Here is a 64,519-nt window from a genome sequence, read left to right on the forward strand (position 1 = left end):
TAATACTTGACGTGTAAATAAAATAAATTTTAACAGCGAAATTATGAGAAAAATATTGGACTCCGTGATGATTTGAAAAACATTAAAATAGTAATAGTCTTCTGGCGGCTACTTTCATCTTTAGGTACAAATGTTTGAAATTGACCGGCCCATAACATATGAAAAATGCGATTTCTACCACCTGAAAAGTCGCCCCAACAACATTGATATAGCAAAATGTTTGATATGGACACCTCGCGTCCAATAAAAAAAAAAAGCAAAATTTATATGCCCGATTTGCACGCCTTGTATGTATTTCATTTATATAATATTTACCCAATCATAGACTTCTCATCTTTATGCGCAAAAGAAGGTATAGTGTTGAGTACTCCCGTAGTGTGTGTATCATGTTAGGGTTAGGCCATAATTTTATTCCAATTTTTCTTCCATTACGAGTTCGGGGACTGTCTGTGTTAGAAAAGTGAATATACCCCTGCCCATAGGTTTCAGTCCCTTTACATAACTTCATGCTAAGTAGGCGAACAAAATTAGTTAACTCCATATTGGTACATACACTTCTGGGGCGCCTAATGTTGATAAATAATCTTCTATGGATTCCAGAATTATCACACCTGTTCGAAGGCGATATTGATGTGCTTCCTTCTAGTAAGGTTAAAGGCCGCTTCTCTCGACGAAAAAAGAGATCAAGTGATGATTTAAAGCGTTGGTTCTGTTTATGGTTTGAAAAAAACATGGATTTTGACAATTCTTTATCATCGTCGAACAATGACATTTTTCCGAAGACAAATATCCTGGATAAAGACGATCATTTAATCCAAACCGTAAACCATCTTATACCGATTAGTATTACTTTTAAAACATATGATGGAGGCGGATTTTAAGCAGAAAGTTTTCTAGTTTTAAAGATAAAGATATTAAGGGTAATTTAAAATTATAAGCATTGTTCCTGCTCGTTTGCAGCTTTTCGCATGAAATGGGTATATATATTATTAGAGTAAGGTTGAGGTATATAAATTATATTTATGCTCTGGATATATTTGTGTTGCAATTGTTATTACTTTGAAAAAGCTAAAGAAAATGCATTTTGAAACCATGTCATGTTGTCATCAGAATAACAATATTTTTGAAATGTCGGAAGATTAGTTGTTACTCGCATGCTCGTGTTTTCGGCTTTTTTTTCACTCCAAAACATTTTATATCTCGTCTCGTTGTATTTTTCTAAACATCGGATATCAGAAACCTCTTTGGCTTTTTCTGTTTAAATTTGATTATGGCGAACACCGGAACGTCGTATGTGTACCAGGTTAGGGTTAGGCCATAAGTTTAGGCACAAATACTACGGGAGTCACTTGGCTAGTCACGGAACTCGTAATAGAACTAAAATAGAAAAATTGAAATAAAATTATGGTCTAACCCTCACCTGGTACACATACGACGTTCCGGTGTCCGCCATCTAGGTGCACATACTTCTGGAGCGCCCATTTTTCAGGTTAACAAAATTCCCTACAAAAACTGGTGTTTTTACAAATAAATATGTACATGAACTAATTAATAGACTAATTTGTCTATCCAGTAAAATGCCTCGTGAAATGTTCTCGATTATATTAAATTTGCATGAGTAAATTTGTTATAAAACACAGCGTGTATAACGAGCGATGTTTTCTTGTAAGACTATACAAACTTAGACGAAATATAGTGATAGATTTATGCTTGAGATAAATTAACGCGAAATTGAACTAGGTTGAATTGAAAAGAAATTCGTCATTTTGATTAGAAATTGTTCGGTATATAATAGCAGAACGTAAAAGTTTTGGCGCTCCTGAAGTATGTGTACCAATATGAAGGTAACTAAAGTTGTTCGCCTATTTTCATTAAGTTGTGTAACGGGACGGAAGCCTATGCTAGGGACAGGGTATATTCACTTGGCTAACACAGACAGTCCCGGAACTTGTAATAGAACTAAAATACGGAACATCGGAATACAATTATGGCTTACCCTAGTACATATATTACGGGTTAACGGGATTACCGAATATTTCATATTCGCATCACAAACAAGGGTTTCTAATTGCAATCAACATTCGACGCATCCCTATCGCACAAACAAATTGGCTAGATCGTGTCAAATGGGCGGTAAATCGTTTTCTTCGATCGTGGCGTGAGTTTAAGTGGGTAAAAGTTTAGACCCCTATTCGAGACGTAATAACGGTTGGGGTGACAATACCGGGAGAATTGGCACAATCGCCTGACCAAGTCATTCTAACCTAACTTGAGAAAAACAGAGTCAAAGAAAACATATCAAAAAATTAGTAATGGACAACAGTGTCCAAAGTATTCTTGGACATCAATCGATATTTCAGGAAATATATCCGGAACTAAGTCGGTATTCAGGAAGAAAGCGGACCCAATTCTGAGCAGGAAATGTTATTAATTTGGATGTTCTTCATAAATTATATATATTCAGGATTCATATTGCAATTTACTTTATTATAAATTTTATGAAAAAAATAAAAAGTAAAACAGTTCACACAAACGACCGCCAGAAATGAATATTATCTTGTAATAATAAATCTTTTGGGACGTAAAACGATAGATTATAAACGTTAAAGTTCCGAAATTCCTTCGTTGGCATGTTTCTCTCCTTTCGTCCCAATAACTCATTCGTTCTGGGAGTGAAGAGTAACAATATACTCTGTTATTTATAATGTCAACACCTTACAATCTGTCAAAAGAAAATGACAACTATCGAATAACATGCGCCGTTTTGTTTCACAATGTACCGACTTTCATCAAACCACATGTTGGCTGAGGCTGAGGCAAAATATATATAACTTGTTTAACCTACATAATTGTTGCAATCACAAACAATCAGAGATTCCACACGCTTTTACTAGTAAATTAAAACCATATATTGAATTTAGCACTGACTGATTTTGCTCGCGTAAAAAGTTGATTATTCCAGTCAAGGACGAAATTATTTACATGTTACCAGTCATATAATGCATTTTTGTAAAGTGCTTCCTATTTGAAATGAATGACGATTGTTCATTCTTAGTCTGTAACCATTTCGCTCAGTTCGATTCTAAAATTAATCCTTTGCAATGCGTTAAATAGATTATCGATGTGTTTCTTTTTAAAATATAGAAATTGTTCAGAACTCGCAGACAAAGCGAATATGAGGTACCCGCGATATGACAAATCAAAATTCAGCTTTTCAGTAACTTGCCAATTTTTCCTAACTCAATTACGTGTAGTAGTACTTCGTTAATTGCAATCGTTGTGCTTTGGTCAAACTTTAACAAAATTTCCTAAAGCTCTACGGCTTGTCAAGAAGAAGCCGAAGTTTTAATACAATACAGTTCATTATGTTCCCTTTTGAAGCCAGGAGTTAAAATATTTATTGAATTATGATCGTGCTCAAATTGTATCGACATTGTACTAGAAATATAGCGTTCCATCCAGTAATAAATGTGAATATTTCGATAATGTCAACAGGTTGACATAGAGTTAGATTTATTGAAATACATGTAGTTTTAATTGCAATCTTTGCGTATTAAAACATTTCCTAGTATCCCACGGCCTCCCAAGAATAAGCGTGGGATTTAATATAGATTAGGAATTTCCAAGTTGAAACAAGGATTTAAGACATTTATCTTGAATGATAATCATGCTCGTTTTTTGTTGGTCATCGTTGTACATGAAACATATATCGAATATTTCAATACTGTTATCAGGTTGACGCAATCTTTTATTTGACACACACAGACAAACATATGTATGGCCTTACGAAATTTTCTTATCTGATAAAGTTGTGTATATAAACACCTATTCATTATGGCTGCAGTTGTGGCACCGAAGTCTGAACAATACGGTAGGAACCGACCGAAGCCGTTTTTAAGAGGAGGCAAGAAAGGACAAAATCGCGATACAGATCAGTATGGTACGTTCTTGGTGAAGCTTGTAGACTTTCATAAATCTCCTCGAAGGCCGAAGTTGGAATTACCGAAACACCGAAGAAAAACTCCAAATCTTGAAGAAGCTTCTGCGAAAGCTACCGCGGGAACGACAGAAACAAGGTGTGTACGGAAATGTTTATTTATGAATTAAGCTGTTGTACAAAAAGAAGAGTATTTATCGATTAGGCCAATGTTAAAAATTTTACCAATTTAATTTTTGGGTTTAAACTGAGCATTGACACAGGAAAAACGATGCTCCTGAAGTATGCGTACCAAGATGGCAGACACCGGAACGTAATATGTGTACCAGGTTAAGGTTGGGCTATAATTTTATTCAATTTTTTTTATTCAAGTTTTGTTCCTAGTTCGGGGACTATCCAAGTGACTCCCGTAGTATTTGTACCTAAAAGTGTGGCCTAACCTTAACCTGGTACACATACTATACGTTCCGGTGTCCACCATCTTGGTACGCATACTTCAGGAGCATCGTTTTTCCTGTGTCAATGCTCAGTTTAAACCCAAAAATTAAATTGGTAAAATTTTTAACATTGGCCTAATCGAATAATAATTTATGAAGAACATCCAAATTAATAACATTTCCTGCTCAGAATTGGGTCCGCTTTCTTCCTGAATACCGACTTGATTCCGGATATATTTCCTAAAATATCAGGAGTACAGGAAAAATCGGTTGCGGTTTTGTTATAGTTTGCACTGCATTCTTGTCTCCGAAAGTAGAGTGGTTTTTTCATCAAATAATCATCACTCATATGAATTAAATAGTTAAAACTTAATCAATCAAAAAACTACAATTAGTACAGAAAGGCTAAAAACAATTGTGCACATGGTGCTTTAATATAGAAGCTAATACCCTATTCTTTACAGCATGCCAACAAAATCTTCGCCACGACGATCGAGGTCTCCTCGGAGCCCACGTAGGACAGCAAGAAGTCCATACGAACCAGATTCATATCCAAGCTATGATTCTAGATTAGACAGACATCAACAAACATATGTGTTGTCTCCCTTAACCCTGGAAGCTCTCAGAGTAAGTGCTTGCTTTGTATCATATATATGTAATGATATATTCTGGGACGTACACAGTATTTTCTTTTATCACGGGGGTGCGATTAAAAGTGGAAAACTGTGATGCTATAATATGATGTCATAATTTGTAATTTACACAACAGGGAAATCAACTGTTTTATAGCTATATAAGTCATGCTACCAGGAAACGTGACGTCATGGTTCATGTTTCTAGCAGCAAGGATTATGCTCCCATAAATTTACTTTAAAATAATCTGTGTATACTACAAAATTGCATAAGTAGGCATATTTAGTATAATAGCTTGAATTTAAGAACAAGTTAAAAGATATAAAGCCACGGTGCCGGGGCCTCGCTATGTTTTTGCCTTTTTTGAGTGGAAGTCCATATTACCATCGTAACTAATAATTCTATCTGTACAATTACATGTACCAAATTTTGTAAGGTTCGAATAATTTGTTTTCGGCGGTTCAAAACACTTTTTTCGTGTTTTAGAAAACGATGAAAGGTACTCATCAAACAATGATGTCAGACCCGAACAAAAATATTGCTTTTCATGGTCCAAGAAGACCTCTTCTTCTGTCATATCCAACTAAGCCTACAAAAGCAGGAAGGTAAATAATATCATCAGTTGAAATGAAGTTTTGCTCAGCAAGTGAGGCTAAAATGAATAATTTGAAGGCGAATGGACATAAACTGAGAAATAGCTTTTTTTGACATCGAATTTGGCTAATGAATGTGAAATTTGCAATCGAATTTGAAGTAAAATATTAAAAAGTATACACGTATGCTGAAAACATCATTTTAATTATAAAATCTTCGACTGCACTTTTATCACAATGTGTTATAATCTGAAAAATACGAAAATTTTAAAACAGGAAAAAAGTATTCCCAGTGTTAAACTATTTTTCGGTCTTGGAATAATACATCGTGTCACTTCTGTGACTTCCAATGACCCATACAATTTAGTACTTGAACATCGAATTTATAATTTCAACATCTTAAACTATATTTGCAATGCAGCCATAAGTAGAATGAATCACAGCAAAATGTTAGTGAATTTATAGATCGTTTGATAGTATATACTTGCCCAGGTTGCCTCACTTTAAGTCGTAGAGAAGTTCTGGTTATATTGATAACCCCAGAACTCAAAAGTCGGCGCTCCAGAAGTGCGTGTACCAATATGGAGGTAACTAATTTTGTTCGCCTATTTTACATCAAGTTGTGTAAAGTAAAGGACTGAAACCTATGGGTAGGGGATATAATCACGGAATAAAATTATGGTCTAACCCTAACCTGGTACACACACTACCTGAGTACCTAAAAGTCTAGGTAAAATACTGACTGGTCGACACATTACGTCTTCACTATGTGAATATTCTAGAATTACCCATGTAACCATAGCAAGCACAATTTGAAACAAATTTTAAATCTTCAGAGCAATCTTCATACATCGACCAGCCAGTTCTCCACGATCTCCCCAGTCGGCTTCTGCAGATCAAGAGCAGATTCCAGTTCTAATGACAGAAGAAAATATACCAGATACAGACGAAGCTCGCGATTTTGTGCGATTAGCATATCATTTACGCACGGTAAGCTAGATCAGACCTAATTTAAATTTAAATTTAATCCACCAAATGTAGAATTTAGCAATTTCAATTTATCGGGTCCGAAGCTGTCTGCAGAACTTATATAAAGTCAGGAGCGTCTATTTTCCAATTTTGCTTGTTTTGAAATATTCATATCATAGTGTATAATTTATCGCTAGGGTGTTGACGAATATATATCATATACGATCTCTTTGTGCACTAAAAAACGAAAAATCAAGGTGTCGTCGATTCCATGCATTGGAATCGATTCTCGACGTTAAAACTTGGATTGCAAACAATGCGTAACGTTTTGTGGAAATTCCTCCACATATATGCGTACAAACTGCTTTACTGCTATGTCGAGTTGCTACGACGTCGCAAATTTCACTATTATATACGGTATATATATTTCGCGATTTAGTCTCCGGTGACAGATTGAATACCCATACTACCATAGTTTTGGCCTTCTTGTCCGTCCATATATTTGAACATCGCTCTCTTGTTTGATTTCATATGATATTGCTCAGATGTGTATGTTTTCTCGGAAATTGTATGTCGAGGAATCAAGATTCGGAATCGAGAATCGGAATCGAAAATTTAGGAATCGGATAAAAATCGAATACTTGAAAGTGATCATAGTTAGTATCCTTACTTAATAGTATCTAATTCAATTAGGGCGACGCGGGGGCCTAGCGGTTAGAGTACTCGTGTACAGATCGTACAATTGTTAAATATCAGTTGCCGCTTGTTCTGGGCAAAATCGTACAAATCGTTAGATATCAGAGTGAAAGGCCTGAACAACCGTCGTATAAAAGATTCGTTAGTGCGCTTTTAGTGTCCTAGACCTGAACGTATTAAAATTTTATTCTCTAATTTATCCTCTTTTATGCGCACAGTTTATTAGTACGATGACATAGAAGCCGGATAGGTCGTTTTACATAGGAACTAAAATTATCAGCACAGAATACATCGGTGCTACTTCAATATTCCACAATTTTGAAAAGTAAAGAAAAGCCCTTTTGTACGCTTGAAATAACTTTGTTTCTTCTACCGACACAAACGGTGAAATGATGACTGATAGCGCGAATAAACAAGGAATTAGCTTAGTGAGAATTGTAAATACTTTCTACTCCATTATAAATTATAGATAAGGGATGTTTTCATTGTCATTGAATAGTGCACTATATCAGGGAATTTATAACTGTTTTCATGTTTCGAAATAGTGAATTCAAAATCTTGTTTAGATAAGTAAAGCAGGCTTATAGCATAGCTATATATAAGCGGTATAGTTACAATAATTATAATAATAAATACAATAATTTCTGCCGGAAACGAAAAATTTATTGTTATTATGAGCGACCTTGTTGTTATGAGCGACCAATATACATTTCCTATTCTTAACACTCTTTCAAAATTGACAAACTTTCAAAACGCATCCCATAATTAAAGCATTGAGTGCCGTAAAAGTTCTAGAATCTGCATAAAAAATGAATGTGAACTATTGGTAGCTTTGTCATTCCAATCCAATATATATAGGTAGTAGACAATGCTTCTATAATGCAATGCCCAATCTTTCCCATACAAGTTTTGTCAAGTTTGCTGTTTGTTTCTGTTGTTTTATATTTTAATTTTAAAATTTACCTTCGATTATTCATCATTTGCTGGGCAATAAGTTTTCAGGTAGTCCCGAAGTATGTTGTGTACCAGGTTAGGGTTAGGCCATAATTTTATTCCAATTTTTTTCATTTTAGTTCTATTACGAGTTCGGGGACTGTCTGTGTTAGCCAAGTGAAGATACCCCCTGCCCCATATTGGTACACACACTTCTGGACCGCCATTTTTCATGTGTATTTCTCAAAATCATCAACTGTTATTTCCTCACTGAGTGTTTTGTTGGAATTACCCCTTCTATATTATGTAAACGCAAATCAGGCTACTTTATAACTTCACTTCGATTACTGTTGACATCCGTACTTCACCTGCTCACCTGCCCCAAGTATTTGAGTAACTAATCCTACTTAATGTGTAGACAAAAGACTCAGTATTGCGTGGTTAAATTATTGTAACAGTTTAATTAACTTAAAGTGTTGGTCGTGGCGTCTAGCAGAAGTATATTAGCATTAGCATTCTTTGTACACAATGTTGAAGAACTTATTTGGCAGTATAAACGATCACTGAAACGTTTCGTGGCTTAGATGTGTTTTCCGAACGTATGAAGATGTAAAGCAAGAAGACAACTATGTCATTGACTGTCAGGAACTCTTTATTTTGATTCCAACTTTTTCGAAAGAAAATTAATGCGAGCAAAAACAGCCTTTATTTATTTATAATTGCTCACAAATAAGATAACATTCAGAATAAATAATTGTGACTGAAATCTATCGATGCATTATAAAGCTTTATTCGGAACAGTATGGAAGTATACCTAATTTTTTATTCCATATGGTATCACGTTCATCTCTTCTTCTTGAGATGTTAAATGGATTTCAACAGTCGTAAATACCTAATATATATTCATTGTGTGGCAAGATAATAAGCAATGGCCGTCCGTACTCCGCAGTGGGATTCATTTGTACGAACCCGTTCTTGAAATGTCGCGATGGTCATCGAACACGTTCTTGTTTTTAGAGCTATATATGCGTCATGGTTTTCTGAAATGAAATACATTCGATACAAAATAGAATTTGAAATTCTTAAAAAAATCTTAATTGCTACACTGGCCGTATTACATAATTTTTCAGAAATAAAATTGAAACAACTCAGAAGTGTGTGTACCAATATGGAGAAAACTAATTTTATTCGCCTACTTTACATCAGGTTGTGTAAAGAGACTGAAACCTATGGGCAGGGTATATTCTCGTGGCTAACACAGACAGTCCCCAAACTTGTAGTAGAACTAAAATAAGGAAAATCAGAATAATATTTAGGCCCAAACCCTAACCTTGTACACATACTACGGGAGTACCGTATTTAGAATTGAAATAACAACACTTTACATTAAATTAAGCATTAATATTATAGTGTACATCTTACTTCTTGTGTTATGAAGGGGGCAACGAGAACAGATTCTCCAATACCGAAAAAGCTTCGAAGACCTAAGACAGTTGCACCGTTGCAAACTAAAGCACAAAGGCTGGCAAAAGAAAAAGGATTTATTTTAGATGGAATTGCGTTGAGCAACATACAGGTATGATATAAATGCTAGAGCAGTGTTTTTCAACCTATGGGTCGCGACCCAAAACTGGGTCGTCTAAAATATTTTCTGGGTCGCTTGTTTTTTAACAAAATTCTGAAAGTTGTCGATTACATTTTCTAGGAGATTTTACTGTTTATTTTTACTGTTGCACAATATAATTAATACGTGGAAGTGGGAAATATCACTGCGTAAAATTTTGGCAGCGTTTATTTTACTTAAGTGAAGTCTCATGGCTAATGGCAAACTAACTTTGAATAAAGTTCTGGTTAAATAAATGTTTTGGGAAAAACAATAGTTTCGTATTAATAATTTAATTTTGCGGGCATGAAAGTACTACATGCCGTTTAGCATTTGAGCATAAGTCGAGTCGCGAGATTTTAAAAAAATTATTTAAAAAAAATTGGATCGCTTGCAAAAAAGGCTGGGAACCATTATGCTACAGTATTGCTATGATTCAGGAGGTTTAAAATAGGTGCATCGATTTTTAAGTGTTGGTGTAAAAAGGCAATGCTGTATTTCAAGTCGGCGGTCAGGTAATCCGAAACAGGCCATCGAATTGAATAAATAAAACAATAAATTGTGTCTCGTCTTAAATAAACTCCAGGAGAGCTGGCCAATACGTGAATCCTGAGGGGTTTGTTTTTATTTGTTTTATCAAATGGATGATCCATTACCCCTTCTATATTGTGTATAGGATATGCTAATTAGAGTTCTGGACGTAGTGAAAGAAAGTGAGTTGCCCCTTTTCCAGTAGGCTATGAATTAAAAACTGGGTTTCATTTATAAAAACACCTGATGTTTAAAGATTCATGGTTAAAGATTATATTCATTTTTTGACCTTATTAAATCATAGTAATTTTTGACTATTGCATTTACAGGACGATTATGCGCGAGTTCAGCCGAAACTTGGACCAGCGATTCCGCCGTATAACTCGCATTTTGATCGACATGTTGGGAATTATTTTAGATTTAAAGGTGTAAACAAAACATTGAAAAATACCGGACAGGTGAGTAGGTTACTTGTTAAATTGTATTTGACTTAGACCAGTGATTCACAGCAAATTATGTGTTGTGTATCGGTACGAAGTGAAACGCTCGAATAATTGTAGTAAGATAGTATGACTTTGATTTCATCGAATGTGGTTTCATTAAGGCAGGAAGCACTGCAGTCTAGACTAGACGAAGAGTTTATTCTATTTTAGTGTGATGATGTGTTCATTACTTGTTAAAACTTTAACATTTCATCAATTTGTAGAATAACGAAAGAGCAGTGCAAATATATAGACACAAATGTCGCCGGTACGATAAGTCATTAGCTGTCTGAGTTGAGAATCGAGTTTGTCGAAAAGATCGTCGAACAAGCATGGCGGAATAAAACTCTTCCATAAAAAATGTCCTCCTATCATTTCACGCATTTTGCTCAAAACACGGTCGAAAAACGAAACGAAAAATATAAACACATTTCATGGATTACAGAGTCGTTGAAAGGTGGTTGGGATGTTTTCAATCTCCATTCACTTTTAGGTTCGAGAACGAAGTCAGTCGTTACAAGGTAAAGCAGTTGATAGATTTCATTACATCGGAGATGGACATATTTATATTCAAAAAAGAAACAGATCTGGTGCAGGTGTGTCTAATTTTAAAAGTATTTTTTGATAAAATTTGTGGCGCTCCAGATGTGTGTGTACCAATATTGAGGTAACTAATTTTGTTCGCCTACTTTACTTAGAAATCTGTGAAGGAACTGGAACCTTTGGGCAGGGGGTATATTCACTTGGCTGAAACAGACAATCCCCAGACTCGTAATAAAACCTAAATAAGGAAAACCGGAATGAAATTATGGTCTAACACTAACATGGTACACACACTACGGGAGTACCACACTTTTTATGTTCTCTGATGTTTTAAGATTCGTCTGATATTATCAGCCCAAAAAACTACTGTCCGAAGCCTATTAGCATTACAAGTAGCATTACAAATTAGTAGCATTATAAATTCCAGTTGTTCCAGCAAAATACTGTCCTTCTGGTGATCCGTTGACTTTTGGCTACCGCGATCATCGCGGACGCAAAACCTAGAAGGAACCACGAGTTTAGCAATCCTGATTTCAGTGAAAACATATCTTTGTCTATAGATTTGCATCGTAAAGTGAAACTATTCTCAATTTCAGGATATTCACGGGAATTCGTAGATGGGCACGATCAATTTCTTTCCGAAATTAAACCAATGAACAGTTACAACGGTAGATTCGGATTCAGACGAAACACACCGACACTGCGAAACTGCCCGTCGCCATTTGGAACTGCCAGTAGATCTCCGACACATTAAAAACACATTTCAAACTTGAGTTCTTCATTGTATTCTATAGCCTACTATGTCTCAATGGTGCATATTATCATTATGCTCACTTGAAAGCTTCTTTCACTAGATCAGTTTAGCTACAAGAAAGCAAGCTATTCAAATTCAACACGTTTCCCTGTTTGTAACAAGTTGTTGACCTATAACAAAAATCACAATTCGGTACTCCCGTAGTATGTGTACCAGGTTGGGGTTAGGCAATAATTTATTTCGATTTTTCGTATTTTAGTTCGTTACGAGTTCGGGGACTGTCTGTGTTAGCCAAGTGAATATACCCCGTGCCCATCAGTTTCAGTCCGTTTACACAACTTGATATTAAATAGGCGAACAAAATTGTTTACCTCCATATTGGTACACATACTTCCGGAGCGCCCACAATTCAGCGTCAACATCCGCCATATATATCAAACTTTAGTGAAATCAACAACTTGGCATTTGTAGAATGGTCATTGAAATCTTTTTTTGATTTTAATATTTGCTTGCGATGTCTCTCAGTTTTTAGGAGTCCACATTTGAACATTGGGAATAAATGAGTTTGAAAGGAAAAAGACACTTTTTCAATATTCAACTTTAAAAAAAAATTCCAATTTACTTGGATATATGAATATTAATTACGCATCGAAATGTTTTAAAGAAAATTAATTGTCTAAACCTTATTACTGAAGATATATATGAGTGAAATGTTTGGCAATATTTTTCTTAGTATATTATTCTATGGTTTTCTATATTTCATTGTGATTAAAAATGATACTAACCCTTTTGCGATATATAAAATATTTTTCTAGAATACAGATTTAAAAAATTCATTTTATTTCAAACGCTTCTAAGTAAGAAACAATGCTTAAATACAGTCATTATTATAATGTAGGTAACTTGAAGCAAAGTCATTAATTGTGTAAATTAAAAGTATTGGAGGTGATTAGGCTTTTAGAATATCATGAAATATGAAGATAAAAAAGGTACTAATCTGCATTTATCCCGGAGAGAGAAAAGTTAAAAAATGCCAACAAATATTGAGAGGAAATCCGTTGTATTGTGAATGTGAAAATGAAACGTGATAATTAAAATCGGAAGTATAGAAGCACCTATGACATACGCCAATTTACAATAAGATGGATTATTTCTTAGAAAGTTACCTAGCTCGGCGATGTGGCGCATCGGGCTAGGTGTTAGAAACACGCTCGCCATCCCTTTTTCTCTCACATGGACGAACATTAAACCACCAGAAAAAGCAAGAGAGCAATGGTCAAATATATGAACACGAATAGCAAAACAAGAATAGTACAATTATCTAATCCAGGGTGGTCCAAGGTTGCCGGCTCCGCGGGCCACAAAATCATTTTTGCATTGTTTACGGGCCACAATAGTGCCAAAAATAGGTAAACAGTGCAATGCAAAACAAACCCTTTTATTATGCAAACACATAGTTATCAGACATAGCCATCCCAGGCTAATAGAATCCGCATTCGATTTTTAGTTTTCTCTGATGCATATATTGTTAGCATATATTCCCGACCAAAAAGATAGAAAAGCCAGATAACACTTTAGACTGCCGAGCACATTATTCAACTTCGCTAGTGGCCTCAGCTAGCCATAACACTAGTCAATTCAGTGACATTAGTGATGTAACAATATGTCGAAAGATTTTTCTGATTAATTTTATTACGAAACAACACGGAGTGCTATTTTTTCATTACTCTCCGAATGCGACGCGGGTCACAGATAATGAATCCGCGGGCCACATGTGTTTGGACCACCCTGATCTAATCTCTCATAGTACCGGAACCGTACACTTTCTGACTTCGAATGACCAGTGACCACCAGATACTAAAGTAACGATTGAGAATGCGGAACCGCCACATGATGCACAATTTTTTAATTCCGATTACGTCATTGCACAAAAATTCTTAATGAAAAACGAATTCCATAGAGTCGACAGAAAATTTTGAAATAAATAAAAGTAAAAAAGCAGTGACAAATCTTTGACCACTAAAAATTCAAAGCAATCCGCTAGGTAAAAAGAAACGCGATTTTTTCACAACAATAACAACAACGTGAAAAAGAATACATCCAACAACAACAACATAATACCAAAACGATCCATATGTTCATTTCGTGTCCAATAATAATACGCCGAGTAGGTTTACAAAATCTTCACAAAATTTCATTACAAAAAGTAATTATTTTAGGCATATTAAACAGTACACGAGAATATCGGTCAGAGACTGAAGACTTATTTTTCGAAAGTTAGGGGATCCCCCAAAACAGCGCTCTTACTTCATAGTGACACCTTGTGTCCCATTACTAATTAATTAATAACTCGCTAATTGTATTACATAATTCATCCAAAATCAATAGGCTTCTGGTACGACATATGATGAATGCGAATGCAAAATCTGGAGCAGATTCAAGCTTGCTTTCGTGAGATATCGCCTGCATCTAACAGACAAACAGACAAATACCTATCAACATACTTACCGATTAAAATCGATAAGTAAATAAAAATGAGACTTTTCATGAAACATGGATCTATTTAATTCATAACGCATGAACTAAACTTCGACAAGAAACAATAATTATTCATTGACGATTGAATCATTTTACGAAAATACGGTGTCTCATGTTACTTTCTACTGATAAAAACCATCGGATATTGATCTCTTTCTGTATATTCATAGTTTTGCGAGTTTACAAAAAAAATACCAAAAAACATTGCATGAGACTGAAACCTAATACATCATTGCAGCTAGCTGCTTCAACATGATAACATTCTTACGTCACAAAAAGTTTCCCACTTCCGAGGTTTTTGAAACTAAAAATTTTAATTTAATTTTACTCGGACAATTAAGTTACAATACCGTGTCTGGGAGCAAGAATGTATGCATCGAAATGAATAGCGTATTCAGGCAAAATATTTTTCTCAGAGACTATGACAAAAGAAAAAGTTCATTCATGACACTTTAAAGCTATGACACGCGTGGACTGCATGGTAATTGCGTGACCAAGTTTACCTCGTCCGCAATTTTTCAAAAAAGGGTTCCGTTCCCCCATTTATAAACGATGAACCCATGTCCTCAAAATCCAGCGAAGCCTTACAAAAATGTTAAATGGAAACTCTCCAATCAGCGTTGCAATTGTTTGTAAAATGGCAAATTTTATAAACTCAAAATATTTCACGATAATCGAATACTACTTGTATTTTGTCTACTTATCTGACACCACGAAGATTATCAGTTTGAGGGAACTACTAGAATTAAAATCAAAACAAGCAAAAATACTTCAATTCTAATTTATTTAGAAAATAATAAAGTTTATTTTTTAATATTAAAGTTTAGTAGGATTTCATTTATTTAGACGAAACAAGTGTTCTCTGATCATCAAACGATCGAGTGCCATTTATTATGGTACGAATTTCAACCAGGTTTTTTTACTCGTTTATATTCCTTAAACGTTTTAATTTAGCAAAAACAGTTATGTGTGCGACCAATGGAATGGGTGTTCACGTTATCCGTTCAAATAAAATTTATCCCCATCTTTAACGTGTTTCAACCTCTATAATCTAATATGTCCTGTAACATTCTTTGTTCTGTCATTTTGCCATGTCATAGAAAGTTGCATTATCCGAGTTCTTCAATCCATTTGATTTTTAGCTTCTTCCTAAGCGATAATTTGATTTAATGAAACTTTAATATTAATACTGGAGTAAGGAAAAAGTACGCATTTATTTTGTTTAAAATTTTGATACTCATGAAGTATGCGTACCAAGATGACGAACACCGGAACGTAGTAAGTGTACCAGGTTAGGTCCAGGCCATAATTTGATTCCAATTTTCCTTATTTTAGTTCTATTACGAGTTCGGGGACTAGTAATTGTACCTAACATTATGGGTAAAACCTGTACACATACTACGTTCCGGTGTACGCCATCTTGGTACGCATACTTCAGGAGAACCGATTTTTTTTCTAATCGATGTAAGACATAACATGTACATAATTGTATTTCGTTTTTTTTTTTTTCAATTCATATCGTGCACCTGGTTTAATTTATTTGCCATATTTGACAGATTTGCCTAGCAGATTTTTTTAAATTGAACTTTCATCAATGCATAATAAAACCAAACAAGTCCGGAATAATTTTGATTATTATTTGCTGTATTGTATTAGGAAGTTTGATACTTAAATTACCTCAATGAATGTCTTTACGAGAATATATTGCGCTTACAAAGCGAATGAAATATATTTTAGGGCAAAATATCCAGTACATAAGATTGAGACAAAACAAAAATCTTTTTAATTCTTGACACTTGATTTGAACTTTTACAAAAAGCAATAATTATTCCCCCCTAAAAATGTGGAATTCCCCATTGCTCTTCATTGGCAAACCATCCGGTATTCATCTCCTTATGCATTTTCAATTTTTTGCGAATTTACAAATACAGATCACGCGACATTGCACAAGACTGGAACATTATACATCATTGCAGCTACCTGCTTCAACATTCTCACGTTACAAGAAGTTCCCGCTCTTTAGGATGTGTTTCTGAAATTTTATCCGACTCGGGGAGTGTTTTTTCTATCCAATTTTAGTGAAGCGAATAGGCTTCAACACCGTGTATTAGAGCGAGCTGCTATATATCAAAATAAATGTAATTCAAGAAAATAAGTTTTTTTTTTGGAACCACGCGTTCAAAAATGTCTTTTCAGGCCAATGTTTTATGCTCGAACGTCTGTATATATTTCCGTTGCACCCAGTTTTCAATTTCGTTTGGTATTAGCTGTAGCTTACTGTTGTTATAAAGTTTAAATATGAAGTTTATTTTAACTCTCGCTATTGTCTCCGCTATTGCCTTTGAAATATCTTGCGACATTCCCAATGTTTTTGAGTTTTGCTCTGCGTTAATGTCCGACAGGCAAACATCGTGTGACAGAAGCACGTGTCAAGGAATCCCTGGCAAACGAGGGCCAGAGGGGCCAAGAGGTTTAATAGGATTAAAGGGCGATACTGGTGCGGCTGGTTCGCCAAGAGAGCTAGAAGAAAAAGTAAAACGGATTGAAGGTATTTTCGTTAAAGATTGTGAACAGAACGTTGGTGTTAAAAGCAAGAGATTTATAATAAGAAATCACAATATTACACAGCTCGTTTAGATTTATTCATTTTTAGAATTATTAATTATGAGTCACCTAGTATTCAATTCACATACATTACATTACAGTCATTTTTTCTGATATTTGTTGATATATCTGTGTTTTTCATTTTTTTGCTTCCAAATTTTTGTTTACATAAGTCATGATATATTTACTTAGTTTTATTTTTCAGTTGCTCTGAAAATCCTGTCTTCAAGTATACCAAGCAATCGTAGTAAGTGGAGAAATATAAAGGTTCATTTCAAAGAAAATTTTCTTAAATCAACGTCACGAGCACTCACATAAACAAAAGCGATGTTGATCTCTGACCGAAGTTACGAGTCACTAAAGTGCCAAGAGAATGTAGAGAGTGTAGAATAGCGCGTTAAAAAACACCGATTGGAACGAGACTTGAAGAAGTCCATGTTAAAACGACCAGGACAGGAGCTAGCGGGTAGTAAGGCTGGGCAATTCTCGAATACCTGATGAATTCACAATCGAGTCGAATATTTTTTTCGAATAAAATTGTATGTAACTTTCTTATTGTATTAGGTCCTCAAGACATATAAATCACTGAAAGCATACAATACATCACTCAGGCAGATTGCTGAGCGGTCACACACAATAAAAAACACATTTTCATTAATAACTCACTACAGAAAAGAGTCATATGTCAGAATTACATTGAAAAAATATGGCTTCAATAAAAAAAAAATTGAGAACTTCACTCGACCATTGGTGAAAAAAAAAGATGGCGGCGATTCGAAATTTTGCTCTGAACCGATTCGAATAATTTACTGTAAGATTCAAAATGCCCAGCCCTAGAGTGTAGTGAATTCCAAATAGCCAAAGTTCATGAAAAAAAAAAAAATTGGGCGTCAAATTTTTCGTCTTGTAGCGAAATGGCTGTAAACGATTGAGAGCTTATATGCTTCTTGGTATGAAACTCGTGAAGCGCGAAATAATAGTTTTCATTTGTTAACAGTCAATGTTTGTGCGATGGGCATGAAATCACGTGCTATACCCGACTCCGCCATCAGCGTGTCGTCTGAACATACTAGAGAATACAATGGGAGACATGGAAGGTTGGACGAAACGGCGGATCATTCATATGGCGTTTGGCATGCTGTAGCAGGTGAGTAACAAATACTAGAGTTTCAATGTACATTTTCACATAGATAAGAGTAAATTTATTGATTGCTCATCGTGTATACTCCCGACGACAAACAAGAAACAAGCCGGTTTCCAAAATAAGATTGAGTAGTGTCCGTTTAAACGATAGATATGCCCGCGATGCGCGAATGAAGTGTATTTTCATTCATTTTTCATTTGTTAAAAAAAAAATAGGAGACGAGTTAATTGCAAGACGGGAATCATAGAATATTCATTTGCAAAAGAATGAAAGATAACAATAACATTTTCCGAATGTATTTTCATCTGTTTGGTCTAGAAATAAATAAATCATGCGTTCAAATTGTTATCTATATTTAAAAAATATTCCGCTGCAACAAAAAAATTCCGAAAACATTTTAATATTATTTTTAGGTCTAATTGACGAATGGTTCCAAGTTGATTTTGGTGTCAAAAAATCTGTAGCCGGAGTTGTTTCTCAAGGACGCCCAGCATGTTGCAGCCAATGGGTAACATCGTACAAAGTAGAAATCGCAAATTCAACAGATATGTTTGAGCCGGTTACTGAAAATGGCGCTGTCAAGGTGAGCTATTGGGGCTTGTTTGGTATGAAGCACTACGCCATAGTAATGCACTATTAGCGTGCAATGCGCCACGATATTGTTTACTCTTTGAACTTCTAAATATTTTGTTGAGTTCGAAATATTTCTAACCAAGCTTTGCTCAGGGGGGCAGGATAATTGTTTTAATTGTGGTATAAATGATAGTAAGATAAAACAAAAATATCTGTATTATTAAAGTTTTTGCTTCATTATATGAAGACTTTGATAACTAGATTAACAAAATCAAATTGACACATTTTTTCGTTCAGATATTCAATGCGAATGAAGATGGCGACACAAAGGTTACGAACATATTTCCGACTCAAATAACATGTCGATACATCAGAATCTATCCACAGGCATGGAATGGCAGGATTGCAATGAGATTGGAATTTATTCGTGGAGAATGTTTCGATTTGTACTGATGAAAATTTGGGGGTAACTCCAAAATTTAATACGACAGTGCCATTCTTACCCCAAAAATACATTAACGCTTCATGTGCTACTACAATTACGTGTAGTCAAAATTGCGAAAAAACGAGGGAACTTTCATAGCGAATAACATCATTTGTGAAATAACAATACTTCTGTCAAATTGGAGAGCAGATATCCTGGCATACGTATAGTATTTTTTCTTACAAAAGCGATTTGGTGATTTTTTTTTTCCAAAATGGTATAATGGCATTGGCGACCCGTTTTCTTATGTCTTGGAAATCATATATAATAATTAATAATTAGAAGCATCTGCAATAATTAAATTTAGTCATTAATCTGGATCAGCGTTGTAGGTGTCGCTGCTTGAAGACCTTTCGACGTTCCTCGCGACTCCTGTCACACAATTGAAGTCAGTCTTTTTTTGTTTGCTTTATATTTGCCATATTTCTCGTAATGTATTTATATTGTGTTGTCAAATAAATGATGCTTTATTGATTGATTGATTACCACCGTTTTATTATAAATATATGGCGCTCTCGTAGTATGTACACCAAGATGGCATACACCGGAACGTAGTAGGTTTACCAGGTTAGGACATCATTTTATTCTAATTTCCCTTATTTTAGTTCTATTACGAGTTCGGGGACTAGCCAAATGACTCCTGTAGTATTTGTACCTGAAATCATGGCCTAACCCTAACCTGTTAAACAAACTACGTCCTGGTGTCTTCCGTCTTGGTTCACTACATGAGTATCAAATATATTTGCAAAATCTAAGTTCTTCCAAATAACAGAACCATCAATGAAATGCTTATATAAGCGATGATTTTTACAGTAAATACTTCCGTTTCCCGTAATGCCTAGTCAGTTCCTTGGTCATTTTGAAATATTTGTTCAAATATAAAAAACAAAGTTGCCGAATCGATGCAGCCTGACGGAATTGAAATCCAAGATATTTTCGTTTTTTGCTTGGAACATGAATAGTACAATATTAAACACGATAGTGGGTTTATGTGAAAGCATTTATTGAATCATTCATTATTTTATTATTTCCAATCTGGTATTCATTTTAATTAAGTTACTTCGCAATTGCTGAATTTTATTTTTGTCTTTGTCGTTGTATTTTATTTCATGAATCATAATACAAAATCATCGTGTACAAATGAAGTGAGAGAGTTTTTTTTTCAAAAAACAGTCGTCGCGATAATAACAAAATAACGAGTTAGTTTGTTATTGAGTAATAGATGAATTGGATTGCGTCACAGCTCTAGTACAGTGTTCTGTGTTTTAGGACTTAGCTGTTTCAATAAACGAATTCGTTCACAATTATACATGCATACGCCTTCTAATAAATTGCATACAAATGGAAACAGGCAAAGTAATTCAGTGATTAAACAAATAGATCAGATTAGAGAATTAAGCGCCCACACTTACAGTCGTAATCGTGGGCACGGACTGTGAGATCCATGACCACGATGGTAATACATATCTGCATAAATACCTATTTTTAATACCTTCCATGCAAATACAATTTGGATTCGTAATCAACTATTGAATTCAATTGCTATTTTATCAGCGCTTAATATTATAGAAAAGGGTTACTCATGTAGTATGGGAACCAAGATGGAGGACACCGGAACGTAGTATGTGCACCAGATTAGGCCAAAATTTCAGGTACAAATACTATGGGAGTCACGTGGCTAGTCCCCGAACTCGTAATAGAACTAAAATAAGGAAAATTGGAATAAAATTATGGTCCAACCCTAACCTGGTACACATACTACGTTCCGGTGTCCGCCATCTTGGTTCACATACTATGGGAGCTACAAAAAAAGCTATGATCACAATATGCGTCAATTCAATTTTTGAATGTCTTCAAATTTTAGGCTATTTGGATTTTGTTTTGAATGATCTTTTAAAAAATAAAGTATTAATAGTATAGTTTATTTAGTATAGAAATTTTGAAAAAATTATCTGCCAAAAGTCTCGACCAATATGTATTGGTGCTCAGTTGCTGGAAACGGCAATTAAAAAGACAAAACAAATGACGTTCTAGATAACACATTTGAACACAGTAAACTTGGGAATAAAATATACATTCATTTTTATTATTGCGTCAGAGACAGCGACAATGCTTTTCGAGATTCGTACTGGAGTCTACTCCCTTTGCACAGTGAACGCTTCACGAAGTATCATAATCGTGACTCCTGTCATTTATAAAGTTACGGATGAGGCTGATTGACATAATCAACATAACTGAACGTGAATAAACGCTAGTGACTGAATGCAGTGGTGTATCTACGGAAAATTACGGCCATGGCAAAATTTGAAAATGCGCCCATCTTGATATTTGGTTGACAATTCATAGTGACTGTTATAATGAAATGAGATACTTGTACGTTATTATTTAAGTAGAATACGAGTTTAAATTATTACCAATTTGAAAATATTTTATCAAAACATTTTAGAATAAAACTTTACACCGTTTTTTACCCCTGGCACGAGCCATGGCTGCCACACCTCAGATACGCCACTGTCTGAAAGATAGATATGTTGAAAAATAATCATGACTTAGACAGAGGATATGAATAAAAAAACGTGACACATTTGAGACTGTTAATTTAAACTTAAACATACGTGAACACACAGATTGATTACTGCCAATTGAGAGCTTAGTTTCAGCTCGCACAAATTGTTCAGAAATTACCATGAACGATGGATACGTAGGTTAGATACATAGATACATGGGTGGTTTGAAGATGTAGATTGTAGATTTTAGTAAAAAAAACACTTCATCTGTCCTAATTGGTCATTTATGAAACAATATGTATAAATGAAGAATAATTGCTTTTCCCGATTAAATTAAAATTCGTTTTTTTTAAATTTAATCAATATTGAGTTCTCACGAAATGGAAGTTTCGAATACTATCAATCGCTATGAATACAGAATTATGGACATGGTGTGGTATGGATATCACCCTCGCATACATGGATAGCGTCACAACTAAAGTTTGTTTTTATTTTGAATCATCCATACTATCTTCAAAAGAAGATTGACTAATTTTCAGCAATTTTCTTAGTGCAAGTTCGGTTTTCGAGAGATTCGAATCAGCCTCTTCTGTATCTTTATTTTGTGAGACTGAATACTATTTAAACTTCGTTTGCAATAATTATTGATGTATTCAGTTTTGGTTAGTTAGACCAGGGGTTCTCAAACTTTTGGTGTTGCGGAGCCCTTGAAAAGGTTGGCTATTATTCACGGAGCCCCAAAAGAAATGTTAAAATTGTTACTTTCCGATTAATCTTCCTGAGTAAGTTAAAAGCACTTTACATAATTTAAATGGTTAATACAAGTAATAAATAAATCTAAGTTTCAATGTTAAATTATATATATTAAAGCTGTAAATTTGACACTTGACAAATATATTAATAAATTAGGGGTCGAATCTTTTCTTTTTTGACACTTTCGGAAGACTTAGCCGGGTATAGCCGCTAATAACGTGCGCGATTGCATTTTGTTACAATTGTCAATTGCTTTCGTCAGCATGGCGTGTTCTTTTACATCTTTACGCCGGTGTTTATTCTTCCTAAAACAAAAATTTCCTTGGGCATATACATGTATTGTTCCACACTGACGACGATAATTGCTTTTTTGTTCTCGTGGAGAATTATGAGTTCAATGTGAAAAACATGTTACCATATTATAATCATCGACGACGAGATGCTAAAAATAATAATTAATAAAAAGGTAATTCCGCAGCTCAAATTTCCTGATTGAAAAACGACATTCTAAAATATTAAAACCTAAAATTGAATATCACACTATAATTTTGGTTTCAGCAGACTCACGTCAGATTAAAAACGCTTTTATAGGCATTGTAAATCGCAAAATTTGGTGTTATGTTAGGTTTTCTTTGGTTATTCATCGTAGTACCTGTAACTGCGAAATCGAAACACAGTCAATTGTGCGTGCGCTGTGCCTTTCTTCACTCTGAAACTACTGGTGGAGCCGCATGCAATAAAATAAATTTTTATCAATCGTAATTTGCCCAGACCCTATGATTTTTTTAAACGGCGATATCTTGCTTAAAAATAATCTCGAGTGCAAAAGAACAAATCAAGTTTGATAAATCCCAAGATCGCAAAAATACGACCTTATTTATAGCTGGCATTTTATCACGGATTTTGTGTTATTTCAGAATAGTATTCTTTCATTTTAGTAATCGGTAATTTCCGATTATACCCCCCCCCCTCCTCCTCTTAAAAATCCTGGCTGCGTTGCAGCTTATAAATAATGTCATTTTTTAATTCCTCCTCTTTGCCATATTTCGAGGCTATTTTGTTGACAAATTCTATCAAAGCTGTTGTTGCTTCTTTTTAGAGCAGTTACAAAATTAGCCAAATCAGTATTTTGAAAAGTAATAGAATAGCTCGCGGAGCCCCTGGGTTTCTCTCGCGGAGCCCTGGGGCTCCGTACGGAGCACTTTGAGAACCTATGAGTTAGAGGGCAATTTTAGAATTTGATAGCATTTACAATTAACGCAAGGAAAAGTTAGAATACATTTTTGTAATATATTCTAGAACAAACCCCATTTGTATAAAATATACATTTTTATAAATGTCAGTTCATACAAAAGATACCTAAACTCAACTTAAAATTAACATAATTTAAATATTCATATAATATTAGCATTGAAATTTTATGGTTCATCGATTGTTATTGTGGGTGTGTGATGGGAGGTTTCTCACGGCGGATTCTCCCCTGCATTCAGGCGAACTCAGCTAGTTTATTGTTTGGACATTTTGGCCCGAAGTTAAAATTGCCATCACGAGTGATATCTGGTACTTTTTTCGGTAAGAACATTTTTATTTTATATACTACGTGATTCCCAAACTCATTGATGTATCAACTTTCTAGATTAGTCATAAAGCAGTTCACGGTCTTTGTTTCCAAACATTTAAGATTTACATATCGATCGCAGAACACTTTTTTCAGTTTTTCTAGATTTGTATGTTTGCATATATTGGGTATTCGTCTATCTATACGTTAGAAGCAACCCTCACGATCGTCTGAAGGCCAACTCTTAAAAATATGTGTCATTCTTTTCGTCCATGTTGTGGCAGTGTGGTGCAACGTGTTTTCAGAATTTTCTATTTACCGTACTCTTTCCCCTAAAATATTTCGGTATTTTGATTCTGTGATTCCGGGTTCAAAGTCTACTGTTGTGTTGTCACGAGTGGATTAGGCGACAGCTACGGCCATACTGTGGGCACAGTTTTTCCTTTTTTTAAACTTACCCTCTCACTGTAGTCAGGTAGCGGACATTGTTATTTTTAAACATTGCTTGAGACTACCTCACATTATGTATTGTTATAGTGATAAAGCAAAATGAATACAGGAATGCTCCTATATCTGTATATAGTGTTAAACACTCATACAGTACTGCAGTAATACTAATACAGTAATAGTTCTGTTACGGGCTGTTGGCAGGTTGAGCTGTACATACTTATGTACTTTTTTAATAACACACTATCAGGGTAATATTTGCCCCTTCCAGCCTTTGCTTGAGCTCATTAGTCCAATGTTCCACGTCATCTTGAGCAGTTTGACAAGTGAACTCAGGCTACTGAAGCATTTCATTAATCATTAATTAAAATTATCTTTTATTACTTTGCAAACTCAGATAAGAATTGCCGAATCGCATATTATAAAATCGCCAGCATGGCAGAAATGTTGTTAAAACGTAAACCACCGAAGAATGAAGTAGTCATGGATGAGGAGAAGTGAGTCTTAAGTTAATTTATTGATGGAATGTGCCATTGAGTAATTATTCACATTTTGGCATTTTATGATTCGCATTCCAACACCACTGGAATGATACATGATATAAATACAAAAATAAGAGACTATTTCGAGCAACAATGAAGTGCCACTGCTGTTACCTCTTTGATTTTATGAAAAATCGGTTTTCTTCAGTTCTGGGTATCTAATAATCTTAACTTATCCTACCCTATGACAAACAGAATCAAAACAGATCAGAAAATTGTTGTTTGGTGTTTGGCATTAACAAATTAGCGGCTGGCCAATAATGGAATTGTACCTTGTATTCTATTATCGTATTTTGCAATCTATGTATTTCACTGAAAGTGTTATTGTCAGATTAATCCAAATATTGTGTTTTTTCTTATAATTTTGATCATATATAACATGTTTTACAAACATATTAAAGATTGTCATCTGTCCTACATCTGGAATATGGGATCAAATAACTCAATGACTCTTTTTATAGAATGGAAGTTCATGATCGTGCATATAAATTATGCAAGGAATATCTCGGCGGAAAATGGTCAGAGTTAAAAAAGAATGAATTTCAATTAAGTGTTCTTGGGTGAGTATGGCTGGATTATTACTGTATTATATGACCACCAATATCATTCTGAATATTATGCCATCACAAAAGCAGTGACAGTGCTTCTTCATAATTTTTTTTTATAAGAATTTGCTCTAGGCATGGTCGTGTACATTCACTCAGAAGGGAATGAGACCAATTTCTTAGGAAATTTAAGAGTGAAATTTCTAGAGGTACTGAAACCATATAAGAGATCAGTTTTTGTTTTGAGGGAAGTAGCTACGAAGTTGTGAATTTCACACAACTTAAGCTCCATGAAAAACTCTTGGCATAAAAAAAAATTTGTCTTTGATAATCAGAGTTTATCTACTTTTGGATTTCAGTTTGATAAAACAACATTCCTTCTCTTGTTAAAATATTTTAACTGTTGATCAGACTTGCGTGTTTTTGTAAAAATTTCGAGAAATGAAAATACATTTCTATTCATTTATAGAGGAGGTCTCACAAACAAGTTATTCATTTGTCAAATTCCAAAAGAGATTCGAGATTCAAACTCAAAAGTACCACACACTATTCTTCTACGACTGTATGGATTAATTATTCAGGTCAGTTTTCTGATTTTTTTTGCGTAAGTAATTAAACATACAAACAAGCATCATAGTTAGTTGGTTTCAGCTTATGTTTTGGCTATTTTACTTTCAGTCATCAATAATTTACTGAGGTAATTTTAGAGTGATTTCTATATTATTCAATTCAATATTAGAATTGAAATGTGATGTTTTTTTTGCAGCATAGTAATGAATCTTTAGTGAAACTGAAATAAAATTATGGATGCTTTTATCGATAAAATATCTGACAAACTTACCGTAGTCCTATGCATCTAAATATTGGAACTGGGGAGATTGTATTGAAATAAAACTTCGTTCTCCTTCGAAATAGAAAATCTCCAAAAAAATTTATCACCAACTTTGAATTTCTGTTTAACCAATATTTTTTATCTCGATTTTTTAAATTTGTATTTTATATTTAGGATTTTGTTGCTCAGATTCAAGAAAGTGTTGTATTTTCAATATTGTCAGAGCGTGGTGTTGGACCTCACTTATATGCCGTGTTCCCCGGTGGCAGATTAGAAGAATATTTACCGGTAGGAGTTTTATCCATTTCTGACGAATTGGTGAAATTGAATATGCTGAGTTGAGTTAAGCTCACAGATTCTCATGTCATGCTATAGTTTCTTCGAAAATATGTAATGACGAATGAGATTATTGTAGTCTTGTCGATAGTTGCTTGTGACTCAACTTTTATTCTTACTTAGATTCTTACTTACCTATGAGGTCTTGTGATTTTACCTTGAATGACTATTTATAAAAATTCTAATGTTTTTTTTATTGCAAAATTTATTACAGATTTTACTTTTTTGGGGGGGAAAATACTTTTCAGGAAACTATAAAATGTAACCATGTTGTTTTGTTAAAACGAGAATTAATGTTTAACAATTCCCAAAGTAAATCTGAATAGTTTGATGGAGAATATGAAACTATCAAATCTAACTTTATATTTTACATTAATTTTTAGTGTCAAACGCTAATGACCAAAGATCTTCATGATCAAGCATTATCTCGACATATCGCCAAACAAATGGCAATTTATCATAAACTAGTGATGCCGGTGAAGAAAGAACCAACATGTATCATGAGCAGACTCCAATTGTAAGTTTATCCCTTTTTTGAGCTGGTTTTTATAATACTAATTTAATGAAACTTTATTCGGTACTTTGTTGTAGTAATAGTAATATTTTAGTATGTTTTTTTAATTATATCTTAAAATTTACCCATTGAATTGCTAAGGAAAATATTTTAATTTCAGGTACTATGAAACTGCTGTACATATGAAATTTGATGATCATAATAATACAAAACTACTAAATTTATTGAGAGAATATGATCTTGAGAACGAACTGAAATACATAAAGTAAGTTGAAGAACATGCTTGCCATTGCACCTCTGATTACCCTGCGTAGGCCGCTGGTCCGAATACTGTGAGAGATAATTAGGCGTTCCAGAAGTGTGTGTACCAATATGGATGTAACTAATTTTGTTCGCCTACTCTACATCAAGTTGTGTGAAGGGACTGATTACTATGGGCTAGAGAGCAGGATTACATTCACTTGGGTAGGCCTAACACAGAACTCAGTTCTCGAACTCCTAATAAAACAAAATAAGGAAAATTAGAGTAAAATTATGGCTTAACTCTAACCTGGTACATACACTACGGGAGTACCGATAATTATGTGTGACTCTCGCTGGACTTCTCACTGCCGTAGGGTAGTTTTCCTCTCCCCTGCGATAAATATCTAAACCCTATCCTAATACCATATTCGACATTGCCTGATAAACGGACGTGAGGTCTTGGCACACTATTGATTGGGCCGTCTAATCAGCTTTCCCCTTCCCTGGGATAAACCTAAAAATCCTATACTAACTATTTGTGAATGATTACATTGTATATATTTACTATACTTACTTCTAATTGTCTCTGAAGGGAGTCTTAGTGTAAATAAGTGGAGGATGAACCTCTGTTTATCTATATTGTAATTAATGTAATGCTGATGCTATATGTAGCTCTTATCAGTCTAACTTTCCATTTTTCTTCCAGTAATTTTTTAATCATAAGTTGTTGTTAAAATCGCAATCACCTATTGGAGAAATCCTAAAATGAAAAGCCTAGGCCCTAGGGCAATGAACAGCAGTCGGGATTTTTGGCGTAAATTCTGAATGGTGTTATCAATGAACTATTTCTGTTTTTTTTGTCATTTGGCATAGGATGTCTAAATTTGTGAACTTGAAAGGAATTGCTATAATCTTACTTATTAATATTAAATTAAACAATTTTTTTTTTGTCATACGGTAATAAATATCAACATCCATATTTCAGGAAACTTGTGGCGGATACTGATTCACCAGTTGTATTTTGTCATAATGACGTACAAGAAGGTATTTGTAAACCGTTTTTATTCAAATGTTATTGGCAATCATTCCTACATTCATCCAATTGTGTTTTGGATTATTTTAATACAGGAAGTCGATGATAAAAATGTTTTGAAACAAATTTGGGATTGAATGATTTCAAATCACTCCTTATTTAATAAATTTGATTATTTTTTTATGATTATAAAAGTTGTCCAATTTAAAAAAATTATTTTTCAAAATGTGATTTCATTTGTTACAACTTTTTTTTTTGCATAGTTTGCTGCTTTTGATTGAAAATTATATTATTTGTTTATTTTACCAAGTGCATAATATATAAAAAAGATTTCGATTTTGTTAAAATTGAGTTTAAAAAATCAAGTAAAATTTTACTTTCCAAAACTACATTAAAAACCTGATTTGAATTTAATTTGGTGCCATGATAGAAATTGATGTTTTTGAACAATATATTCTAAACTAGTGGTTCTCATACTTTTTAAGTCGCGCCCCTTTTTAGAATTTGTTAAATGATTAGAGATTCTTTATTGTTTAGAGATTGCAATATCCAGAATAAGGCAGGCACGATCAAATCTAACATTTATTTTTAATTAGCCTCACGTCCCCTCAAGAAATTTTCTGCTCCGCTCCACCGTTGAGAACCACTGTTTTAAACACTACATGTGTAGCATGAAAAAAATCGAATATTCGTGTAAAAGTTTAATTGATCTCATTCAAAATTTGTTTCTTTAATTGAAAATGTATAAATGACAAGACATGTATCACGACAACATGTATCAGTCAGGAGTCACGACAACATGCCATTTAAATCACTTTTGAAATAATCGTTACAGGAAATCTCCTTCACATGGACAACACAATGAATCCAGTACAGATGATTGATTTTGAGTATAGCGGATATAATTACAGGTAATTGAGATTTATAGAAACTCAACTCTTTGCCTTTTTATTCACCATTTTATATTTGGTTCATTCTTAACTGCTAATTATGGAGCGGCTACTATACTTTGAAAAGGCTGAAATATTTGCAATTACCCATTGCATAGCTAACTTATTACACCCTGTGTAAGGTTTTTGATTAAATTTGGTTTTTCCAAATTTTTTTATCTGTGATGCCAACATGTTAAGTTCAACTCTTCAACCATTAGGTCATCATGATCACACATTGCACATAGGCTTAGTTATAAGGTTTAGTTTATTTGACATCAAATTTGAAATGCAGCATCTAATCTAATGTCTTCGCCGATTTTGAGAATTTGAAATGTCAGAACTATTGCTTAGTCTATTGTATTTGCTGTTTCTTCTTCTCAGACATTTATTGTAGAGCAAAAAATTTAAGAATATCAACTATATTTTATTGACCATTGAACATAATTAAAATAACTTACTTATGATGCAATTATGAATGGGAACTTTTATTTTATCACCACAAGTCTTACTTGATTTGTGTTATCTCAGCTAATTTATGGTCAAAAGACAACTGCTCGCTTCCCAATAGAGATTGTTCTCAATTTCTTATGACTCTTCAAGTGGTTTAATGTTTGTGCTGAGGAATTTTTTTTTTTACAAGAAAGGAATCAGAAACCTTACAAAATTGATCTGTAGAATGGTATAAAACATAACTACAAGAAAATCTTTATTTGATTTTCAAATAATTGTACATAATGCATGAATGCGACCAATATTTTTATTTAATACTCATGTATATGTTTTAAGGGGATTTGATATTGGAAATCATTTCTGTGAGTGGGCTTATGATTATTCGTATTCAGAATGGCCCTTCTACTTATATAAAGATGAGGACTATCCCACAAAAGAGCAACAGGTAGAGAATTGTTCTGTACAATTTGCAGCAATGTGCATGAATTAATATCCCTGCATATAGCATAAGTACCCTTGTGAGCATTTTTATTATTCTTTAAAAATCTAAGGAGGTAACTTTATACAGCTGTTTATTTTGTGGAACAAAGTCCATTTGCTTGTTTTGCCAGACAGCAGTTTTCTTGGACTTTGTACCTCTTTGGCTCAGTTGTTTGTTTAGTTCTCTCACTTTGATAGGTGCTTGTAATCATAGCAGTATGATGGCTGTATTGTGAAATAACTTGTTTTCCCAATTTTGATTTATTTCTACTTGATACTTTGTAAAGAAACCAAGCCCCTTAATATTTATTGCCATAAATTTGATTTTTTGAAACAATTTGGTAATTAATGGCCGATCAAGTTCAGATGCAGTTATGTTATACCTTCAGAAGTTATTGCAACTGCTAAACATCATGATTTAGCTTCTACATTCACCCTACTAGGTTCAATCAAGTTGTATAATTTGCAAAAAGTACATTGTTTCCATTTTTTATATAGATAGTCTGATTTTGATTGTTGGCCAATTCCTCTTCATCCATCATCTAGGCTTAATCAGGAGTGAAAGTTCATTAAATTTATGAAAAATTGGAAACATTTTATATATATGGACCCATTTTGTTTATCTGTCAATTGTTGAATCTTGAATCCGCAAAAACGATGGCGTAAAACACTTTCTCAAGAACCTTTTTCTCTTTTAAATAGTTTGTAGTCTCGAGTAAGCCTACTATTCATTTATGTTGTTCATGTTCATTTATTCAGATAAACTTTATTCAATCATATATCCGAGAATATTTTTCAACCAACTCATCACATTCACAATCTGATGAAAAGTGGCAAGTCGATTTCATGATCAAAGAAGCAAACAGGTAAACTAGTTTTGATGTTTTATTTTCTGTAGATTCATCTTATAAATATTATTGATATTATAGATATCTATAGATATTATTGCTAGCCTAGGGGTGAGTGTACTGAGCCTAACTAGGTGTAACATATTTTTGGTCAGAATTTCATGCCCAAAATTGGATATTCCCTTAGTATGTGTACCAGGTTAGGGTTAGGCCATAATTGTATTCCAATTTTCCTTATTTTAGTTCTGTTACAAGTTCGGGGACTGTTTGTGTTAGGCAAATGAATATACCCCTTTACACAACTTGATGTAAAGTAGGTGAACGAAATGAGTTACCTTTTGGTACACATACTTCTTGAGCGTGGTAGCGTCTTATCCATCAGAATGCTGCTGTCCATAACTTTGTTTGAAAGCAACACAGAACTGTTTTAGGTAAACTGTGGGTAATCATTGTAAGCAAGTAAACACGAATAACAGTCAAGTTTAGGCACATACAATTTTCAACATTCCTTCCTCCAAAGCTTTTTTATCCATGAGTTATTATAGGCATTTGTAGAATTGATACTAATATTTGACTTCATTTCAGGTTTGCTCTTTTATCTCATTTCTTCTGGGCAATGTGGTCAGTTGTTCAAGCAAAAATGTCAGACATCAGCTTTGGTTATATGGTAAGCTGTTATATTCTTTATTTGGTGCAAAGTTTTAGGAATATAGAGCTAGTTTTAATTTTTAGATGTCGATTAGGCTTACCGTCAGACTCTTGAATTTTTCTAAATTGTATTGAACTCTCTATTTATGTAACACCTTCCTTTGAATTTTATCCTTATTGATGTGAAATGAAATCTAGGCATGTTTATTCATAAACTTGACTCAAATCAGTCCTGAACTTCCGTAATAAGTATTCTATTTTTTCACTATCATGTAAATACACTTTGAACAAGTAAAAACAAACATAAAAATAGAATTTCAGGGTGAAGGGGGCGTGTGAAAAAACAAGCAGCAACACCCGTGATTAAGTCCAACATTGTAAAATTAAAAAAGTTCACAGCAACAACAAGAAAAATCACTCATTACATACAAAAATATGAATCCGATATCTGACTTTCCACGGGGATAGGTAAAGTGACTTTTGAGAAGGTTTTTCTGTGCCAAAAACATGTTTGGTAAAGTTGAATTAAACTTGGATTCCTTGTCACTATCGTATATTCACGTATCTGGAATGATCAACATACCGTGTTTCCCTGAAAATAAACCCTAGTCAATAACGCGAACCTAGTTCCTAAAATAAAACCTAGTCGATAGCAAGAAATCTCTACTACATGTTCTAAATGGTTGACAATCTATTTTTTGCAGATATTTTGAATAAAAACGTGTTATTTATAAGTAAATGGATATCGGTTTTCATATTTTGTTTATTAAAAAATCTTGTTTTTCTCTACTTTCCAATTTTGTTTTTAATAAATGAAAATATAAGATATCTCCCAAAAATTGGGCCCTAGTGTTATTTTTGGGAAGAAAATTGAAATAAGACCCAGTCTTATTTTGGGGGAAACACGGTACATACCCAATTTCAGCTAAAGGCTGTAATTTTACAATATGATTGAGATTGAGCTATTTTCTCATCTTCCCTTGTCAAAGCATCTTCACCTTCATTATTTGAATAGAAAAACTATTTTCTTTCTCGACAGGAGTATGCTCACTCTAGAATGGATCATTATTTTAAACAGAAGGCTGAAATAGAATGAACATCACAAATTTTGACGTCAAACATTTTTCCCAATTTAAATGAATGTTATATGAAAATAGAATGTTACATTTAAAAAGTTTTGAGTAGTTTTTTTGTCAATTATTTGTGGTGGGTTGTATTTTTATGATTTTTAATATGAACTAATATATTTGTGGGTGTTCCAATTTTATTTAATTAATACTGCTTTTCTTCCCTGTTTTTGCCCTCTTTAATACATTGACATAAATAGACTTGTTGTAATGCAAAATTTCATGTATCATTGCAATCATAACTCCTTCTTGCGATTTTACGACTGAGCAGCTCCTGTGCATTCCATCAGAATTAATAGATTTAATCGAATTTTGTGTTGTATTATCGTGATGTTTATGAAGTCAATATTATATCCGTAACGTCCCTTTATAATTTCAATTTTGTTATGAAGTCAGTTTTCAATATATCTTAACCAGATTTGTTGTTTTTTAATCAGTAATTGGTATCGATAAATTCCCTTTGCAATTTTAAAACTTGGGACATCCTATATATAGTATTATGTACAATAAACAATGGAATATTTGAATTTTCAGAATATCTTTATTTTATCATTTCCTATGAACCAGATCATCCACTGCTTGTAACAAATTTTGATGTAACATTTTCATACATTCATATCTTTCTTCATGCTTTGCAATACAGTAGTGGAATTTTTCATAATTCAATTCCACTATTCAACACTTGCCTCTATTCTCACTCATCTCTAAGTATTTTTTAGAATTTCAATTTTGCAGTTTTATGATGTTATGTGACAAAAAATATGTGACTTGAACAACTGCTCAGTGGCCTTTCTTCCTGTTCAAGATTATTTTGACATTTGCGTTTTTTTTAAAGAAATGTATTTGGTTGATTTTTGTTCTATTTTGCATGTTTGTCAACAGATATTGTAGTGGTATCTATTTCATCACAATAACAAGTTCATATATTTTTCTGCTTTCATGTCAGAGTCTGGGAAATCGGGAAAGTGGTCAAAATCTAAAAAAAGATTTAAGACGTGCTGATGCACGTGCCCACTTACCCCGTTCACATCTCATTAGACTGCTCTACGGTAATTGTTGTAATAACCTTGGTAACATAACTTTGTCTAAATGGAACATTCTAGGGCTCACCATGGCAATTGAAAAACTTTCAGGCAATATTTTGAGTTTCTGGTATATTTTTACAATTCTTTGGAAACCTGGATTCTTTCTGCTGCTATTGGTGCAATGAATGCTCGATAGAAGAAGCATTTGCCTCCATCTCCAAAGTGCTCTTCAAAGACAATAATGTATATCATACTTGCTGTAAATGTACAGCCCACTCACATAAATGAATGCCGTTACTCTCAGTGTGAAAAAGTCTAAAAGAACCTGTAACATTTGTATCAATATCCATGACAAAATTATATCTCATTAGAATATCTATCAAATTAAATAGAAGGTATTATTCCAGTTGTGCTACCTTTCATTTTTGCCATAATTTCGTAGCTCCATTCATATTGTTGCTGCCTTTTTTTATTTAGTACTTGACCAGACCAACAATAAAATTCCTTCTTTTGTGCCATCAGTTTAGGATTAACTCCTCTACTGCTTGTAATATAAACTGGTTGGTCCATGGTTTTTAGATATTTGTGCAAATTCTATTCAGAATTCACATTTCTGCATGCAGAATCTGCATTTACTGATTTTGAAAAACTGTATCCCAACCTTTCAAATGCACTGGCGTTTCCATCTCGCTTATGCTTATTATGGCCCGTATTTTAGTAGGTGTTGTAGTGATTCAAATCAGTTTATCATCAACTCTGTCTGAAAATGATTATTCGATTGAGTGTTTTCCCAAGTTGATGAACTAGAAACTGTTCACAATATGAGATCAGATGATTTTTGTGTTCTTAGATGTGCAATTGGTGTAAGTTGTTATTTTCTTGTGCAATTGATGTCCTTTAATAAACACAAACCGCTGTCTAATATTAGTGTTATGAAGTAACATTGTAGTCTAGTCCAGTGAGATATTGAGAAACCAGGTGATGAAAAGTATTTTTACACCTGCCTTCTACCATGACCATTCAGCTCTACGTATTTGCAGTGATAGTTCACCAATAAACGCTATGATGTGGTATGATAGGGTAACCTGTCATAGCGTTTATTGGTGAACTATCATACCATGCTGTATATCTTATGTCCATACCGACAGGATTTTCACATCAGTAAAAAGAGAAATAACTACAGGTAGCAGTTTTAAAATTTGTCGATAATTCGTTCAACTTTGCATGCTACGGTGATATGTCAAGGTTCCTTTGTTTGCATGGCGGTTTGTATTGAAAATGAGGCACTCCCGAAGAATGTAAACTAAGATGGCAAACACTGGAACTTAGTAGGTGTACCAGGTCAGGGTTGGGCGAAAATTTCAGGTACAAATACTACGGGAGCCAACTTGGTTCACACACTCCAACCGAAAATGAACGTTATTGCGGTATGGTACAGAAAGATGTTAGGTGTTTGGTCATGTCACAAAGTGATATAACAACCTCCGACAATGTATCATATCAAGGCAGTGAATCTGATATTTTTTTTCTATGCCTGACTGCAAAGAAAACGTCAGACCAATTATGATTAAGAAGGCCAGACAAACAGAATTTTGCCTCGCAGCAAAACGGTCTCTATCGTGAGATTTAGAACATTCATTCCAAAATGCTTTTTTAATTTGACTAGAATACTTGATTCCAATCTATTCTGTAGTTAATGCATACTTTTATTCTATATTTCTTAACTACAATGTGTGTGTGAAAATATATTTATTTGCTCAGCAATCTAAATTGAACATATTTGCATAGAAAAGTGCATAACATATGAATTAAATAAACAGTGGAAATATACATGAACATCCAAACCGCAATATAAAAATGAAACAAAAAATTTTTTGATACAGAATTCAACCTTTAACTTCTCTCAGAGCTTCAGCAACTGCTTTCAGTACTTCATCAGGATTAGCTGATTTATCATTTACAGTTGGTTTCAATTTTCGCTGATGAGCCGCTTTTGAATCAGATGCCTGGAAATTGAAAGCTGAGTGTGTAAACCAAGTATAGATAAGATTAGGATTTTTATATTTGGTAAAGGTAGTCATAACTAACCATTGGTTACGTGAACAACACTGCTTTAGCAAAGAGTTCAGCAATTTCCTTGTACATAACTTGAACCCACACAGAATAATTAGAGGTACAATGGCGAACGTTTTCCCAAGTGGTTGCCTATGAGGTGTCGCCAATCATAGGCAGGTGTAAAACTTTTAAGACAATACAATGTTCATTTTAACAAGTATACACTCATAATAAAATCTGTCAACAGATCAGTGTGAACAACAAAATTGTTAGTAATTTCAAGAATTTGTATGATACTGCTTGGAAGCTAGACCATCCTCTTACAATGGATACGGATGCAATGCTGACTAACACAAAAACTGCCCTATTGGCCCAAACAAATTAAAGAAATTAAATAAATAAAAACTCTACGAGAGCCCTATATGAGATTTTATTAGACATAAATTTATGAAATCTACAGCCGAAACAGATTTCTCAAACATCCCATCTATCTCCAAATTCTAATTGCACTCTATATACCTGAGATTTTGGAATTAATCCATCAGATTCCACAATAGCTGCAGCTCTTATCTGACTTACTGTTAATGATCTTGCTTCATCTGCTGTCAAAGTGTCAATATATCTAAAAAGTAAAAATTCTTATTAGTTTAAAAGTGCAAATATCCCAGAAAATTTCACACTCGTCCCGAATTTTTGAATACTTGGAAAATGATTAGACTATATTTTTACAATATCATTCAAACATTTTTAATTAAAAGTATATTGAAACCCTTTGAGAAAAACTCATGGTGACTGTTTTCTAGGCTCATATTAACTTAAATATTACTATTTGCTAGTGACCCAGGGATGGCCATTTCCGAATACTAAACTATTCCGAATACATTCTAAAATAATGTTTTCGAATCTGGAATTCCGAATACATTCTAAAATCGAAAATAACACATTTTTGTTTTAGTTTATGAAAACCCAGTAAAATAGGAAATAAGCTCCAATAGAAATATCAGAGTAAAGCCACAAACCAACAGTATATGTATACAAAGTAATTGATAGTTTGTGGTTATTATGTTTAGCATATTGTTAAGTCTGAAATTAGCAATAAGTTAATTAAGAGGATAGATGACCACCACTGCCAGGCGCGCAGCCAGGATTTTCAAAATCGGAAATTCCCATTGCCGCCTGTAACAGCCACCGCGATTCCGCGCTCGTTGAAAGAGCCGTCTTTTCAGCGAATAATTATCATCCTGTCACGTAAATAATTCAATCCATGACAACTACTAGATTCTAAAATATCTTTATATTTTAATTTAATGTGTCCAACGTAACTCGCGGTTGCTTCTTCTTACGTCAAAATAAAAACATTACTATTTGGTCCACGGCGATCTGTGTCCTAAATGTACGAGATAAACTGCCTGATGTATTTAATTTTAATACGTATTTTTGCAATCTTGCCAACTCGTTATCGCCGTTGGAAAAATCTCAATAACTGATATAAAATCCTGCAAAGTACACTTTCAATTCATACAATGAATATACATGTAAAGTTTAGCAGGAAATTAAAAATACATATTCATCGCCGCGATTACTCCACCTGTTAAAAGAGCCGACTTTTACAACGAATAATATAACAACGAATATATCGCCGGATGAGAACAGAAGGGGCCTAAGTCACATTTTTGGAAAATTGACTTTTTTCAATATTTTGGGGTTTTGAGCCATGCTCTACAAAGTGGTAGTCTTGAAATCCTGAATTTCTCAATAATAAAAATTTTAGCTGGACTTAGGCCTAAAATATTTAAGAACAGAATGGGCCTAAGTCCAGCTAAAATATTTATTATTGAGAAATTCAGGATTTCAAGACCACCACCTTGTAGAGCATGGCTCAAAACCCCAAAATATTGAAAAAAGATAGTCCTAAGTTCCAATATGATGAGCATGAACATCAGAAATGAAATGACCGAAACTTACATCCCTAAAATTTGTTCAGTGCAACTTAGGCCTAAGTCACCTTGTTTTACCTTGCATCCCATACAAAAAAATTCAGAAGTTGTTGAGAACAGAATGGGCCAAAGTTTCTTATGGGGGTAAAAAAGCAGGAAGGGATTGAAGTTGAAGTGCCAAAAAATATTGATTACAAAGATGTTCTCATCCACATTAAAATAACCAGAGCTCAGGACTTTACTAAGTGTGAATATCTAGAAATTCGAAAATAAAAAAAATTCCAAATTGTTTTTTGCGTTTTTCTCAAAACTCAAAATTGTGACTTAGGCCTGTTCTGTTCTCATCCGGCGATATATTGTGCAAAGTGATTAATTCGTGACCGATACGGGCATATTTAAAAGGTCTTGCTTTATTAATTTAATTGTCTTCAATTTAACCTGCGGTTCCGTCGACAAATTAAAATCCTCACCACTCTAATATATCATAGCAATCCGCGGACATAAAAATAAAAATGTGTGGTAAACTGCCCAATTATATATTGTTTTGATCCGTATTTTGCGAATTCGGCAAATTTGAGATGTGTAACACTGACTCCGCTCAATCGAAATGCCGCCACTCTGCCGATTATTTTTGAGATAAAACCGTGAGAAAAATCCATAAATCTGCCGTAAAATCTGAGTAAAATTTATTTCAGCACAATAAAAATTGATTGAATATACTTTAGATTAATTATATTATAAACATTCTCACAACCCAGTAAAAGTCGCGTTTCAAACCTTGTATAATGTTACACAAAATTTTTTCGACGGCAATTTAATTAAGCTAATGGATAATCAGGCAAATACCGCCCTCAATTAGTGACGATATGTTTTTAAACGCGGACCAAACATAATGTGAAATTGTGATTTTTACTGCCTAGAAAAGAATTTTTTAAACTGTCGCGGGCTTCAATGAAACCTATTTTGTTTACGGTTTTATTTTCAATATTTTAATTTGCCGCTTTTCAATTAAAAAATTGCGTTTTCTTTAGAAACTCGCCGCCGATGAACGTATTCACCGGATTCACAATTCCGTTCGAGTACAAAAATAAAATGATTGTCATCGTTATCGTGGAACAAATTTGTGGAAAATTTGCGTTTTAGAGAAAATAACACAAACGTAAAGGCGTTTAGGCCTAAATAACAGGACCGCTGATAAAGCAATCGCGCGTAAGTTTCTATCGAGAATGTATTCACTCAACGGAAACGTCTTGAAAGCGGCGTCGAAAATGTGTGACGTCACACAAATATCCGATATTCTTATGAACGCTAATTCCGATATTCGAATAACGAGATATTCGAATACATTCGAATACTTTATTCGAATTGGCCATCCCTGTTTGCTACGATTCTAAAATAAACAAGAACAATAATGTACATGAAATACAACCTTGTACCTTAACAAATGATACAGAAACCTCTAACTAAGCCATGTTGTTATCATTATCATCCTCACAATACACAATAATGGTGACATATATGTCACACTCATTTTATCACACTAAGTATAATTCAGTATTAGATTCGAATATGTAGTCCTACTGCGACTCTCTTACTATATTTTACCTGCACCATGCTTCTGTATCACCCACTGCCGCATCTTCTTGTTCTTCAAGCTCATCAAGCAAGTTTCTAACAAAATGTACGTATGCATTACGAAAACGGTAAAACTACAACTATGTTTTTTGTGGTTTTTAATTGATTTTTGGTGTTGTTAATTTTAACAGGAAAAGTTTGTGATGATGAATGCATAAAGCAATTTCACGGATAGAATAGTTATCTATTCAGGTGAAAATTTAAATACATAAAGCAATGGTTTGTGACATTTGTAAAAATACCAATTTACGATTTCAACATTACATCACATGCACATGATTTCAGGGTACTCCCAAAGTATGTGAACCAAGATGGCGGGCACTGGAACGTAGTAGTATGTGTACCAGTTTAGGGTTAGGCCATACACATACTACGTTCCGGGGGGGCCGCCATATTGGTTTACATTCTTTGGAAGTACTGATTTCAGTGCATAAGGTATTTTATAGTTGAAGGCAATATATTTTTACAACATTCAAATTAAACTAAAATGTATGAATGGCAGGTAACTTTGCAGATTAGAGGAAAGTTTGGATAAAGTGGTCATGTGGTCTCAATCGTCATTTGAATTTCGCAGAGGGCTATTATTTTCAGGGCAACCATACAAGTTGTATACTGTCAATGAAATTCATTGCTTTTTAAAGATATGTTCTTTGAAAGATTTTAAATGTCTCTAGCCATAACTGAAAAAAGGTTTATAAACTAATTCACCAACTAACAATATCTTTTTGTGAAGAAAAAATATGTTGTCGTGTGTTCTCTGTCGCTTCTTAATCATTCCTTCAGCCATCGATTCACGAACTGCCTTCTTCAATTTGATCTTTATATCATCTCTCGGACTTGGTGGTTCTCGATGACTGAAACTATTGAACTGAACAAAAATAAAGAATGTCATTTTTAAATTTATTTATTTAATTTATCAAATTGCAGAATACGACATTAATTCCATTTATTCAAAAATGCAACAAAGCTGAAAAAATGACTAAAATGTCTTTACCCAAAATATTAATAACCAAAACGTTTATCTGAAATGATCCAAATATTTCTATACTGGGTTAAAATATAACAGCTCCAGCGAGCCCCACACAAGCAGCTATTGGGAAGGCCCTAACATACCTGAGTTTTGGCTGGTCTGATGTTAATTCCATCCATAATAACAACTGCAGTTTCACGAACCAATGCTGCATGCATTTCTTGTAATGGTATACTAGACAGAATAGGATTTCCTGCCAGAAATAAATTAAATTTATTTTTCGCCAGCAAGATCTGATAAAACAGACTTCCATAGGAATGGCAGTCATGGTTATGAAATCTGAAACAGAACCCAAAATGTTACACGAGACTCGATGAGAGCCATCTTTAATATAATGCAACATAAACTCAGAATAACTGTAAGACCCATTCAACACTAACATAGAGGTAGGTTTTTTTAAAGCAAACAGACAGGATTCATCAATAATAGCAATTACATATATTAGATCAGGGGTTCTCAAAATCTCAACCTGGGGTTCGCGAACCCCCAGGGGTTCACAGGAAGATTTTCAGGGTACTTGGATGGAAGTTGAATTTTCATGTGTTGCTGTTTTTTAATATCCTTTACTATCAGTGGAAAATGGTGCCAATTGAAAATCGCCGTAGATTTTCCCTGATTTTGCGTTGTTGTGACGCTTTGCTGCCAAACTGGGAAATCTCAATACTCAATGTGCTGTTTGCCTGTCTAAAACCGCTCCTCGAATTGAGAAACTCATTCGCAATAAACAGGGACAGCCTACACACTAATGTTCTGTATAAATGAAATACATAAATACTTTTGTAAATATCCTTTAAAATATATTACAACTTTGTATGGTGTCTGATTACTGGAGGTAATCCATAAGGAAATGAGAATTCCTAGTTGCAAATAACTCACCTTTCAAAGTGATCTGCTTCAACCTAGTCAGAGGAGAAATTGAGGCGACAACATCTGATATTGTATCAAGTAAGTTATCAGAGACATTGAGTTCTGTCATTTCTAAACATGGACACAAGTGTATGATGCTTGTCTGAAAGTGAAAAAAAAAACGGATTGAGGACATATTTGAATGACAGGAGAGCTACATAAACGAAAAATAGAAATCCTAAATTATGTCAGGTAGGGCAACAAAAAACATAGTTGAATGCTGGAAGGGCTTAAACACAAAAAGGCAAAACTTGAAAGAGCTGTTGAAAGAAAAAAGAATGTTCCTGAAGTATGCATACCAAGATGTCTCATAACCTGAACCCTAACCTGATACACAACCTGAGTTCAGGTTGTGCACCATCTTGGTGCGCATACTTCAGGAGGTCCGAAAAAAGTATATCTTGGAATTTTGAACTCATGTTACTTTTTATTGAACTGCTGATGAAATGGTGAATATTGGTCCAATCTAAGATCCAATACCAATTTAAAGGTACCTGCTTTTTCATCCCAATATTTTTAGAAAGAAAATTTCTTTAAAATTTCAACATTCGGCCATTTTTTCATAAAACCCTCCAATAACAAATCGTAATAGATGAAATATTACTAGTGATATTTAGATAAAAATAGATTTTCCCTATATAACAACAGATAATGAGAATAAGCCTAAAATTAGAAAATTAACCTTTTTTTGCCACCTGTAACAGTAAGAAGTTAAACAGTCCCCCAAATAATTCCACCCTTACAGATTCGTAACAGTGAACCAAATCAATAAGTCCCATTGAATAGATGAGAATACAAGAATCCAAATTCCAGCAAACAAGATTTATGAGAATTCTCTGAATACATATAAATCACTCAATAGTAATTATGAACAATTCCAATTTCTTACAATTTTGTTCTTGGATGCATTGACTTTCTTGAGAGATCTGAGTACTTGCAATCCTTGTAAATCTTTCAATTTATTGTGACGAATCGTTAACGTGAGAAGGTTGGGGAGGATTGGAAATGTAATCAATGACGAAATCTTGTTCACAGAAAGATCCTATATAAAAAATTCTACATTTTAAATAAGTAGTTTACACGTTGACAGCACATTTGCACCCACATACATTTGCACGTGGGTACAAATGTATGCGGGTGTGAATGAATGCGGATGCAAATGTGCGGGGTGTAATGTACTTGGTGTTGGTGCAAGTGTACGTGGGTGCAAATGTCTATGGGAGCAATCTGTATGTGGGTGCTAAAATCTACGAGTGCAAATGTACGTGGGTGCAAAGATAATGGAACCAGTATACACATATAACTTGTTCAAAGTACGAGGCACAGGAAACCAATACTGGTTGTCAAGTAGCGAACATCCATGATTGAGTCGAACAGTAATTGATAATAGCATAAGTGGAAAATCAAATAAGCAAGATTTTGAAATTCATTAAAAACCAGATTTATAATTTGTTTTTACCCACAGACTGACTAAATTAAATTACTTGTAATAAAATAATGTTTTATATCCAATTTTGAAAAATATAATCAAATCAGTCTTTTGTTTCATCATGGATAAATCTACTTAAAGAATTATACTTTGTTTTAAATATTTCTCAATGAATTTTTTCAATGTGGAAGTATATTTTTTCTAATTTGTACTCCTCTAAAAGTTCACTGAAATAACTACCGTACATATAGTTACTCCACATATCAAAATGTGCAGTGTACATTTATTAAGTAATAGAAGTAATTATAATAACATTTTTATCTGTGATGGAAAAATTAAAATAAATATGTAAAACTGAAAGATTTGGTAAATTTTCCCCGAGTAAGCTTTTACTTGCTTTGTATATAAAAAAAAATATTCACCAAATTTTGTAGATTACTGCATTCGGCCAGTGCTTCATTAGGTATGTATCTTATGTTGTTGTAAGAGAGATTCAGAGAAACCAACTTTGTAGCTATTTCTATTCCCTGCAGAAAGATTTGTCAAGTTAAAAAATGGGTACTCTCGTAATATGTGTCCCAGGTTAGGCCATACTTTTATTCAGATTTTCTTTATTTTAGTTCTATTATGAGTTCGGGGACGATTTGAGTTAGCCAAGTGAATATACCCCCTGCCCATAGGCTTCCATCCCTTTGCAGAACTTGATATAAATTAGGCAAACAAAATTAGTAACCTCCATATTGATACACATAATGGATACAAAGAATAATTAGTAATCCAAAATACAGAATTACCATACACCCCACACAGTAACAAAAATTTGATCACACTCGCCTGTCAGAATTCGACTATAGAAATTGAATATAAGTTTATTTTTATTATTAAACTTGAAAAAGCAAGCTGCTTTACAAATGGATCAGCGTATTGCACTGAATTTACTCAAAATACGAATGCGCAATACCTGAAATGATTCTATTGCATTCAATGAAACATCCAACGATCTAATCTCAGGGAACGGAATCAAATCTTGAATCAAAAGTTCTTGTAATTCATTGAGAGATAAATCAACTTTCAGTATTAATTCAGGATAAGAGAGCGGGTCATCAGTAGATGCTGACTTCTTGCGCGTTCTGTTAAAAAATATAAAACAATGTAAGGTAGATAGTGGGGTAATTAGAATAGTCTGAATCTTTGAAAAAAAGTACATGATTAAATATTTTGATAAGTTGAAACTGTAAATTGAGTGAGTTGCACTATTTGACACATTTTTTCTCACATACTGTAACTCTACTCACAATTATAGCAAGCATTATTGAACTTTTGAAATAAATTTGACTATAGAATAGTAAACATTTCCATACTGGGCTTATACATCCTAAAACTGAACAGAAGACTATATTTAATGAAAGTTTACAAATATACTTGCAATTTTGTTGAGAGATATTATATTATTCTAAATTATTTAGCATATTCAGTACTTACTGATCATTCCTTCTCAAAATAAATCTATGAAACATGAGAGAATAATGAAACTTCATACCTTTCATTGTCTGTTGCATTCTCTTCCTGAGCTGTTGGATTTGGTTGAAAACTTGTGGAAGTCAACAGGTGAGCAACCTGCGATGATCAATTAACAGATGAAAATCATTTTTGACTATTAGCATCGCTTAAGGATGAAAGTCTTTTAGATTTTAAGGTCATATTTATTATCATGTATTATCCATGCATCTGAAAACAAATAACCGGCCAACTAACCCCATATCCAACATGTACTGATAACCAGAATAGAGGTCATGGTACGCGGTATGATTAAGCTGGCTTTCCTCTTTCCATGGACCGACAAAAATTTCGCCAGACTTTGAATAGCATTTTAAAAGGTTAGATTTCAAACAGCAGTAGATTCACTGGTTACGCTTGAAAACAAGCTTAATAGATTATCAGATTATTAAATCAGCGGTTCCTAATTTTTTTCGACACATTCCTTCCTTTGACTGTTTGGAAACTTCATTCCTTCCTCCCTATGTGTAAATACTCGGTTACCATTTGTTGTTGTTATTTCTGATGGACCCATAGCTAGTGATAAACAAAACTTGCACTCTGGCTTTTGTACAGTTTGGTAGTTTATAATGTATCGATATATATATATTTCACCGGTGCATATTACTAATACTACATGCAAATATAAAATTTTCATTGCAAAAATAGGGAATTTCTTCCCAGGAACAGTTTTATCTAGTCTGCAAACACTGCATTAGATTATCAGGTAAAATTGGAGACAGTGGTTAACAACTCTAGAAACTGACAAACATTGATCACGATCTTAAATTCAGATACCTGCTCAGCAACATCATAGATTCCACAATTTTGTAAATCTAAAACATGAAAGACTTGCTCATTCAGTCGCTTCACAAACCATGATACTGGTAATGCATTCAGTTCTTTAATTTTGGATGTTACCAATGTCCGTGGTAGAACTGGCATATTTTAAAGATCCTGAGAAATGAAACTTAATCAATTATAATTAACTATTAAACTATGAAATGAAAAGTCTAAGAAACAGAAAATATCAGACATTATAATATTGCTGTTCTTCAATTATAAAATCAAAAATAGGTTGTTATATAAACCTTCATTCTATTTCAAATTAAATTCAATATTGTTTTTAAAAGTAAGGACATTTATACAAAAAAAATTGCTCTCTCTGACATAGTAAAGAATACCATGCCTACCATTTTAGCATAATTTCCAAGGTATCCTTTATATAAAACAATGCAAATTACATGTTTATTTTGCAACATGAAATTGCTTTTAACATTATTAAAATGTGATATTTGTTCATATTTATAGCAGCTAACTTACAGAAATCGGCGCTCCAGAAGTGTGTGTACCAATGTGGAGGTAACTAATTTTGTTTGCCACATCAATTTGTGTAAAGGGAATGCAACCTATGGGACAGAGGGTATACTATTCACTTGGCTAACGCAGACATTCCCCGAACTCGTAATAGAACTGAGAGAATGAAAATCTGAATAAAATTATGGCCTAACCCCAACCTGGTACACACATTACGAGAGTACCCAGGAATCTTTCCATAATTATAGCCTATCCACTTTGCTAATAAACTTGCAGTGAATTGATAATGACCTGAATATCTTACCTTCAATAAAAATAATTAGTAGTCTAGTGCATATAGTGACTTTTGAGCGACAATCAATTTTTGAATATGCATATACTGGTAGTACATAACGCAAATACATGGTTTGTAGAATAGTACGAATTCTCAAATATATCAAAAATCGGGTCTCCTGTAGTACACGCCCGCAGGTACTTCTAGTTGGCCTGGCTCAACAAATTTTGCATATGTCATTTCTAACCCTCACCTGACTTCTAGAAGTACTTGAGGGCGCGTACTTCAGGAGACCCCAAAAATGTATATAGATATAAATCAATTTTCTACTATGGAGGAAAAGTTCATCTTATCAGTATTATCTCTATTTTGAGTTTCTTAGAATAAATAAAGCTATTTCTGGTTTCCAGATATATTTTTTATTTCGCAAAGATAAAATATAGAATACTGTCATTCTTTGAATATAATTTTGGAAAAAAAATGCACAATTAGTCATGAGATAGATTTTTGTGCAACATTATTCATACATAAACATACAATCTTGAACAAATTAATAAAGCCGTGAACACTGAACAGTTTAATCAATTGCACGTAAGGCATAAAATGTAAATTAAATATATATATATATATATATTTTCTCTACCTTCACTTTATTAAGACCAATGTAGCTTATGTCAAATTTTTCAGTAATGAAATTTTTTGATATCCTGTTATTATGGACCACAGCCATCATTTGTCATCAGCTGTTTGTACCTATATTAGGTTTGATTTTAGGGGTAGTGCCTTATGTCCAATTTTAGGTTTGCAGAACCAAACCATTACAAAAATGGAATTTGCTCAATACCATGGAATGTAACATAAGCTAATTTGGTCTTTTTTCGCATTATGTACAAGCATCTACAACCGCTAATATTCATCGGTCACTTAAAACAATGATACCACAAAAAGGCTTTAAAACCTATTTAAAACATAAAAGAGTATTGAAAAGGACTATGTTGCTCCTGTTGGTTACATATTTCGCTTGGCAGAAAACATTTTAACCAGGATGCATCTTCTCTTTCAAGTCTGCCACTTTAAGCATAAGCTTGGTGATTTCTGTATTCCCATTTGTTTTTGTATCTTTGAGCTTTTGAAGATATTCATTATCCAATTCATTTGTAATTGCTCCATCTACAATCGCTTCAAGATATTGTGGTGAAGGATCATTGTAGGGTTGACTCCCACCTAAATCTGTAAGTTGATAAGTCCTGCATTTTATAATATCACCAGAATCACTTCTCACATTCACTGCCAATGGTTTGTATATGTTATTATTCACACCTTCTTGTAAGTCTAAAGCTGGGAGCTCTGTGTCTGGAATATCCCATATAACACCGCATACACGATCGCTTATTGATTCTTCTATTGAAGCAACTCCTCCTTTCCAACCCTTAGAGAACCGTCCGAATGAAAGCTTATACCCGGATAATTGACCATTGCAAAACTTTTTGGCAGATGGACAACTACAGACGAGCCTATAAAGCGATAAGTTGCTCCCATATGCAAAATATTTAAAAGAATTCATAACATATGAAATAGCTCAATTATTACTGCTAAAAATGTATGATAAATAACAAGGATTAGTCTTAATTTAATTTTAAGTGTGAAATTGTATGTAAATTAAAGGCATAATGTTATACAATTCTGCAAAATTGTTCTTTGCACTGATACCTATGAAATTATCACTTATTTTAGGTTCAGCAGAGAATTCTTGACAAAAAGCTCTGAAATCCATCTAAGTTCTGTTATCGAAGACAGGATGGCAGGCAAATGACATTTGAACACATTCAAACATGAAAAATAATATGTCTAGACGCCTTTCCAGTTACTCATAACACTTGAAAGATAAAGGCAACAGTTTCAGGATTCTAGGCATTGATCAATTAAATACATAACAAATGTCTGCAGAATGTAAGAGAACGTTTCTATAATCAATATTGGGAGGGAAGGCATCGACTCAAATTCTAGCTCCTACAGATTTTGCAGTTTGTTGACAGAATTTGTCACAAATGATGTCAATGATTGAAATCAGTTGAATATAATTCATAAGATAGAAAATCAAAATATGAAAACAGTCTATTGCACAAAAAACCTAACAAAGAAATGCTTAGATATAAGAATACAATTTACAAGCATGGAAATCCTTGTTGCTATGGTTACATTGAATATTGGGAAGTATTCAATTCTGACCACTGAGAGGGTATAGACAAATCATGATCGTTCCACAGCACATTATAATCCGATTTGATATTCCCATTTGCTTTAATGTTTTTTTCTTAAATTGAGATATGTAAATATTATGTCTGCTGTAATTCTTTTTTAGCTGTTTCCAAACATTCAATCAGTTTATTTAGTTCCGATTCATCCATTTCAAGCGATGTAACTTTGGCATAATTCCCATCCTTTGTTTGAGTGTGTAAATCCACATTAACAAGATTCTCTGACAATGACGCTAGTGTGTCACTGGATAATGCAAGACTCAGCTGCCAGTCAAAGTCTTTTAACTGTGAAATATCCATAATCAGATCTTCTTCACAAGTTTTAAATGTTGTCAAATACAATTTGTAATAAGAGACTAAAACTAGAAAAAGTTCACAGTAATGATCAAGATGAATAAACTATATATATTAAGAAAATTTGATTAATAAAGCAAGATGGCAGAAACTCACTCAGAAGTAAAGAAGACTGACGACCTATGAGCAAAATTATTCATAATCAAGGAAGAACGAGGAGCTATTGAAACTATACAGCAGTGGTTCCCAACCTTTCATATATCTTGGCCCACTTCCCAAGGCTTTCAGCATTCATTGTCCCCCGTTTACTATTCCAGTGGTATTCATTGTGTTACTTTGATTAGTAGATTCCAAATACCATTATGTTCAAATAATTTATGCTCAACAACAACAAAGTGAAAACCCCCTGTGAAATAACCTTATCAAGCAATGAAACTAGGAAGAACGAGGAGTTTTCTAGTCAAGGAAAAAGTAAAATCAGTTTTGCGCCTGGCATGTTGGTCTCCTCCAACTGCTCTGTGGCCCTCTTGGTGGACCAGGGACCCCCGGTTGTGAATTACTGCTATATAGCATTATGGCATGGCAGTGCATTCGGAGATAAGACACATGGAAGTGGGATGTTATTACGAGTTTAGAATCAGAAATGTTCAGGACTGTTAGTTTAATGAAAACCACAATAACAAAGAGCATGACATAAAAAAAATTCAATTCATCACAATAGTACTACAAATGTAAAACAAAGCTTAAATTTATCCATAAAAAATCTTGTGCAATAATATAGCAAGACCATATGAATTTTGGAATTGTATGATTGTTATTAAGACCACATATCGAATGCTAATTTTACCTATCAGAGTATCAGTTCAACATAACATTTTGAATAAGCTCAATGCACATAAATTCTGGGTTGTTAAAATTAGATAAAATAATACCAATACAAGTGAGACAACTAAATAAAATACTTTATCTGATTTGAGGAATCCAGTTACCGGTAAATCAATTTAAAAAATTCAAAAAAAAAATTTGAAATCCAAAACTGAAAAGCTTTGATAATAAGTGCACTAGTATAAGTGAATGCGTATTTGAGAATAAAAACACCAATGACATAAGATTTAATCAAAATAAAAGCATCACACAAACAATCCATGCAAGAAATTAATTTGAAATATAAATATAAAATAAATGAAACACTGTTTCAATCTGCTACAATGCATTGCTAACATAATATTACCTTGATTCAAAAATATTAATAATAAAATATTGCTTAAGATATTTTTGAAAATATGTAATGTAGTTTAATAGTGCAGAATTAATCAGTTCACTAATTATCAACCATTCTAGCAATAAAAAATAATAAAAACAAATTTTAGAAAGTCATGTTTCCATCACACAAATAGGAAATATGACCAACAACGAATTTCAACCATAAATGAAAAATAATTTATTCATCTCTTCATAAATGTAGATAAAAGCTATAGAAGACATGTTATTTTTCCAATGGACTGGATTTTGCAAGAGGTGGATGAAATAAAACTGAAGTTTAACAAAAAGTTAAAATTTCTTTCAAACTTTCTGAACTCTGCATATTTGGATCAGTTTTTTAATTACTCAATTTTGGTCATCTTTGACTGAAGTTTGAACCATTCTTGCACGAGAAAATTTTCATTTCCGGTATCAACGGACGTATATTCTTCTGGATATTCAGTCCACAGACCCATAGTTGTATTCATAACTTTACAATAAACACACTGTGATGATTTTTCTAAAAAATACTTCAATCTAAGAAAACCTGTGATCCAGATATCATCTATCCAAAACATAGGCAGGGTACGAGACAGGTCATAAAAATCTTGCGCTAGTTTAAGAGTCATAGCATAGAATCCTCCAAAACAATAAGATGGATAGATTTTAAGAGGATACTCATTTTCAGCCATGAACCATTTGCTTTCTTTTAATCTCTTCGGTCTTGGTTTCAATCTGTAACCAAACCCACAATATATAGGTAAATCTGTTAAATGTTTATATTCAATGTCTTTGTTGAAATTATTACTGCTGTCAATATCAGGCTTATCAAATAGCAAACGGAGTCTTTCTAATTTTTCTCTTTCCATTATTTCTTGAAGGTCTTCAGAAATTTTCACAAGATCTGGCAAGACGTCATCATCCATGCTAGCATAAAACCAGTTTTCTGGAAAGGTTTCTACAGCCCACTGCATTCCAGCAAGAGTTTTATAAACTAAATTATCATAAGATTCAATGAATGTTGTTTGCAATAAATCTCCATGATTTTCATTCTCTTTTTGCAAAGCAAGATTTCCTTTCGAATCCGATAAACCAACGATAAAGACAATTTGAAAACGAAATCCATTTACAACATGAGCAGATGAACCCCAGGAGTTCCCGATAAATTGACGTCGTCTAGTGTTATTCGCATGAGATTTTATAAGTATGATCATAGAATAGTTTACATCATCACCAACAAAATAGTTGTGACTATACTTCCAAGGCAACATTGTAAAGTTTAACCTGTTCCGTTTAGTTTTTCTTACTTTGTTCATAAACTTAACTTGATTAAAACTTTGGACATCGCGGTTGAATGTTCGAGATAATCTCAACTTTATTTTCTTCTGAGATGCTTTTGTTTTTTCTTGTATTTCAACCTCTTTCCATGTCAAAGATAATCCATAAAATGCAGATACAGCCAGAAAAATACAAACGGTTGAGAAGATTTTTTTCTTATGCATAATGAGGAAAATCCATTACTGCATTACTACAATTATAAGATTATGTTATTTACTGATTTAGGTTCTCAGAATTCCCATGATTACAAACAAAATCATTTCTAAATCCCCATAGATTCTGTAGACTGCAAATCTATGTCAGCATGCAATATCACTGTACCATCAACACCATTTACCATCCTGGTCTAGCAGTAAATACTGAAATATTCAAAATACCAGAATACTGAAATATCAGAATATTCATGATATTAAATTGTTAGGAAGTGAAATGCAATGAAAAAAAAAAACTTTAAAACAGTAGGCCTAGCAGTAAAAGCATAGCCATCAACTTGAATATACTAGCAGTGTAACAGTACAGCAGTATAGTGATATAAGTCACTCGTATTACTATCTGACTATCCAGCTATTTGGATGGATTATCTGACCCATACAACTGTACAATCCAGCAATCATAGAAACTATAGGGGATCCAAAACTACCAGAGTTAGGTACCGGTACCGGTACCCCAGAACACACTCATCATGCGGTCAACAGGTTAGCCAATAATTTGACTCACTTTATAAACTGGTAAAAGTTATTTTATATAAAATTTGGCTTGTTGATATAGCAGTAAAATCATAAATTCAAATTAACTCGACTCAAATATCATCATACTAAAGAACGAAATAGTACCGGTAGACCTATGTCTACTAAAAATATTACGGTATTTCAATTATTTGGTTACCGTAAGACGTACCGGTGCCGGTAAGTGGTTAAGAGGAAAGACAAAAAAACGAACGTTGAAACGTAGGCTACTATTAGGCTACAGAGTTTTGTATGACAGTTCGTATAGCCATGAACTTGAAGGGCTTTATTACGTCAATGTGACGTAATTTTTGGATGGCGTAGTCAGGTGGGGGTTAGGAATTAGCATTGGCACATGCAATTATTGTTATTCTACGCGCACCAAAAGTACGTAGGGACGAAACTACATGAGACCCCGATCTGCTTCGGGTCAGTAATCAGTATTTTTTTTTGCCAAACAAATTCCAATGCCAAACGGAATTTTCGTATTGAGATTTTAGAATCGAATTATTATATTTGGAATACCGGTACATATTTTTTTGTTTTCATGTTTTGGTTTTTAAATTCAAATCCCCCCCAGTTAGACTAAGGCAAATAGAATTTAAGCAAATAGTACTAGGGCAAATAGTACTTTTCGATGATGTGCCCCACTTTTAGATAAGTTGTTTTTTACTATTGGATTTGAAGAACGTCGATTTATTTGGGACATGACTGAGAAAATTGTCTGATAGTGATTAGGTCTCATTCCATTAAAAATTTATGAAGACAACTAGTTGTTTTTTGTTATTTTATTTGTAATTCGTTAGACGCATTAGACGTTGCATATGACAATATATAAAAATTTAATCGCTGCAATTGTACAAAAACACAGCTGAATGATATGGTGATTTATTTTTATAATTACTGTATATCAATTGAATTTTCCCGACTTTTATTTTTACTTTCTCTCCCAAATCATATATAATGATTCATATCAACCTTGTTGGTTAATTTATGAATGGATAAGCTTTTCTTTGTGCATATTGCTTTCACTTATTTGAATTTTTTATTATTGACTCGTTTTTAATCTTGGTGTCGCAGACTTGTGATGACTATTCCTGGTCCTTCGCGACTTCCTGTCAATTGCGATGAAATCCGTTACTGTATTTGAAATGTACTGTAATACTGAATTTGTATTGTGATTTCTTGCACGACGAAATAAACTTATTGTCTATTGTCCATTGACGCCCAATCTCGACGTAAAAAATGTTTTTGGAGTCATAATAGGGTATTGGTACAATTTCAACTTTGTTATGAAGTCAGTTCTTAATATAACTTAACAAGGTTTGTTGTTTTTTAATCAGTAATCGTTCAAGTAATTTTACTTTATTTTATACATCTGTGGAGGCAGAATCTCTAAATGGCATTGATAAACTCCCTTTGCAATTTTAAAAAAATTCAAGATTTTATGGAGACCCTATTAACCCAACACCTTAATGTGTCGCAGTTCAGTACCGATTAGTCTGAACGTTATGTCATCATAGTGATCTGATGCTGATCATGGGTCACTTTAATTAAACAGTATTAAAAAGATTCTTTACTTATAATCGAATCCATTTGGAATTTCATTGGTAGTCTTCGCGCCACTATGCACAGTTGCACATACGTCACAGACATGCCTTTCACCAAGTATCTCAGTGGTAAAAGCATAACGATATCTCACATATAAACCATGCACGAGATGCGATAAATCACAATTTCCCTCTATGAAATCCATTGCTTACTACTTGCTAATACAGCTGGCATATGCCAGTCATATCTGTAACAGATCTAAGCAAGTCAATACTCTGTTACTGTCGACTAGAATTCTTCATTATTTGTCATTTCAGCATTTCGAAATAATGACTTGTAGAGTACTTCCTACCACGGCTATCAGTTGCACGATGCCCAAATCATCGCGTCGTCAACTTACAGGGGGTGTTTAAGTCGGATACAGAAATGCATGTGCTACTGTTCGAGATATATAATCACCAGGCAGCCGCGAATCTTTAGCTCGCAAACTGTCACTCAACTATTCACATTCCCCCTACTAATTATTCTATAGATCAGTGATTCTCAAACTAGGGTTTGAGAGCCGCATGCGGCTCTCAACAACCTCTCCTGCGGCTCCCGTTAATGTTTTAAAAATTAATTATTTTCAAAGGAAATTTTTCATTGAAAACTAATCATTGACTCGAATTAAAATGCTGGAGTCTATTAGTTAGTCGAATGGATTCCCCCGTGTTTATTTGCGTAGCGTTGACTAACCTATAAGATGCAATAGTGACGCAACAGTGAGCGTTTTCGCGGCCAATCGAACACTTTTTACTTGGAAAGATTTTTAGACATGGCTGTAATCATTGGCTTGCTTTCGTGGATTTTCAGTTTTTGTCGCATTTCCAGATCTTATGTATAAATCAAATAACTCGATGATTATTTTAATTTCTATAGCATTTTAATTTTGTTCCAGTAATCGAAAATAGTCTCGAAAAATGTGGCGATCATCTCAAGCAGCTACTGCACCTTGCATCCTCAACGATTACGACCCGCTTTGAAAACTTATCAGAAATCAAAGCCTAAATAAATAGCTGTTCGGCTAGGGTGGGCAAAATGGAATTTTTTTTTTAATCGAATAATTTGAATATTTTTTTGTATACATAACAGGGATCCAGAACTTCGGAGGTCGATACTCCAGTTGGAAATTAATAGAAACATTAAAAAGTCGGCAATATAGCGTTTTTTAATGGGTAATTTTATCATAATTGCTGATTGTCGTTGTCACCGCAATCGTTTTGGCGGCGATATCCTAAAGTTGGTATTCTATATTTCCGCCCTTTCTCGTTTTTGCAAGAATAAGCGGTCGCCGAATATCAAAATTTCATATTTCTAGTATACCCTTGCGTTCACATCAGCGACAGCTGTTGAATACATTTAAGGACTAATTTTAGAACCAAATTAATTCTATTCTGAGTTTTATCCTCTGCCTTGGATTCAATCTTCCTTATCACCGCTTGTAAATTAACCGTGCATGTTTAAAGTGAACGGTAACCGAGATGCAGATATTTATTATAATTAGGCTTACCATACGTCCCGGTTTAGCCGGGACAGTCCCGGATTTGACATGCTGTCCCGGCGTCCCGACCGGTTGACTCAAATGTCCCGGTTTGTCAGCACGGTTTTCATAGGTAAAAAATTCAAATTCATTATTATTACAAATTTTTTTTTTAACGGTGACAGCCCATTTACCACTGTTTTGCGACACACTTTGCTAGTTCAGAGAGAGAAATCGCTCTATTGTTATGTCACAATTAGTATATGTTTTAATGCGTTTTCTGGCGTTAACTGCAATGTCGTTAAGTTGTCGAAATGCCAAAAAGAAAGTACAAGTTTTCTGATGAGTTGAAGAAAGATTTTCCTTATTTGAAGCAAACTAAAGGAGGAAAGGTACACTGTACGCATTGCAGATCTGTTTTTCTATTAGTCAGGGCGGACGTTCAGATGTCAACGATCATATCCAAAGCAGGAAGCACAAAACATTGAGGCATCGACTCGACTGACCAATTTTGCCATAACAAATTCGGATGATTCTGTGTCGTTGGCAGCCAACATTTACCTATCACACTGCTATTCATGACCAAAGTTTTGACTGCACCTCTAAATTAATTTCAAATTTTTTTGAGGCTAAATTTGCATTAACTTGTAAATATACACAGTTAGAATTTCTGATGTCCGCTGTCTGATAAGCGGATTCGCTGATTTTGCACGTTTAGCCAGAAATAAATGAGAGTTGGTGCATTGCTCCGCTGTTCTCCTCTGAATTTAATGATGATTTACTTCAAGCTCGAATGGCAACAAAACGCAGAAAAGTTGAAGCTAAGTGCAAAGGGTTCAATAGCGCTGAAAATATTCAAATGGAATTTTTTGAGATGCAATGAGGAAATAAATCTATATTCTATTCGAGAGATGTATCACTGCATGATTTTTAATATAAAAAGTATCATCCGTTCAGTTTCAACTTTCTAAAAATATGTGCGGCCCGCCAATGACTCGAAACCATTAATTTGGGCCCTCTGGCGACAAAAGTTTGCCGACCCTTGCCGTAGATGTTGCAAATATTCTGTCAGAGGTGAAGTTAAATTTGCAGGGAAAAAATTTGTATTTAAAAAGAATGTTTGCGATTTTTAAAAGAAATGTCTATCGTATATAGAGCTGCACGATGAAGCCTACAATGCTGCCAGGCCACACATATGGACAAATTTGAAGAGTGAAATAAACTGGACTGAAGTGTTTGGTCTGCAAAATTGATGAATGATATGATTGGTTAGCTGATCAGGTTTTGAATAGCGATGCACTTTTCGACGAATACTGATAAAGAGATATTTATCTGAGCATGGTTCAAATGCAATTTGACTTACTTTGCCGGTTGAAATTAAGTAGACAGAGATGTTTAACGTTTTTTCTAACAGAAATATTAGCATTTCGAATTTGCAGCAAATTGGTTGATTTTGTTTTTCGGAACATCTGTTAAAAGGATTTTTTTCCATTGTTAAAAAATTTTGGTCCGAAAGCAGGTGCAGAATGCCAGAAGAAAATATAAAACCACTCCGTAACCTGCAAATTTAATGGTGATGTCTCTTGTTATCAGTGTTATGACAAAATCAAAACAAGAATTTTTGAGAAAGGTTCCATCTGCGGACAAATACTTTTGGTCTCAATGAATAATACAAACTAATTTTTTGTGTTTTTTCTAATTCAATGATCAGTAGAGATTTACAGCCGTATATACCCGCAATGGCATGGTAGACGTTCCAATATTATCAAGACTGGCAATCGACCGAATGTTTGCCAAATCGCACCGTCCCGGTTTTTTGTTTCAGATTTATGGTAAGCCTAATTATAATGATATTTGAGATTCTCATGCTTTTCTATGGTGTCCGTGTTATTTTAGTATTAGATAGATAAACCTAGCAAATTTACGAATGCGTGAATCCTGCATGTTGATTTAAAATAGCGATTAAATAAATTGGCAATAAAGGCATTTCTAGGTCTTTGTGCTTAATAGAGGGTCAGACTCTAATTATACCTAATTCCTTCAAGTTTTATCGTTTTTTTTTTTCAACATAACAACACCCCGATGGTTATTATAGCTAAAATACTTACTGAGTAATGCTCAATTTTCTTTACGGAATTTGCAAATTCAGCACTTCGCTTAATGATTTCGATTATGTCATACCTTGAGGCTTAATTATTACTGCCCAAATGCTTCAAAATTTAACAATTGTAATCATTTTCGATGATAATAGACGCAACAATTCGTGAACGAGTCAGTGCTTTAAAGGGAGTAGGACATGACATTTCTTATCCGGCTACAACTTAATGAGTGTTTTCCATACAAGTAACTCATACCAGCTTTTGGAAAAACTTTTGGTCATTTTAAAATCCATGCTATTTACATAACTAGAGTGTTTTAACGACCTAAAATCGCCTTTTTCACAATGAAACGCCTAAAAGTCATTTTAACATTTAATTTTAAGCAAGTTTATGTTCGGTAATGCAAGAAATGGCTAATGACATGCCACCAAGCATGCCGAGTGTAAATCTGGGAAATTTATTTTAAATACCTAATCTGGTTTGACGTTTCTAAATTTACGGAACGGTCGGTACGTTTTTTTTTTGCAAAATGATGAATTGAAAGGATACGTTAGGTGCAAAAATAAGCATATAACACCATAACGCAAAGACGACTTTTCAAAATTTTTCTGATAGCGAGCGCCTTTGGGAAATCTCGCACAATTCACGATTGAGTTGGAGACGCTCGAGTTCGGTGTCCAAGCAGAGCGGCGCAGGTCACGTGGTACCGGATATCCGAATCGTAAAATGCCATTCGAATATTTTATTATTCGAAAATTTTGCCCAGCCCTAGTTGTTACGTGTGTTGTTGTTACGGTGACTTAGTATTTTAATTACGCGCTAAAGGTTTGTTGCTATTTTACCTTGCGTTGTTTGTGTGCGGCTCTTCATACCTTTGAGGTTTGAAATGCGGCTCTGGGACTAAAAAAGTTTGAGAACCACTGCTATAGATCCTGTCCACTAGCTCTTACGATACGGGAGTCTAACTTGATATGTTTGGGAAAAGACATAAATAGAAATGCACTGCCCGATAAAACCCAAATTTTAAGCAAATATATTTAGTAGCAGATCAGATGTAAATTTTAAAATCGATACGCGGAAGCTTAAAACTTAAAAACTATTGCATTTTAAAATTAGAAATAACAAAATCGGCAAAATTCAGATGCTCTGTGAAAAGCCCACCCCAATCCTAGAATTACCATAAAGGAAATTGCAGAACAGTTTTACCCAAAGTAGAAAATACAAGGGGTTTGCATAATTATTATTTAATATAGTTATTTTGAAGTCAAATCAATTTGAAACGAAAAGGGTACCCAAGAAAACTTATACAATTCGCCAAAAAATAACATTTCAAAAGGATTATTTTCAAGAACATTTTGACAGCCAACAGCGCGTTATAGTATTCTCATGTTAATAGTGACAAAACAACTAGAATATTTCTGAAACAGAGGAGCATAAAATAAATATAAAAAATCGCTAATGCAAAGATTTCCCAAGTTACAAGTAGTCAGATTGTGCAGATGCAAACTGAAGGAGTTATATTACTACATCGAATCTAAGAGCCGTTGTTAATCCTTCATATTTCAATGTTGATACAATGAAATAGCTGTAAACCTTACACTGAGCTGGATGCGGACATTTTAATAAATTAAGTAAATTCCAGATTCGTCAGCATCCAGCACTGTGAAAAAGTCCACCCCAATCCCACAGCAAATTTAAAAACAGAATTCAGCTCATTAGAAGTTGTTGAGGTAAGAAACGTCACAAAATCCCTTGGTTGCATGGGGAAAAAAGGAAAAAATAAATCCTCTTAGAACAAAGCAGCACAAAAAAAATAAAAAAAAAAAAAAATAAAAAAAAAAAAAAAATAAAAAAAAAATCAGATTGTACGATGATTGAAGTTGAATTCAAACCGTTCTATTTCGAAAGGTAAAACAAATCAATAGTCGGCACGGAAAAAAATTGCTGTAAACCATACACGGAGCTGGATATTTGGGGCTCCCGAGTTATGCGAACCAAGATGGTGAACATCGGAATGTAATATGTGTACTAGGTTAGGGTTAGGCCATAATTTTAGGTATAAATACTACGGGAGGCTCTTGGCTAGTCTTCGAACTGATAATAGGACTGAAATAAGGAAAACTGGAAAAAAATTATAGCCTAACCCTAACCTGTTACGTTCCGACGTCCGCCATCTTGGTTCGCATACTTCGGGAGCACCGGATATTTCAATGAATTGAATCCAGCTCTGTGCATAAAGCCCACTCCAATCCCACAGCAATTTAGTAAAAGACGAATAACACGCTTGGAAATAAAATTAAAAAAATAATATTACGAAGTAAATACATAATTCACATAATATTAATGCTATCATAAAGTTCTCAGAAAAAAAAAAACTGTTTGCTTTAATACATTTCCGGCCGATAATAGCACGGTTCTTCAGGCATTTCAACGTTCACATATTATTTATCACGGTTCATCTAGTTTCTGGTGTTTTTTTAGGGCTATACACATTCCATTTGGGCATTTTACCACGATGTAGCACGTGTGGCAAGATAGTTCACTACACGTTCATTTAGAATCATTGTTAATAGTCTTAATCTGTCATTAGAACATGTTACTAACTATAAAAACAAGATGTTTTAAATATTTTACCTGCTTTTTCTTTGCTAAATGATAATTTCAAGATTTGATGTTCACAACGCTTCTGGCTTCTCTCTAAAGTTGAATAAAAACAAAATCAGCGAATACCCACCCTACAGCAAAATACAATAAAACACCAAGAAGTCTAGTGAAAGGTGTCTAATGTTCTTTACCCGATTATGTGAGAATATTTTGTACAAATATCGAAACAGGTCAAATATATTTTATCTGGTAGGTCTTCGCCAAACGATAATTCGTTGATTTGACGTCAAGTCCAGCAACAAACGCTTCCGCCATTCCTGGTAAGTGGAAAAATTTAGTTTTAACATAGCATTGTGTGTCGAACTAGAAAAACAAGATGAATGTTATGAATAGTTTACCTGCTTTAGTCTTTGCTAAACGATAATTTGAAGACTTGAATTCAAATCCAGTTTAACAACGCTTCTGGTTTCCCTCTTAAAGTTAAATACTAAAAATTCAGTTCTAACAAACTACCTATGGCGAATGATTCGAGCTACCCAAGTATTGTAATAGATATAGTGTATTATTATATATATCTTAATTCCTGTTTCTTAAGTTCTTGAAGTTTCTGATTTTCTACATATGTGCCATGGTTATGTTGTCTAAAAAGTAATAAATGTACCCGTGAAGTAGTGTTCTCATGAAGTAGTGTTCTCTTTTATTGAATTTCAAATGATCGAAATCACTCATCCCAGAATGTTGATGGTGAAAAAAATAACTTGGAAGAGAAAGAGTTTCAATCCCCAGACAAGATGTCCAAAAACCAATACATCATTCATTTTCCTACTGCGTCCCTATCACCGTGGAAAGTGAATTATCAAACCCAGCTTGAAGTCACAAGAGAGGACAACAGTGCGAGTGATAATTAGTCTTCACCCTTAGACCTATCTATCCCTAACTAGGAAACTAACTATCCGGCCGTCCCACCCATCACAACATCCCAGCGAAAGGAATTTTAGACCCTAGTTTGACAAAGTCTATTTAAAGCGCCGACCTGATCTATGATTGCAATGGTCGAAGCGTTCCCTACATTTTCTAACCTTCCTAAGGTCAGCTTTTTTAACCCGATCTGTATTTATCATGTGCGCGGGCGATTTCACTATGCTACGTTGAGGGAATCGTAGCTAAATGGTGCAAGCCCCAAGGGTTTAGGCTGTCTAGATCGAAGCGCGGGCGTCAGCTCCCCCTGCAATCACAAACACGAACCCAAATATTGCAACTTATGAGTTTGTTTATGAATGCCGTACTAAACCCATATATAAACTGAAAGCTGACCAGCCTAAAAACCCTAAGTTGCCTGAGACCTAGAGGCAACATCTAAGAAGAACAGCAGACAACTTTGCACTGGCACACAGTTGATCTAATCGTAATAATTACTTAAATTTCAGTTTTAGATAGTCGTTTTCACGTGATTTGTGGGTTTAATTCCATAATACAATTAAGTGCGGCACAATGCTAAAGTCATCAACTACTATTTGCCCTGTAGTCTAACTACCTTACAAGAAGTTTAGTGCTACTGGGCTTGGTAACATTGAATCGGAATTTAACGTTCAGAAATCCCGTTCAATATTATACCAAGACTTCGTCTCTTTGATTGCAATAGTGGCGAATGGTTTTCAAATAAATTCGAATATTGAGATAATCGGAACAAATAATTTGAAACTTTTTCCAAACAATTTCTTTATAGAAATTTAAAAAGTATTGCCCTTTATTGCACCCGAGAGGATCTATTGTACCTTCCGAAGTCTTTCGTCTGCTTCGTCTCACAATTTGTGAGACCCTGTACTATGGCCTAGTATGCAAAGGGGAAAAGCTCAAGTCTCATTCAAATATGTACTCCATGTGACCGATTTAATTTAGGAGACTTTGAAGCTTAATCCCCAGAATATAGAATAAAACCTAACGCCCTATCTAACTAATATTACAAAATTCAGTGCAGTGCTAAGCCTAACCGAAACCCTTCTTTATTCAATTTAGTCGGTCAAAGGAGCAAATTTGGTTTAATTTCCAAGATCGCATTGCTAATTATGATGTTAGAAAGGTTTCGGCAATATTGAAAAGAAAAATATGGTTAGTTTGCCCTATTTCAAATATTAATCGTATCAAATCGACCACGTATTATTACCGTGTGGTTCGATTCATTAGAATGAAGTTAAATAAAAGTCCAATCAGCAATTTATACTGATTAATATTCGCATCATGTGCACGCCCATAAAAAGCAGATCATCATTAAAAATCATTTGAATTCTTAAATTGCTATAGCCCGCCGGACTGTGTTGTTCTTCGGTAAACATTTCTAATAAGAGCCATCGAAACACCTAGTCTAATTCGTCTGTCGAACCCTATCTAATCATTCCTTGCTGACTAACTAATATATCAACAGACGAGAATGGATTTGTAGCACCATACAAGTGAAGAATCCTCTAGCGAAGCGTAGAGTCCTATCTTCAATCTTCGCGATCTTTGCTTTTCGCCCGATGGCTCTGATTCTATATCAAGTGTTCGTACAACGAACTTAGATGACCCCATCAGTTGGCCTAAAATAAAAATAAAATGTGAACACTAAATATGATATTCGGATAATCATATTTTCTTTTTAGGATAAAAATTCAAGCCAATTAAACAACTGCAGTATAAAATAATGTGCCCTGCATGAACAAGATCAAATATGACTTATAGTGACTTATTATGTATTACTAAGTGATTGTTTTTAAAATCTTTGTTCTGGGGAACCAGACCCAAACTTTTGTGGCTCGTGGCCGCCTTCCGAAGGCTTTTAACACTCGTGACCCCATGTTAAACATTGCAGTGGTATTTATATAATAAGCGTCATTTTGCTGGTTAGTAGATTCCAAATATGTGCAAAGTAGAAAGTCAGCTTTGCGCCTACCATTGTACTCCCTCCCCAACAGCTCTGGGGCTCCCCTCGGTGGGCCAGGGGCCCCCGGTTAAATACCGCTGGACGAGAATTACCAAATTATTAAATGTTTTATCCAACGTATAAAAAACTTTACTGCATTGAATGAATGATTATTATTTAGCGCAGCTGGAAATTTATTATTGCATCTCACCTTATTTAGTTGATGTCAGGGCTGGTCTTTTTGAAAACTTGAATATTATGAAATTTTCTTTAACCTGTAAATTACCATATAACAACCAACAATCCTTTCATGATTTTTATTTGAAAGCAGGGCATTTGTATAAATAATTGTTAATCTTGGCTGTGGGTAAACTTCACTAATCGGGATATTTTGATCAAACAATAATATCATAAGCAGAACATATGTAAGCAGTTTATAGTTACAATAAATACCGTTTCCAAGTCGATGACCTATTGAAATCTTCGGAATATTCAGTCAGCCCGGGGTAAAATGAACATGAGGTAGATGAAAATCTGTTCAGACTCGCCGTACAAAGTGTGGATTTTTTCGGCTGCTGTGAAACATTCAAGAACTCAGTTATTAGTGTAATTACTAATAATATAAGTTCAGTTGGCATGAGATATAAAACGAACATGGAACAGAAGCATGATATTCGGAAATTAATGTTATTTTTTAGGGTGAAAATCCAAGCGAAGAAGTGTTGGTGCAAGGAACATTCAAAAATTTATATTTGGTTTTGGGGGTAAAAATATAATCTGAAAACTGCTGTGACCTGCCTAGCAAACACTCGAAAACTCATGAACAAGACAGGTTACAAACTTTAGCGACTCATTGAGTGTGTACCAGGTTAGAGTTCGCCCATTATTTTGTTCTAATTTACCTTTAATTTAGTTCTAATACGAGTTTGGGAACTATCCAATTGATTCGTATAGTACTAGTACCTGATATCATGTCCTCCATCTTGTCACGTATACTTCAGGAGTACTAATTCTTTTTTTGGATTTGCACGTAAGCTGGAAACAAGAAATTCACTTTGAAAATGTATTTCCGAATTTTGCTGATATGTTTTATGTTATTTGTAAGATTTTCTTTCACCCGAGAACAGTGAAGCCAATGATAAGCCCTATATCAGGGCGCAAACTACAGAACACGCTGGTACATTCCAGTTCCAAGTTGTTGGACCAAACGATAATCCCGAAGTATGGGTACCGGTACCAGATTAAGATCAGGCCATATTTTATTCCGATTACCTTTATTTTAGTTCTATTGCAAGCACGGGGGGCCGGGGCTGTCTGTGTTAATCAAGTAAATATCGCCCCTTGCCAATAAGCTTCAGTCCCTTTACATAACTGGATGTTAAATGGGCGACCAAAATTAGTTACCTTCATATTGGTACACACACTTCTCGAGCGCCGACAAAACAACCACCACCCGCGAAATTCCAGCTTTCGACTAGGGCTGTTGCAGTTGCGTTGTAGGCCTATTCCTTGAAGCGTAGCACGATGTGCATACAGTAGGCGTAGGGTAAATAAAATAAAAAGTACCCACCTGGAGGTTCTTTGGCTGGTGCGAATA

General features: G+C 34.1%; 6 protein-coding genes across 7 annotated transcripts; 3 read left to right on the top strand and 3 right to left on the bottom strand.

Moving 5' to 3' along the window:
* The first annotated feature begins 3,778 nt into the window (after nucleotides 1-3,778).
* On the top strand, nucleotides 3,779-13,013 carry LOC120343323 (uncharacterized). Its single transcript, XM_039412463.2, has 8 exons — nucleotides 3,779-4,076; nucleotides 4,839-5,001; nucleotides 5,494-5,612; nucleotides 6,437-6,590; nucleotides 9,637-9,774; nucleotides 10,662-10,790; nucleotides 11,308-11,410; nucleotides 11,954-13,013. Exons 1-8 carry the CDS (start codon nucleotides 3,835-3,837, stop codon nucleotides 12,109-12,111), a joined length of 1,206 nt encoding a protein of 401 aa, XP_039268397.2. The 5' UTR covers nucleotides 3,779-3,834; the 3' UTR covers nucleotides 12,112-13,013.
* Nucleotides 13,014-16,609: 3,596 nt separating this feature from the next.
* On the top strand, nucleotides 16,610-20,589 carry LOC144420860 (lactadherin-like). The gene is made up of 5 exons (XM_078110584.1): nucleotides 16,610-17,197; nucleotides 17,459-17,500; nucleotides 18,251-18,400; nucleotides 18,811-18,980; nucleotides 19,268-20,589. Exons 1-5 carry the CDS (start codon nucleotides 16,948-16,950, stop codon nucleotides 19,421-19,423), a joined length of 768 nt encoding a protein of 255 aa, XP_077966710.1. The 5' UTR covers nucleotides 16,610-16,947; the 3' UTR covers nucleotides 19,424-20,589.
* A 3,475-nt stretch (nucleotides 20,590-24,064) lies between these two features.
* Nucleotides 24,065-35,196, top strand: LOC120342011 (choline/ethanolamine kinase-like). 2 transcript variants are annotated; one of them, XM_039410658.2, is made up of 13 exons: nucleotides 24,065-24,286; nucleotides 25,117-25,216; nucleotides 25,723-25,821; nucleotides 26,276-26,387; nucleotides 26,813-26,926; nucleotides 27,358-27,491; nucleotides 27,649-27,753; nucleotides 28,717-28,775; nucleotides 29,600-29,675; nucleotides 30,483-30,591; nucleotides 31,386-31,492; nucleotides 32,060-32,141; nucleotides 33,162-35,196. In XM_039410658.2, exons 1-13 carry the CDS (start codon nucleotides 24,166-24,168, stop codon nucleotides 33,216-33,218), a joined length of 1,275 nt encoding a protein of 424 aa, XP_039266592.2. In that variant the 5' UTR covers nucleotides 24,065-24,165; the 3' UTR covers nucleotides 33,219-35,196. The 2 variants fall into 2 exon arrangements, with proteins under 2 accessions (XP_039266592.2, XP_039266593.2); XM_039410659.2 differs by lacking the exon at nucleotides 24,065-24,286 and adding an exon at nucleotides 24,620-24,747.
* Nucleotides 35,197-35,782: 586 nt separating this feature from the next.
* Nucleotides 35,783-46,672, bottom strand: LOC120342009 (uncharacterized). The gene is made up of 11 exons (XM_039410655.2): nucleotides 45,601-46,672; nucleotides 44,807-44,883; nucleotides 44,228-44,396; nucleotides 43,689-43,793; nucleotides 42,727-42,879; nucleotides 41,808-41,940; nucleotides 41,015-41,124; nucleotides 40,618-40,769; nucleotides 39,872-39,937; nucleotides 36,849-36,951; nucleotides 35,783-36,280 (listed from the first exon to the last, which is right to left on the bottom strand). The coding sequence occupies exons 1-11, from the start codon at nucleotides 45,745-45,747 to the stop codon at nucleotides 36,161-36,163; spliced, it is 1,335 nt and encodes a 444-aa protein (XP_039266589.2). The 5' UTR covers nucleotides 45,748-46,672; the 3' UTR covers nucleotides 35,783-36,160.
* A 151-nt stretch (nucleotides 46,673-46,823) lies between these two features.
* LOC120342021 (gamma-glutamylcyclotransferase-like) lies at nucleotides 46,824-48,726 on the bottom strand. The gene is made up of 2 exons (XM_039410673.2): nucleotides 47,714-48,726; nucleotides 46,824-47,623 (listed from the first exon to the last, which is right to left on the bottom strand). The coding sequence occupies exons 1-2, from the start codon at nucleotides 47,955-47,957 to the stop codon at nucleotides 47,430-47,432; spliced, it is 438 nt and encodes a 145-aa protein (XP_039266607.2). The 5' UTR covers nucleotides 47,958-48,726; the 3' UTR covers nucleotides 46,824-47,429.
* A 287-nt stretch (nucleotides 48,727-49,013) lies between these two features.
* On the bottom strand, nucleotides 49,014-51,902 carry LOC120342015 (beta-1,3-galactosyltransferase brn-like). Its single transcript, XM_039410663.2, has one exon. The coding sequence runs from the start codon at nucleotides 51,687-51,689 to the stop codon at nucleotides 50,550-50,552; it is 1,140 nt and encodes a 379-aa protein (XP_039266597.2). The 5' UTR covers nucleotides 51,690-51,902; the 3' UTR covers nucleotides 49,014-50,549.
* Between the last annotated feature and the right edge of the window lie 12,617 nt (nucleotides 51,903-64,519).

The sequence above is a fragment of the Styela clava genome, chromosome 3, assembly GCF_964204865.1.
Source record: "Styela clava chromosome 3, kaStyClav1.hap1.2, whole genome shotgun sequence".
In the NCBI taxonomy this organism is placed as follows: domain Eukaryota; kingdom Metazoa; phylum Chordata; class Ascidiacea; order Stolidobranchia; family Styelidae; genus Styela; species Styela clava.

Excerpts from the sequence above, each read along its gene's own strand:
- LOC120342009 (XM_039410655.2), bottom strand. The coding sequence starts at position 45,747 with ATGCCAGTTCTACCACGGACATTGGTAACATCCAAAATTAAAGAACTG. Across the intron at positions 41,125-41,807 it reads GAAGCAGATCACTTTGAAAG|GAAATCCTATTCTGTCTAGT; the intron begins GTGAGTTATTTG and ends TATTTCTGGCAG. Across the intron at positions 36,952-39,871 it reads GATACAGAAGCATGGTGCAG|ATATATTGACACTTTGACAG; the intron begins GTAAAATATAGT and ends TTTACTTTTTAG.
- LOC120342015 (XM_039410663.2), bottom strand. The coding sequence starts at position 51,689 with ATGCATAAGAAAAAAATCTTCTCAACCGTTTGTATTTTTCTGGCTGTA.
- LOC144420860 (XM_078110584.1), top strand. The coding sequence starts at position 16,948 with ATGAAGTTTATTTTAACTCTCGCTATTGTCTCCGCTATTGCCTTTGAA. Across the intron at positions 18,401-18,810 it reads CGTTTGGCATGCTGTAGCAG|GTCTAATTGACGAATGGTTC; the intron begins GTGAGTAACAAA and ends TATTATTTTTAG. Across the intron at positions 18,981-19,267 it reads CTGAAAATGGCGCTGTCAAG|ATATTCAATGCGAATGAAGA; the intron begins GTGAGCTATTGG and ends TTTTTCGTTCAG.
- LOC120342011 (XM_039410658.2), top strand. The coding sequence starts at position 24,166 with ATGGGAGGTTTCTCACGGCGGATTCTCCCCTGCATTCAGGCGAACTCA. Across the intron at positions 24,287-25,116 it reads GATATCTGGTACTTTTTTCG|ATAAGAATTGCCGAATCGCA; the intron begins GTAAGAACATTT and ends TTGCAAACTCAG. Across the intron at positions 25,822-26,275 it reads TTTCAATTAAGTGTTCTTGG|AGGAGGTCTCACAAACAAGT; the intron begins GTGAGTATGGCT and ends ATTCATTTATAG.
- LOC120342021 (XM_039410673.2), bottom strand. The coding sequence starts at position 47,957 with ATGAATTCTTTTAAATATTTTGCATATGGGAGCAACTTATCGCTTTAT. Across the intron at positions 47,624-47,713 it reads AGCTTTAGACTTACAAGAAG|ATTTAGGTGGGAGTCAACCC; the intron begins GTGTGAATAATA and ends ATCAACTTACAG.
- LOC120343323 (XM_039412463.2), top strand. The coding sequence starts at position 3,835 with ATGGCTGCAGTTGTGGCACCGAAGTCTGAACAATACGGTAGGAACCGA. Across the intron at positions 4,077-4,838 it reads GCGGGAACGACAGAAACAAG|CATGCCAACAAAATCTTCGC; the intron begins GTGTGTACGGAA and ends TATTCTTTACAG. Across the intron at positions 9,775-10,661 it reads TTGCGTTGAGCAACATACAG|GACGATTATGCGCGAGTTCA; the intron begins GTATGATATAAA and ends TTGCATTTACAG.